This window comes from Gobius niger (assembly GCF_951799975.1).
Source record: "Gobius niger genome assembly, chromosome: 14".
In the NCBI taxonomy this organism is placed as follows: Eukaryota; Metazoa; Chordata; class Actinopteri; order Gobiiformes; family Gobiidae; genus Gobius; species Gobius niger.
In genome coordinates, this window is record NC_136865.1 from 23,547,248 (window position 1) to 23,616,658 (window position 69,411).

A 69,411-nucleotide genomic window follows, 5' to 3' on the forward strand; every position below is an offset into this window, starting at 1 on the left:
CGAAAAATGTGAGTAAAATGCTATGAAAATGTCCTCCCTGTGTTGCTGTGTGTTCCTTACTCCCACTATGCAAACCCACTCAACTCCACTGCATTGTGCTTAAGTTTTAACCATGCATGCGTCGAATTCAGGCAGTTAATTCACCAAAAAGCCCAAAGTAGCAGACGTGCGGACATAGACGTGGCCTTATAAGAATAAAAACATACGCTGACATTGACCTCACATGCATTGGATCCGTGCACTGAACTACGTAAAGACCAATCCCAAAACAGGCATATGTTGAGCAATTTTGACCGGTCAGTGAACAGGAAGATTTAGCCTGATGTTTTCTATCCACTCCCCAACAGCACACGCAGAAATGTAATCAAGAATGACCTGATTTACAAATATAGGAATTATGAACAACAACCTTTTTATCAGAATTACTTTGAGACATCTCATTACCTCGTGACAAAATGAGCATCAAAATAGGCATGCAAACTCTCAAAGGAAGGGTTTCTAGGACATGATCTAGTTGGTTTAAAAAACAAATGGACATAGTGTACAGTGGTTAGTGCTTGTGCTTCATAGCTAGAAGGTCCCGGGTTCGATTCCCAACTGGACGTGGCCTTTCTGTGTGGGGTTTGCATTTTCTCCCCGTGTCTGCGTAGGTTTCCTCCAGGTACTACTGTTTCCCCTACCACTAAAAACATGTACAATAGGCCAGGATGAATGAGAGTGCACATGGGGTGTGTTTACATGCATGAGACCCATGTACTGTATGTTCATTAACATGCACTGTCCCGACCAAATGATACGAGGAGCACAACGTCCGCGCAGTAACTCCTAAAGGTTATTGACGGAAGTGAGCGGGGGGAAGTTGTGCTCCTGTATCATTACGCCTCACAATATAGTACCCCTTTTTATAAAATCGACATGTTACATTTCTGTGTAAATATACTTCGCTTGAAAACACTTCACATAACTTTATTTAAATAGGGAACACGTGGACCAGACGGGTATATATTAACTCGACTAAGGTTAGGTAAGAACATATCTCAGTATGTAAAAACGGTGGCCTATTCCTTTAATGAACAAGCCACACCGGATTGTAGCCTCCATCCGTCGTCCCCATGCACTTTCTTAAACACACTCTCATTCATCCTGGCCTATTGTACATGTTTTTAGTGGTAGGGGAAACCGAAGTACCCGGAGGAAACCTACCCAGACACGGGGAGAACATGCAAACTCCACACAGAAAGGCCTCATTCCTGGTGGGAATCGAACCTGGGACCTTAGCTGTGAAGCATGAGCGCTAACCGCTGTGCGACCGTGCCACCCCAAATAAGCTGCATATTGAAGATGAACCCCATTTGAAAGAACCTTTGAGTTTTAACCATTGACAACCAGCACTAGCGCTAATTGGAACATGGTTGTGTACAAGTGTTGGGATTGTGGAAGAGAGAGAATTTCCAATGTCATATCTTAAAGGCACACTGCGTAACATTGTGGATTATACTTTTGCCATCAGAACAAAACATGCTCGACACAGAAAATTGTATTTTTGCAGTGGGCAATCAAAGAATGGATTTGGATGAGGACCTGTTTAAATCTCAGATTCTGCCGACTTTAGTCACATCTCCATGGAGACGAGCCGAGACGTACCCACTCCTGGTAAAGTTTCAGTCATGTCTTAGTTGAGCGGAGCTGCTCACAGCAAAGGCACATGTTTGTTTGTACATTTATGAGGTATTTTTCAATGATGAAAACATCTGCCACAAAATAAATGCTTGTATTTCAATTGTATATATTGGGTAAAATTCTATGCGGTGTGGCTTTAATTGCAAACTGTATCTGAGGTTGTCAAACACTAATTGATACTAAAACTAGAGTCTTAACACTAATGTTTGATCATCTTTTTTTATGGTCCTTTATATAAGTAATGCAACTATAAGCATGCTGAGATAGATAGATAGATAGATAGATAGATAGATAGATAGATAGATAGATAGATAGATAGATAGATAGATAGATAGATAGATAGATAGATAGATAGATAGATAGATAGATAGATACTTTTATAGTGGCTGTATGATATATCAAAAAACTTATAGTTCTTCAGGATGGGTTATTAGCATTTGTCCCCATAGGATGGAAAAATTAATGGAAATGTTCCTGCACATTGACAGAAATAGACTTCCTGCGCAAGGACACCCACTCTAATGACTGTATGATGAATGTAGGCCTGCGCTCACTCACCAGTCAGCATAACATACATGGAAAAAAAAATGTATCAAAACAAATTATGGCATCCTATATCTTGTCATTGTGCAAATTCTGGACTAAAATGCTTAAAAGCGTGAGTAAAAGCCGAGGATCGTGGCTACGGAGAGACGGACAGCGGCGTTTTCCCCCTCGGATGCTCCCACACAGCGGTTACAGAAACATCACGCTGAGAAAAAGGGGATGTAGATGTTGACAGACATGCAGATGGAACAAAAAAAAAAGCACCGATGGAGTCAGTCTCTCCAGCCGAGCGCACACTGTACAGGGAACTCACCGCGTTTTTCCGAGGACATGTCTTCTTCTCTCCACGGGCAGATGTTAATGTTTATAGACTGTATTAATTTTACACCCGAAATACCCCCCTTTTTGTGCGGCTGCGCGCTGGAGCGTTTTTTATTCCACGCGCTCGTAGCTCATTTCCAAGTCGGTCTTCATTCTTACAAAAAAAAAAACCCAAGGAAAAAAAACACACACACGATACTGTAGCTGACCGTATCTCTCTTGCTGTCAGCTTATCAGCGCTGCTCGGTGGTAATAAGCCCTCTCCAGAAACGCGTCTCTCGCTGCCTGTGCGCTGAAATAATCGGACGCACTGGATGGATATCGCTGGCTTAAAGCGACAGAGCGCTAGAAAAGGCTCAGCTGTGACATTACACCGCTGATAAAACGGGACTCAGCGGGAGATAGAGACGCGCAAATCTGCTGAATCAGACAGAGATGATGTTCCTCTTTGTTCACGATGAGGTTTGGAGAGGTTTAGGAACGAGGAGGAGGGTCAGAGGGGAAGGTCGTGTCACTGACGTCACAGAGGCCACAGTGATGTTTGGGACGCGGACAGAGGAGGGAGGCAGAGGGTGAGTAATGTGGGAGGCTGAAGTGAGGGATGAACAGAGGGAGATCCTGAAGATTTATGGACGTGGAGTTAGCTGCTGTGAGAGTCTGCAGAGAATACACATAGATGGAGGTAGATGAAATAAAGGGACAGGATGAGTGATGGAATGATAGTTGTATTATGCAGGGTGGGTGAATGCACTATTTCAAGCTACCTATTGTTTTAGAGCCAGAGACGGCTCTTTGTTCTCACTCTCTTGGTTTGCTTCTGCTAAAGACAAAGTTTAGTCCCGGTCCGTTCTTATTCACACTTAATATACCAATTGAAACTTAGCTCTTTGGTTGAAAAGGTTTGAGGCTCCTGGACCAGAGAGCGGCCAACAAGGAGAATTAAGGATGTATTGTAAGAGGACATGACGCTACACTGCCTGGCGAACTGTTCTGATCTGGGGTTGCTGCAGTTGGTCTAGGTTCAGCCACAATGTGCCCAAAGAATGAGATCAGCTGAACTTCCTGAATGACCAGGTTATTCCATCGATGGATTTCTTCCTCCCTGATGGCACGGGCAAACTCCAACATGCCAGGATTCATCAGGCTCACACTGTGAAAGAGTGGAGGGAACATGAGACATCATTTTCACACATGGATTGGACGCCAGAGTCCAGATCTCAACTACATCGATAATCTTGGAGATGTGCTGGACGAGACCTCACACACTGGTCACATTCTCCCATCATCAAAACAAGATATTGGTGATATTGATAGAAGTTTATTGAAACAATGCCACAGCTTAAGCATGATATAATCACGGCCAAACGCGGTCCATTTAAATATTAGTGTGTGTATGATTTAAGGATACTTGATAATGATGATGATCAGGGTTTCTATAATTTTAATGCCTAAATACTATATCTTTAATGCCACAAATGAAAAATGATAACTTTGCCAGTGTAGCCCGTGTGGTCTTAGTGTCTGTCAATTTCGTTAAAATCTTGGTCTGTCTTTTCTGTTTCCTTTGTGGTTTTATTTTGTAAAATGTACATAGGTTTTCCAATCTAGACTTTTATTTTGATAGCGGCAGCGCGTGCTACTTCCGGTCCCTTTGCGCTCGTCTCCTCAGTTGCGATGAGGAGGACGGAGGGGAGGTGAGCCGCCGGAGTTTCTATTAATCAGTTAATATAAGAAATGTCACTAAAAATTATATTTATGTTAAAAATAGATTAGATCTTTGTTGGAAAGGTATTTTGGCACGTTTTCCTGCCAGTTAATGTGTGAATCAGAGTTTTTTTTTTATGTTTAGTACATCTCTCTAAAAAAAAACGTTACTTATCAACTGAAGCGACCGTTGCTCATGCGCGTGCGGCGTTTTCTCTGTTCAGCAGACGCAGTAGTGGAGAGGCTGTACTGGATGTTTGTGTTTTGTTTCACAGGTATGTGGCAATGTTTATTTTATTTATTTATTTATTTTTGTTTCTTGAATGTATTTATTTATTTTTTCTCAAATCTATTTTTTATCAGAAATCTAAAAAATGTCATTTGATGGGGAATTTATGGATTAAAATGGAAATGTAATACTATACGGTCACTATGTAAAGAATTGTAAATTGTATATTGTATATTATTGTGTATTGTGTATTGTATATTGTAATTTGTATTTATGTGAGTTGCGATGAGGAGGACGGAGGGGAGCAGACGCAGTAGTGGAGAGGCTGTACTGGATGTTTGTGTTTTGTTTCACACAGTAAAGCCCCCCCCTCATCAGCAAACCCCTGTGTACGGCTCCATCTATGACACAACGCAGAGAGTTCAACTAGCTGGTGGTCGTGCAAAGTGAAGGGCCGACCCCGCTACAGTGGTGCCGTGACCCGGATCCACATCGCTCAGCCTGGTTCATCATCGTACCTGGAGCTGTGGGTCAACGTCAGTTTGGTCGCCGGAAGTTGCTGCCGTCACAAGTGGTTATAAGGGGTTTTTAAGTTTTAAAGGACATTTATGCACAAAGTTAGATTATTTTGCTGCATTTTTTTTTTGCATTTTATTTTATTGTGATTCTTCAAAATTGTAACAAAACAAAAAAATGACATTCCTTGTTGATGAAAGGGAAAAGCAAAAGGTTCCCACTCAGGTTCCCAGTCTTGGTAGAGGTAGACTCATAGTTGAGCCTCTCCAGACCCCAAGTAGAGGAGCAAATAACATCAGCTCACCTGGTTTCTGTTCTACCCGAATACCAGGGAATGTACCTAATGTTAATATTGAAAATGACAGTATTTTGGGTGCTACTTCTGTGACAGACTACAACCTAAATACTTTGATAACTCAGATAGCTCAACAAGTAGGACAGACTATAAGGGACCAGTTAAGAGGTGAAATGGGACAAAGTGTAAATAACACACCATCTCAGAGCGGTGTAGATCAGCTGTCCAGTGAGCCCACTTACTTAAACTTGTCCGGTGCAAAGTTTGTTCTCCAGCCCGATGTGAGAGAGCCCCCAGTCTTCAGAGGGGACGGTTTGGACAAAAACACAGTGACTGAGTGGAGGGAGATGATGACTGTTTATTTCAAAAAGCGAGCAACACCCCTCAATGAGCAATACTCTGAGATAATGTCAAAGTTAATGGGCAAGGCAAAGGATGTTGTAAGGATAACTCTGAGGTGCAATCCTTCTTTGAAACCTGTAGAGAATCCCAATGTTGTTTATGATATTCTTAGACAGCATTTCAGTGATGTGACTTACTCATGTATGCCACTGGCCGATTTCTACAGTACAGTCCCAGTGCCAGGCGAGGCTCCTGTTGACTACTGGTTTCGGTTAAACAAAGCTGTAGATGCTGCAGAAGAGGGTCTGAAAAGGCTGGGGAGAAACATGACAGATCCGTGTCATGAGGCAGCCATGATGTTTGTAAAATACTGTCCAGATCCCACGCTCACTGCCATTTTTAAATTCAAAGCCCCAGATAAATGGACTGCTAGCGAGGTACAAGAGCACATTGACCGCTACCAGTCAGAGACTAAAGAGCAGTCACTATCCAAGCTCAAACGCTCTAAGCCCATCACAGTTCATGTCCAAACGCCTGAGTCCAGCCCTGTTGAAACAGAAAGTCATGCCACCGAGCCAGGCAAACAAAATGAAAACGCAAATACCTCTTGCACTGATGAATGTCTAAAGATGTTAGTGAGCGTTTTTGATCGTGCACTGTCCCAAAACAACCATGCAGTGTCTGACAATATCAAGCGTGACCAGGTCCAGCGACGCTCCTGTAGAGTTTGCCAGTCCTTTGAACACTCCACTCTTGCACATTGCAGACAACAGCGCTTGTGTCTAGCATGCTTCCAGCCAAATCACATAAAGAGAAACTGCCCTAACATTAACCCCAACCAAAATGTAGGTGCATCCTCCCATCAAAACACCCAGCCGTTAAACTAGTTGGCCCGCATTGGGTGAGGGGATGTGTGGGCAATAAAAATGAAACCCTCGATAGTGATGAACTGCAGCAACACTATACTAAAGCATGCGCTGAAGCTCCAGCTGGTGCAAAAATCATAATGCAAAATACACAGAAAGTGGGCCCCTACGAGGAACTGTTTTACACTACTGTCAAGGTCAAAGACACGTTTGAAGTGAGAGGAATGCTTGATTCAGGGTCCATGGCATGCACACTCAGTGAAAGTGCAGAGTCAGAGATGTTGAACAAAATGGCCCTCTCAAATCCAATTCCTTTGACTCAGGAGGTAGTGCTTGTGGGATGCGGAGGTACATTAAGTAAACCCAAATGCATGTATGAAGTTGAAATGAAGTTGTACGGGCAAAGCTGTATTGTGCCAGTACTTGTAGTTCCAGGGCAGAGGGACGACTTGATAATAGGCGCAAATGTTATCAGGCTGTTAATGCGGCAATTTAACGTAACCAGTAATTATATGCATCTTGTTTCTAGTGGCAACCTCCCCCCAGAATGTGAGCAGTTCCTGAATCTAATGGCAAATTCTTCTCTGTGGATAGGAGATGAGACCCCGGACAGGATTGGAACAGTCAAACTGCAGCAGTCTGTCACTCTGTTAGCTAGACAGGAGCATCTGGTATGGGGTAAGCTACCTAAGAATGTCGCCATGTCCCCTGGCAGCACAGTTGTAGTCGAACCTACCTCGTCCAAGTCAATGCCACGTAACATTCTAATTGGTCGCATTGTCACTCCCCTATGGGGCGACCGCTGGATTCCAATGAAAGTCACAAATCTGTCCAACCAGCCTGTTACTTTAAAAAGAAACGCCAAGCTTGCCGATGTATCCACTTGTGGAGCAGTAGAGGATTTTGAGCTTTTCCAAGGGGCATGTCAACCTGAAAAAGGTGTAAAACAAGATAATGACAACTGTCCCCCAGATTTAAAACAAAAGTTAAAAGAAGTGGGACTGTCCGACATTGACATAGACCAGTGCCATGCGAGCCAGAGCGGTAAAGAAAAGCTAGTATCTCTGCTCAAAAAGTACAATGACATCTTCTCAAAACATGCCCTTGATTGCGGTGAGGCTAAAGATTTTGTGCATCGCATCAGACTTACTGACGAAAGGCCCTTTCGTTTGCCCTTCCGGCGCGTGCCACCTGCCCATTATCAAACGCTGAGGAAAGTACTGTCTGAAATGGAGGAGCAGGACATCATAAAGAAATCAGTCAGCGAGTATGCATCCCCACTCGTACTTGTATGGAAAAAGGATGGGAGTCTAAGGCTATGTACAGATTTCCGGTGGTTAAATGCTCGGACTTTCAAAGATGCACACCCACTCCCGCATCAATCTGATTGCTTGGCTGCTTTAGGGGGAAATGCCTTCTTTAGCACAATGGACTTGACTTCCGGATTTTATAACATTCCGATGGCGGTGGAAGACAAAAGATTCACCGCGTTCACTACTCCTATGGGACTTTACGAGTATAATCGCATGCCTCAGGGTTTATGCAACAGTCCTGCCTCATTCATGAGAATGATGCTCAGCATTTTTGGTGATTTGAACTTCACTAGCCTTCTGTGCTACCTTGACGATGTGCTAGTGTTTGCTGCTTCAGAGCAAGAGGCGTTAGACAGGCTTGAGGTAGTGTTTCAGCGGCTGAGGCATCATAATCTCAAATTAAGTCCAAAGAAGTGTCATTTGATGAGGTCGTCAGTTAAGTTTTTGGGCCACATAATTGACAAAAATGGTGTTGCTGTAGACCCAGCTAAGGTAGAGGTCATCTCAAAAATGACCACGGCTGATCTCATGGAAAATGATGGTTGTACGCCTTCTGTGAAAAGAATAAAGTCGTTTCTGGGAATGGTACTTTACTATCAGCATTTTATCCCTAACTGTTCCAGTGTAGCCAAGCCATTGTTTGCCCTCACATCAGGCCAAAAGAAACGAGGCAGAGTCAAACAAAACACCAATTCAGGCTCGTTCAGAAAGCTCAAACCTTCTGATTGGACAGAGGAGTGTGAGGCTTCATTATCCAACCTCAAAGACAGCCTAATGAACTGTGTTGTACTCTCACACCCAGATTTTTCTCAGCCTCTGGTTCTGTCCATCGATGCCTCATTAGACGGGCTTGGCGCCGTTTTATCGCAGGTCACTCCAGGTGGAAAGAAAGCCCGCCCTATCGCCTTTGCAAGTAAGACACTAAGCAGATCTCAAAAGAAATATCCAGCACACCGTTTGGAATTCTTAGCCCTGAAATGGAGCGTTTGTGAGAAATTCAGTCACTGGTTACGAGGCAATAAGTTTACCGTATGGACTGACAACAACCCTCTAACTTACATAATGACCAAACCTAAACTAGACGCCTGTGAACAACGGTGGGTGTCCAAACTCGCTCCTTACTCATTCGACCTGAAACACATCCCAGGGACTAAGAATGTCGTGGCAGACGCACTAAGCAGAGACCCTTTCGCTAAAACAGTCAGTCAGAGAATCATAACTGAACAGTACGACCATCTTTTGGCAGAGGCTCAAGGCATCGCTCCTGACAGCATCCAAGACACATTCCGCCTTAAAGTCCAGTGTCACAGAGTAAAACGTGCACAACAAAAAGTCATACCCTCTCAGCCTAGCCTTGTTTGTCAAGCTGACATTAGTGCACTGTTAGACACTCATAATGATTGGGAAGCTGCTGCAGAAATTAGAGCGGTGCAGTATATCCAAGCAGTTCAGGACATATTACCTGCTGGCCAAGACCCACTACCTGTGTTCACATTGGCAGAGTTGCAGCAAAGTCAGGAAAATGATCCCAGCATCTCAGTGTTAATGCCCTTTGTCAGCCGAAAAACACGACCATCGAGGCGAGACAGAGCAGTTTTTGATCCAAAAGCCATGATTCTATTAAAGCAGTTCGAGAGACTTAAACTACAAAATGGTGTCCTGTATAGAGTCACTAAAGATCCAATCAGCAAACACAAAAGACATCAGTTTGTTCTCCCAGAGTCTCTCAAAGAAAAAGCTTTGTATGCTATGCACGACATTGCAGGACACCAAGGCCAGGCTAGAACTATGCATTTAGCAAGACAAAGGTTTTTCTGGCCAAAGATGGAGCTTGATGTGAAAGAGTATGTTCGCCACTGTCAAAGGTGCATTCTAGCAAAAACTCCAGACCCTTCTGCTCGTGCTCCTCTTGAAAGTATTCGCACTTCTGCCCCTATGGAGTTAGTGTGTTTGGATTTTTGGAGTGCAGAGGACAGCAAACAACGTTCAGTCGATGTACTCGTAGCAACAGATCACTTTACAAAGCTCGCCCACGCTTTTCCATGCCCAAATCAAACAGCCAAACAGGTAGCAAAAAAACTGTGGGATCATATGTTTTGTGTGTATGGCTTTCCTGAACGCATACACTCAGATCAGGGAGCAAATTTTGAAAGTGAACTCATTGCTGAGCTCCTCAAACTGTCTGGCGTCTCCAAATCTCACACCACAGCATATCATCCCATGGGAAACGGTGGAACAGAGAGATTTAACCGTACGCTTGGAAACATGCTCCGCTCCCTGCCCCTGAAACAAAAGGAAAAGTGGCCTCAGCAAGTACAAACTTTGACATTTGCTTACAATTCAACAGTGCATGAAACCACCGGATATGCACCTTTTCAGTTAATGTTTGGAAGGATCCCAAGGCTTCCCGTTGATGTCATGTTCAAACAAGTGCTGAATGATCCTGTCGTGGTCGATCACAAAAGTTATGTCAAAATGCTCATGTCACATCTTCACGAAGCCACCAGGATTGCTCAAAAACACAGCATCAAAGAACAAGACAAACAGGCAGAGGGCTATAACAAAAGAGCTAAAGGGACTCATTTAAACATTGGAGACCGTGTGCTCATCGCAAACAAGGGCGAGAGAGGAAAGAAAAAGCTGGCAGACAAATGGAGCCCAACAGTGTACACGATAAAGGACAGGAACCCACAGAACCATACTTACAAACTGGAGGATCTGGAAGGTGCAACAAAAGTTGTGCACAGGAACTTACTTTTGGACATTAGTTTTCTGCCAGTAGTAGACACATGTGATGCTGAAGAGGATTTGTACACACCCGATTCTTTGGATGTTGAGAGCAGTATGGACCGGACTAACTCCTGGATAATGGGTGGTTCAGAGAGGTCTTGTAGTCAACTGGACCAAAGTGATATTATGTCTCATTCTGACCTGTCAAGCCATAGCTTTCTAGAGGCAGATTGCGAGCAGTTTCCAAATGAACTTATCCCAGACCAGGTTGATTTGGACAGGCTGGTTATAGAAAATGACTCATACTCACCCTACATTCAGTTGGCTCCTGACAATGAACCTCAGTGGGACCTACAAGATGCTGACTCAGAACCTGACAGAGACAGACCTGAAATACTGACTAGGATTAGTCCAGCTGCTCACGGGGAACAAGTAGTCACTACTCGGGTGGGTAGGGTCACTAAAAAGGTCAACCGCTTAATTGAAACTATGGTTTAGAAGCCTTTTGGTTATAGAGACTTGGCTAATTCATTCACCAAAAGATCTCAATCACTTTTGATTTTATTTTAAGCAGGCCAAGTTTGTTTTTTTAAAGACACTCTGTAACCCTCTATGTGTAGTGGTAGCAAGGTTTTGTATGGTGTAAGAGGCATCATATCGATCTAGGAGGGACTAAGGCCTGATCAGCCTTTTGTTTTCTCCAAACCTATAAAGTAGGTAGCTCCCAAGCTGAAGTTAAAGCTTAGAGCTTTTTCATATCCTTGCTCAGTATCTAGTCGTCCAGTGTGGGATGGATTTTGCCGAAATCTTGGAGGGGTGAATGTAGCCCGTGTGGTCTTAGTGTCTGTCAATTTCGTTAAAATCTTGGTCTGTCTTTTCTGTTTCCTTTGTGGTTTTATTTTGTAAAATGTACATAGGTTTTCCAATCTAGACTTTTATTTTGATAGCGGCAGCGCGTGCTACTTCCGGTCCCTTTGCGCTCGTCTCCTCAGTTGCGATGAGGAGGACGGAGGGGAGGTGAGCCGCCGGAGTTTCTATTAATCAGTTAATATAAGAAATGTCACTAAAAATTATATTTATGTTAAAAATAGATTAGATCTTTGTTGGAAAGGTATTTTGGCACGTTTTCCTGCCAGTTAATGTGTGAATCAGAGTTTTTTTTTTATGTTTAGTACATCTCTCTAAAAAAAAACGTTACTTATCAACTGAAGCGACCGTTGCTCATGCGCGTGCGGCGTTTTCTCTGTTCAGCAGACGCAGTAGTGGAGAGGCTGTACTGGATGTTTGTGTTTTGTTTCACAGGTATGTGGCAATGTTTATTTTATTTATTTATTTATTTTTGTTTCTTGAATGTATTTATTTATTTTTTCTCAAATCTATTTTTTATCAGAAATCTAAAAAATGTCATTTGATGGGGAATTTATGGATTAAAATGGAAATGTAATACTATACGGTCACTATGTAAAGAATTGTAAATTGTATATTGTATATTATTGTGTATTGTGTATTGTATATTGTAATTTGTATTTATGTGAGTTGCGATGAGGAGGACGGAGGGGAGCAGACGCAGTAGTGGAGAGGCTGTACTGGATGTTTGTGTTTTGTTTCACACAGTAAAGCCCCCCCCTCATCAGCAAACCCCTGTGTACGGCTCCATCTATGACACAACGCAGAGAGTTCAACTAGCTGGTGGTCGTGCAAAGTGAAGGGCCGACCCCGCTACACCAGTAAGCTGAATTCTCGCAGTAATTGTGAGTTTACAAACACACGAGAATCCATCAACATTGTGTGGATTTGCGGAGTTCTTGATCCAATCATCAACAAATGCTGCTCCAAATGTGCGACCTCCCCCCGAACGATTCAAGCCGGCGCAGTCCCAGATTGATGCCATTGCAAATGTTATTGGCACTGTAATATCAATCTGGTTCTTGCCAGGTTAGGGTACTGAGGGAAAACTTTGATATTCAAAACTGAATTGGACACAATAGGCAACTTTTGAGCAAGAGTGTTTCAGTGAGAACTGCTGCTGAATTACTTTTAGACCAATTTTTGTGTGATTTGGGTCAAATGTATGATGTCGAAATAGTTCAGCAGTGTCATTGCTGTGGGTTCTGTCTCTAGGGAAAAAAATAAAAACACAATTTCTCTAAGAAATTTAATATTTGGATTTGATGCCAGTTTGAGTCCAATTCAATGCTTTTTAAAATGACTTCTGAGGCCTTTTGGTATCTTTGTGGGCATAATTAATTTAACACCTTTTAATGCCACGGGGTATTGCTGTAACCCTGTATAAGGAGTTTCATATGCAAACTGAATGAAAATCTCATATCGAAAGGGTAAGGAACTTGGTAACCTGGGAGGAGCTTGACTTAGAGCCACTACTCTTTCACAAAGGCATAAAACAGTCTCTACTCAAGACTCTAGAGCGACACATCTTTGCCAAAATTGGAGAAATAAGAAGCATGATTGTTATTTGTCACCGTTTATTTCTGTACAATAAATTACAATCCAGATTTCATGTCCTGTGTTCCTTGTTCTTTCTGCTAAAAACCTAAAGTCCCATAGTCCATTTTTCTCACACTTAAATGTAAACATGATCATTGTAGGCACATTGTTGCATCTCACGTGGAAAACCTCCTCCGTGTTTGGCAGCGCACTCACACCTCGCTCAGTGGGTGTAGAGGGAGGCGGTGAAGACTATGTCCCGCCGGATGGCCAGAGAGGCGCGCTCCATTTTACTGCCCAGGACGGAGTCTCCCACGATCCGAGCCGCCTGCCGCACCTCCTTCAGCACCTCGTCCAGCCTCTGGATACAGCGCACCACGGTCCCCTCCTGCACGTCCGTCAGCTGCGCGATCTCTGCAAACGGCTGGAGAATTGCATCGGGTAAAGTATTACGAAAAAATTTATGTTGGCGGGAAAATGCTAAAAGTGCACTTAAAGGGACAAGGGCAGATATACAAAACAAGCAAGCGGTACAGGGAATTGATAATGATTCATCATCTATAAAAGAGTATGGCCTGGGTCAATGGTTCTTATACTGCGGCATACAGACTGCTTCACCACTTCAGCTCTAAACTTTGCTCTATTAGAGATTTTTTATATCTATTATGTACATAAACAACACAATAAAATATGAACAAAAGGAAAGTAAATGCACCCATATCCCAACCCTGGCTCTATAAGAAACTAAAATAGACAGTGAGGGTTAAAACACCAGCATAAAATAAATGCATTAAAATTTTAGTCCAGGGTCAAGTCCAGTAGAGTGCAAGTCCGTTCAAAGCCACTTTGTTTCACAATAACGGTGTGATCTATCTTTTCGGGTGTGCAGTTAGACACAAAATTAATTAGCCCATTGTTTAAGGCTTTTATGAGTATGCACTTTCTGGCTTCCATTTCTGTCAGCCATTAGAGATAATTTCATATAGTTTTTTTTACTTGGTGTGAGTTTTGTAGAACCTCTGGCCAAGGGGCTGCCACATGAGATAAATTCACACCACACTCTGGTCTCTTCCCCATTTCCAACTGTTCTGTTCTTTCAGAAAAAGCCACAAAATTACAATATATTTATGAATAATGTTGGCCCAAGAAATTCCTTCGATGCTTTTATATACATTTTGATTTATAGTGTAATGTTTTTCTCTGACCCATAATCAGAGTTAGGTCTATAAAGATAAAGTCTTCCTAATCATCCTTACTCCCGGCTTGTTGACACTCACCATGCCCCGGGCCCAGCAGTAGACCACCTCCGTCAGCCCAAACTTGAACTGTCCCACGAATTCTTCAGCGGTCTGAGGTATCTCACAATCCACCTGCAGATCCCCGATTCGCTTGGCCACGGCTAACACGCGCTCAATGCCCTAAAACACAAACACATACGGAGATGTAAGAGGATTTTACAGCTTGCATTGGGACCTCCAACTTCACCGGACCAACAAACCACAGGCAAACCAAAAGAAAAGTTGCCAAAAAAAATAAGGTCCTAAATATTTAGTTTAGTGTTTTGACCTTTAGAAATGATTACAGCACACATTTGCTGTAGCATTGTTTGCATTCAATTTTTACCAAGATCTCTACTTATGATGGGAGAGTGTGAGCACTGTGCAAAGTCTTCTCCACCACATCTGAAACATTCTCAATGGTAAAATGGTAAATGGACTCAACTTATATAGGGCTTTTCCAGTCACCCATTTACACTCCCATTCATTCACCAATGTACTCAGACACTAGATGCAAGGAGGGTGAAGTGTCTTGCCCAAGGATGCAACCCTAGTGTGCACCTTCAGGAAATGGGCTTCAAACCCACAACTTTCCGATCATGAGACGAGCCGCTCTACCAACTGCGCCACTGTCGCCCCATGGGGTTAAGATCTGGACTCTATGGGAGATCCATGTGTGAAATTGATATCTCATGCTACCTGAAACGCTCATTCACATGTGAGCCCAGTGAATCCTGGCATTTTCATCTTGGAACATGCCCGTCCCTGATCTAATTCTTTGGGCACATAGTCTTGCAGGAACGCAGACCAGACCAACTGCAGCAACCGCAGATAATTTCTTTGTGTTAATACTGAGAATTCACTACTAATTCCTGAGTGTAAGAAGCGTTTTGTCAGAAGATAACAGCACAAAGGAACAGTAGTGAAGTGTTGTACAAAGATGCAGAAGTGGATTAGCGAGTGAGTAAGAGTCCAGTGCTGTGTCCTTTGTGTTTTTGCTTCGGGGGGACATGTCTCTCGTCAAATCTACGACACTGTAAGACAAAGAGTGAGTCAGCAGCGGGACGAGGCGGTACAGTATGAACACGAGGCGTTAAGACTTGCAGAGCATTTTCCAGGACAGCCATTGTTAACCCCCTCGTTTCTGCCGCCGTGCCCTTACCTCTTTGAGCGTGTTGGTGAGATGCGGCTCCACCTGCGTGTTCTGCGTGAACACCAGGCAGGACAGCAGGGCGGCGCTCTCCTCGGGGGCCAGAGGGCTCAGGGAGTTTTCGAACAGCAACTCGGTGAGGAGCAGCTCGTGACTGCTGATCTGACACGCCACGCGGCCCTTCAGCTGCACCGCTCCGCTACTGTCAATGTACTGGAGAGACTGCAGCACCTACGGCACCAGAGCAAAAGAGAAACAAACAAAACGACCATTTATGTGTGTTCTTTGTGTTGTGGTTAAGTGTGCTACTAAACAAGAAGCTTTGAAACAGTGATAGTGACAGTAGCAGGTCAATCAGTGTCTAACAATGATGCAGTACAGTGTGGGTTTTGCATCAGACCTTAATTCTTTGGTGATATTCGGGCAGCAGCGTCAGAGACTGATCAGAAATCAAGAACAGTAGTTTATCCAGCTCCTCCTGGACGCTCATCCTCTCTTTGACCCGAGCAAACTGTGAAATAAATCACAAAAGATGTTATGAAACTGTCTCTGATCATTGAATTTGAGATATTGACCTCAGATTCACCGTAGAGCCTGTTTATAATCCTTCTCAGGACATAACAGGACAATGTTACAGAATAGATGAGGTCTGATACTGTGCAGTAAAATAGGTCAGGAGCCTTGAAACATTCGATGTATATAACCATGTGAGACACTTGTTTTTGGTTACATAATGCTCATAACCAGACACTGACGCTGTGAGGGCAATTAAAGCAGATCAAATTTTGCATCAAAGTTCCACCGAGCCGACAGGTCGAAAGGCAGGAGACATAACAAACATGCACGAGCCCAACACAGGCTTTGGAAGGAGTTTGACAGCAGAGGATTGCCACATGCACTGGCGTCAGGGATCCACAGCTGTAACACGGAGACATGAATGACTAAATTATTCTATACTTGCTGCTCTAGTCGTGGGTTAATCCTAGTCTGATTGTGGGTAAATTCTGGTTTGATCCAGCTTTATGTTGTGCTTCAGGCAACTGAGAGGCCGGTTAGTTCCCACTTCCCACTCAGAATGTTTCCAGCTAAATTAACTCATACTGTTTATAAACAACAGGGTCAATGCTATAACTGTAAGCGAAGGAAATATAGAGGGCTCTAGGTTGTGACCAGTTACAAAACTTCACTGATGTAGCGTTCCAGTTAAAGTTTTATCCTTCAGACACATAGCTCACCTTTTATTATGTCACAATTCGACTTGTTCTGAACTCAAGACACCTCTGATGATCCCTGAGTAAGTACGAGTTGTTCCAGTTTTTCAATGTTAACAGAGGTTGGAAAAATCGCTGTTCCTAGTCTACTGGAAAGCACCATTAAGGTTATTTATTTGACATTATAACAACCGATGGTACATAAACTTCTCCTGTATAACACATCCAGACAGCTGCCTATTTTTCAGCTATCCTCGAACACCATTGTTAATTCTCTAACACCTCGACACCTGTAAGGAGCAGCGGGCAGCGGCTGAACCCATCTCCCATATTCAGATGTGGAGTCAGGCTGATGGTCAGATTCACCTGGCTGGAGGATTTACCCATTATACATGCTTCAGTGGTAGGGGAAACCGAACTATCCAGCGCAAACTCCAGACAGAAAGGCCCCGTCCAGAAGGGAATCAAACCCGGACCTGCTAGCTGTAATGGATGACCCACCCAATTGGTCTGGACGCCCCCTGCCAGGTGTGAATGTAATTTGTATGGAGCGCTCGTGCTTTACAATACCCACTGTAAAGTACAAGCCCTAAACGCTGCCGCCACATATGTCCTGTAGGTTTATACTATGGGGGTCATTCAGCGTTTTTTGCCCAGGCAGCATTATCTCATTTATAAACCAGATTTAGAACCCCAATACTTTGTTAAAGGCAATTTCAAATGGTAAAGTAGGTGTAACATTCTCAAAAAAAGCTACAGCACATATTTCCCAAATTGCACTCACTATTTACCACTGGTCTAGCACCATGTTTTGGTTTAGTAAAGATTTGTCCGGATTTAGACTTGATTGACTATAAAGAAGGTTAAGTCCCAAACAGTACAGTTTTGGCTCAGTCTCCATTTAGTTGTATAGTTACGTACTTTCCGCACAGGTTTAAATCAACTTGCAAAAACAAAATGTAGCCGTAATTTAAACCTGTGAAGAACATACTGTAGATGTTAATTTTAACTTGACTGTCCCTCACCTGTTCGGCGAATGTGGGCGAGTGGATGCAGTTGAACTCCCTCAGAGCGTCCCGCAGCAGCCGGAGCCTCATGTTGCCTTCCACCACCTCCACGCTCTTCAGCTGCAGGTCGTTCACCGGGTCCAGCGACGCCACGCCCCCGGGGTTCGCCTCAGCCAATCGCAGCAGCTCCTGGGTCGCCGTGGAGATGGCCTGCCCGGGAGGGTCGCTCCTGAAACGCGGAGAGAGCAATATTAGCTTTGTTGGCAAGCACAATATCTGCAAATCAAAACCATCGGGTCTCTCGGTTTGAAAGCACATTGTGGATCATTCCAGGTTTTATGTTGCTATGTCACCTTTGTCCAAACTCTGTTCCCTTGGCTAAGTGAAAATGAAAAAGTCTACACTATGACTTCAAATGAGTTCCTCCTTGTATCATTTTTATTCCAGCAAAAGCATTTTGATTTAACCACTGAACAATATCTGTAAATTAGAAAGTACCTTTAAGGAACATGCAGGTCACCCTTGTTTCTGTGAATTGCAATGGGTCATATTTATATAAGGCTCCATAAATTAAACATGTACCGGTAATAAATGGACTCATAACAGATCTTTCAGAGCTATATGGCAAAAAACGAAGAATACTTTTGTATTTCTGCACTTGATGAGGCAATATAGGTCCCTGTGCAATAGCAGAGTCAGTAAAACTAGCAGACAGTGAAACATCTGAGTTACCTTATTGTTGCATAAAATCTTGAAATGCGTGACTTCAGACTTTCACAAAAGTAGCCCACCGACATTGAAAACTGTTTCTCAACTATCCATTGAATTGCCTTAATTTTATACAACCTACAAGGTTATTTCGTGAGTCTGAATCATTCTGCAGTAATCACAATCTGTCTGATTTAAAGTTATGTGATCTGATGAGCTTAAACTCCCACATTCCTTTTTAAAAAGTTACTGGTATCTTGTCTTTGAAAACACGATATTATCTCTAAAGTTTATTGTTAAAAACATACCCAGCATTTCTCCACAGTGAGATTATTTCACCTGAATCTGGGCTGCTGTCTCTTGTTGTAGTTGTCGATGATCCTGTCGGGAATCACTTTGAGAGTTTTGACTGTGATCGCAGAAATGTCCTGAAGCTTCAGTTTCTGCACCGTGTGGCTGCAGGGCCCTGAGGAAACACACTCAATGTTGAATATCTACTATATACTCGAACATCTCTGCAACTATTCAAAGAAACTGAAAAGACAAAATGTGAATCTCTAGGGATGATAAAAGACTAGAGTAAAAGCCAACCGTGGTCTAGTCTAGTCCCCTCTATTTCTATTTAATGATGTGATTAAACAACAAAATAATAATCACAAATAACTGGACATTTCTAGACATGGCCAAAGATGTGAAGTGCCACCAGGTTGTAAAGTGGGCAGTGACACATTTCAGTGCACATGTGTTGAAAATTGTACAGTCGCCAGGCACATGAGACCAAACTCTGGTTCAACCTTTAACATTGTGAAGAATATCTAGCCTGGCCAGTCAGACTATCCTTTACAAAGATGTGCAGTTGAGTCGGTTGAGTTCTGAAGGCCATAATTGACGGACGGATTAACCTCTTACCTCCGCCTGAACTGAGCACATTGTCTCCAGATTGTTGTCTTCAAAAAAGCATCAAAATAGTGACAAAAACGAGGATGAAAACGCAACAAAAAAGGGACAAAAGATCAATAAAAAAGCAACAAAGATGTGACAGAAACTGTGGCAAAATTAGTTGAAAAAGGACATGAAAAAAGTGACAACACAGCAACAATGTGAGGAAAAAAATCAGTAAACATCAGTTTTGTAGGTCTTAGCTTTCAAATGAGGCATTACACTGGCCTATATACTGTATTTTTAGATTTGGGTAAAACCGAACTGGAGAAAATGTGCCTGGTTAAGAGGTTAACCAGAGAAACACAAGGTCCGTTCAACATCCGTCCGTTTTTTCATACTGAGATATCCGCGCAGTAATATCTTCACTTTACCGCACGGATGTCGAACTACTCCTCGTATTATTACGCCTCACAATATAGGTCCCCTTTTTATCCGCTTAGAAAATCCACATTTTTTAATTTTGTGTATCGTGTAGCACTTCACGTGACCATATTTAAATAGGGAAAACGTGGAAGAGCTTGGTAGATGCTATCTTCACCTCGTTTGGAGCTATAGAGGAGAGGAGGAGAGGCTAAATGCTAACGCCGTCTGTGCTGTGTTTACGTGACTGAGGGCAGGCGTGAAGACCAGACAGGTACAAATGAACTCGTCTAAGCTCAGGTAAGAACATATGTCAGTATGTAAAAATGGTGGCCTATTCCTTAAACATCAGTTGTGTAGGTCGTAGCTGGAGAGGTCATCAAGTTTGTTAGTTTAGTTTAATTAGCCGCGAATATTTATTATAATTAACATCTATTCTGTTATCAAGCCCTTGCCCTTAATGTACTGCAAGTGTATTTAGTCCTCGTCTAACCTTCGGGGATGAACAGCGCGGTGTTGAACAGATGAGGGAAGGCGTCGCTGTTGTTTCCGCCGCCTCCCTCCTCGTTGCCTTTCTCGCAGATGATCAGAGCCGTGAAGGTGCGATTCACTGAGTCACTGGAGACCTGTCACAGCAGCGAGAGAAAGAAAACACTTGAGTGAAGTGAAGAGAGTGATGTGCAGACGCTACGGAGGTGACTCGGAACTTAGCACCAGCTGCAAAAGGCTGATCGTGGACACAAAAAAACACTCACTAAAGCGCTCTCCCTGGATTTTTTTTTATGGCATTTCGGCTGACATTGTCTTTTATTGGCTTATGTCCACTATCATGTTTTGCCTAATTTAAAAAGTTGTAAACTACTGATTGCTGTTTATAAAATGAATATGTTATGTGCTAAACTTCAGTCAAGAGTTTGGTTTATGAATTGGATTTTTTTGTAGCAGTAAATTCCACCAGAGGGCCTTGCAGGTCGTGTATGTTTAACAGTGATGCACAGTGGCAGAGTGGTTAGCCCTTTAGCTGCGTAGGTACTATCAGGGGTCCAATATCCTCCCTGCGCTACAATATGTATTAATGCAGTGGGTTCCAAACTTTTTGGAGCCGTGCACCCCTGAAGCTGTGGGTGCCCAGTTGCGGACCCCCTACTTTTACGTGACTGAAAACAATGTGAATATACGTTGCTCATATAATAACTAGGGGTGGTACTTTAACTTAATTTTTTTTTTTACACAATAATCGTATTTCCCCCGATCCCCCCCCCAACCTGGAGCTCCCGAGCCGGAACCTTTCTATTTGCGTGTTTCTGGTAAGCCCGTATATCTGACGCACATCCGCCCACAACAGCAATGGATGAAGACTCTCCAAAAAACATCCTGATGGGACGATAGACAGCTGTACTGCTGTGTGCAAGTTGTGAAAAAAAGAGTTGTCCTTCCACTGTAATTACTCAAGTCTAAAATACCATCTCAATGCAAAACATGTTGGACAAACACAGACGTCCTCGATGCTAATGTTAGCGTCATAGCGTTCAGTCTCAAACAAACGCTCCACTCTGAGCCAAAATAACCCTAACCTTTGTCAGTATAAGAAATGGCACTTTGATTTCTTTAAACACTTAAATGTGCTGTTTAATGGCCATCATATTGCCTTTATTTATTTTTTACTTTCATATAAATGTGGCATTATTATTACCGTTTAATGAACTCTACAAGTTACATAAGTGATCAGAGTTCCTAAAACACTTAAAAGGTAAATAGGTACAAATGCACTTTTCTTCTGTTACTTGAATAACTATACAGATAAACAATAAGAAACACATTTGTTGTTGAATTCATTTCTTTCTTCGTTTCTATCTAATTATAGAATAATTTAGGTGCAAAAAAATGTTGTTATTGGTTGTTTTTGATTAAAATGCGCTTAATTGCGATTCATTCATTACAGACCTGTAATTGACTTGATTAAAATGTTTTAATCGAGTCCCACCTCTAATAATAACATGTCCATTTCATCCTTTATTCCAGTGAACTCAAGCAAGTTTTCCACATTAGAATATGCTGGTCTAATTAAATAGAAAAATATCAAATGAAAATGTAAATTTTTATTATTTTAAAAACGTGGCTGTTAATGTGAGTGAGTAAAGCTGACTCTGGTTTGGACTCTGCACTCTGGCCCCGCCCCCTCTGCTTCTCCCTCAGTAGCTACTGTCAAACCACTGGTAGCTACAGATTCTAATGCGCCGATTTAACTTAATTAACGCATTAATGCAAAGAAAATTTACACGCAGGACATAACAATTTTGCACGTGCCGTCGCGCATCAATTCATAAATGTATGTGACAGATACAAGGCCACGGGTTTAGCAGCAGAGGAGGGCAATGTGTTCCCTTTTCCTTCTCCTTCCCCTCGCTCCTCTTATCAGAATGAGAGGAAAAGTCTCCAGAACATGCTCATCCACATCTGAATTAGAAGGCCTGTATAATTAGAAGGCCTGTATAAGCGTGCTTCCCGTACAGTGGTTTTAACATATTTTTTCTTCCATAATTTCTTTGTGTACCCCCTGAGGCATACCACAGTTTGGGAACCCATATATTAATGTATTTAGATGATGTTTGTTTAATCAGTAAAGTCCCACAAAGATTCAGAGTCTGTGTTTCAGGAGAGTCCGAGCCCTAGAGGGGAACCTATTGTACGTGTTTTTGGTGGTGAATAGGGTACCTGTAGTATGACTCCCAGAGCGTTTAGGTGTTGCCTGTTGTTGGCGACCACGACTCGACCGACGGACAGAGCTTTGAGTCCGTTCACTGACTCCAGGACGGCCTTCTGTAGTAAACAAACGCCGTGTTAGCAACAGGCAGATCATCCATTCCTGTATGTATCTTAAGGTTTTATGCTTTTTGTACCTGCACAGTCTCCGTAGTGGCCCTGATCTCAGTCACCGTGTGGTAATAGGGCAGGAGGTCGGTCAGCTGCCCCTCGGTGTCCAGCGGAGGCAGAGAGGACAAGGTCTGCTTCAGCTCAGTGACGCGCCGCTCACTGGCCTAAAGGAAACCAGGAAGACAAGAGTTTGACTTCATTTGACTTAAATTCAGCTTTGTTTTTGTACTTTGTGTAAAATTAATCTACTCTTGATTTAATTCAGTTTATACCTGCTGAGTTCTATCTATAGCTGGCACAAACCATTTATATTCCCAATTTTGATTTGGTTGTACTTAGAAAGACCAATGTTTATTTACTGGAGGTTACTTGGTGTAAATGGTAAATGGTCTCAACTTATATAGCACTTTTCTACCTTTATCAGGCCCAAAGCGCTTTGTAGGAAAAGAACCTGTCATCCATTCACCCTCTCATTCATACACCAATGTACGCAGACACTGGAGGCAAGGTGGGTGAAGTGTTTTGCCCAAGGACACAACGATAGTGAGCATTTGCGGGAGCTGGGATTCAAATCCATGACCTTCCAATCACCATGTGACCCACACTACCAACTGCGCCACCGTCGCCACTGTATACAGTTTAAATACTCTCAATTTTAGATGTTATTTATTATCTATAAACATGCTGCTGATAAATTACAAAGCAATACAGTCGTAGGCTGTTGCTGATCTCATCAAATACAACTAAGTGCTAGTAAACAGAGGAGATATTTGAGCCAGACCAGCGGCTAATCTTCACAAGATTCCTGTCCCTACGGCCTGTGGATATCAAGGTGAACTCCGCGCTTCTCTATGTACTGTGACTGTTTTGTTTCTGCTCAAAAATGATCTGGACAGAGCCCATTCGTCCGCCGTGCCTGTGGCAGAGCGACGGGTTCTCTCTGAGGGAGAAACCACACCATTTCACAGCCGCTTCCATCCTGCCTCAGGGAGACGACTGTGGAGTCTCGATCAGTGACTGGTCCAACTGACTGGATGGCTTCATCCACCAGACTATGTAGCACAATATCCCTTTTAAAGCAGTGTGCTGGAGCAAAAAAAAGCCAACAATGGCAGGCAATGAAAAAAGGTCTGAGTCATGTCTGTTGAAGGGCACTTCTCAGTTTTGGTGTGGAATTAAATTAAAATTGGGAGCTAAGTACGCAGTTGTGCAGACTTTTTCCGTTTCATTCACAAGGCTGCCAGGAAGCTGAACTCTTCCCTTCACATCTATTGTGTACAGTAAATGTATTTGATATAACTCTGCCGTCTAAAGTCTTTTATCATCAATGGATTGAGAGAAAAAACAAACTTCGATTCTCTGCATTTACATGTAGTAGAATTGACAATAAAGCTGAATTGAACAGTGTGTGTGTATAGATTATACCATCTATAGTCTGAAATTAAAAAGCAAACTTCTCTGAAACTGCAACCTTCAGACATCCCGGTAGATAAATAAACAGTTACCACCTATGGTCCTGGAGATTTATATGGTTAACCATGAAACGTCGGCCTTCCACATTAAGAAATGTCCAGACTCGCTGGGGTATTTGAATTCTCTTTTGCTTCCAAATATTGCCGGGACAAACAGCAGCATACAATACATGGTTATCAAAAATCTAATAATCTAATGCCACTTTTAAAAACACAATAAAACTACACCAGATTAACACTTAAAAGCTTTCCTATATAAAAAGTGCAACTGAAAGGGGACCTGGAGGAGCCTAACTTAATCTTCAATCTGCAAACTACATTGTCTACATAAAAAGCACAAATTACAGGCCAAGCCCTTAAGAACTGTGAAGACATTATGGTTAACAGTATCTAGGGAGGTAATTCTATGCCCCATGTTTGTGACCTGTGTGTCCCGGTGGTTCTCAGAGAAGCTCCTCCTCATCATGTCGGTGACTCTGAGCGCCTCCACTCGCAGCAGGTTCAGGATCATGGTGTAGGTCAGTCTGAACTGGGACTGCAGCATCGTCGGCTTCCCCTGAGACACAGCAGCCAACAAGATTCATTTGGTCATTACGGTCTCAACACAGTCAGTGCTTTTTGGTCCAATGCAGAGGAGAGTGGAGTAAACATTAATAAACGTTAAAAGGTTGGGTAGAACCCGCTTAGTTTGGCCAGGATTTATCAGGCTCACATTGTGAAAGAGCGGAGCAGGGAGCGTGAGACATAGTTTTCACACATGGATTGGCCGCAAGATCTTTGGGATGTGCTCGATGGGGGCAAGATACAAGAAATGACATGGCAGAGGCTTATCAAAACATCAGTCACTACAAAAACTAAATATCAAGCATGGGATTGAATTACCCGACTTGAGATTATTAATCTTATTTTGAGCAGCTTTCACTCTTTTAGACTCCTAATCGGACCAAGAATACTTTGCTAGTTTGCTATGTCTGATGGTTCTCCGGTGATCTCGCTGTAAGGGGACGAGCGTAAAAATGTCAAAATTAAGTATTTCTCCCCCCTACATGTTTCTCAGATGGGTTTAACTGATAAGAGTCCATAATGGTAATGAAGAAAGCAGCTTTTTAAAAGTAAACAGCAGTTTACTTTTTTTTATTATGGACTCTCTGCAGTACAAAAAATCCACCGATCCCCCCAAAAACCCGCAAATGTACAAAGGCATACAGTAAGACAATGTGGAACATAGAAACCACAAATGCATGTTCACAAAATCCAAAAAAATGCAGCTGTGTCAAGAGAGAGGGAAGTTGCTGCTTGTTTACACGTCGGCAACAAATCCATACATTTTTAGGAGTGTGAACGCTAATGCTAAGGGCATTCCAACAAAATATAGGAATGTGTCACCTATTCTGTGGTGGCTACTTCACATAAAAGCATTTGGACTATAGGGCAGGGATCTCCAACCAGTAGCTCTTCAGCCCCTCAGCACTTTCTACATTTCAACATACACTTGACTGACTCACATTTTAGATGCATTTTCTATTTGTTCTGAAAATGCTGAACACAATACGCAAACATCCAGGTCAATATAGTAGAGTATACAGACAAAACTCAAGTAATTTTCTTTGAAATCGCATCTTGGCAACTGATTCTACACAAATTTTACACAAATGTCTTTGAAACATAAATGGCTCTCCCACGTTTTTGATTTGTAAAAGTAGCTTGCCGGCTCACCACTTACAAAAGTTGTTCCACGGTGGTCACAGGAAACATAGCTTTTAATTAAAAACATGATCCCAAACTCTACTAACTTTTTTTTAAATGGCATAAGTTTATATAGTATATGTTTTAAATCTAAAGAGCAGATTCTTTTCAAAAACACAATCAGTTTTCTATTTGGCCTAAATACTTCCACATTAGACGCTTCGATTCAGATAAAAATGAATTTCTTTCTGCTTAAGAGCTCCCTGCTTATCTCCACAAAGCGGAGCAAGCCGAAATAACCCACTCGACTGTATAATTGAATGCGAGATATGCGGCTTGCCAGACTTTGCTCGAGAGAATTCAATGGAACACATTTTTGAAGGTAAAAAAAAAGTCATAATATTGTGTTTGGCAAGGAGAGAACATAATATAGGCTCTAACCAGCATCATGGCGTGGAGGTCGGACATTTCGTGAACGCCTGACTTGCACAGAAGGATGACGGTCCCTGTGGCGTCCAGGCCTCGCCTTCCTGCACGGCCGGCCATCTGAATGTACTCTCCTGAATCGTGAAGCAAAAGACACAAATCATAAAATGCTGCTCTGTTGTTAGAAACCTGTTCAGCTCAATAACAGAAAAACAGGATCAATTCAAGGGAGTATAACATGGGACTGTATACGGGTGAAGTTCTCCTTTATTATTGAGAAGAGGGCGTTTCAATCAAACACGTGTTACCTTTGATTTTATGCTTTCAAGTCAATTAACCCGAGTAATAAACAGATTTAAATGTAGTAAGAAAAAACAACTCTCGACTTTAAAAGAAAAATGTTGGGGAGGAAAATATTAGGCTTAACTGGGAAAGATTTAAAGATAACAAGAGGATAAGACAAATGTTGATGAAAATGATGTTCACTACCTGATCAAACACCTGGATTGAACTATTATGATCTGCGGTGGCAACACAGGATCTTTTGATATTGCTTATTAAAACAAAGCCACTGCAAATGCCTGCTGTAATCAAAGATAAAGTCAGCCCATTCTTTTGGTCCGGCAGTGTAGATGATTCTGTTCCTTTTCCCCTTTTATTTTTGTGTATATATTTTCTTATTAAAATCTGCTCAGACGCCTGACAAGCCCAAGTGTCTCCACGTCTCTTCCCTGTCACTGTCGTTCAGGTTTTTGTTGTTTATCGCGGTTGTCTAAATTGTCATCTTTTTACTTTTGTCGGATCCTGTGTTTGAATCCCTGAGATAAAAGAGCCTAATGAATGTCAGATGAAAGTGTGCGAGGAGGCAGAGCAGCACCGGGGAGCAGGTTTCTGAAGCCCGTCCCGTCGTGTTTCCTGATGCTGTCGAACACCACGGTCCTGGCGGGCATGTTCACCCCCATCGCAAACGTCTCAGTGGCAAACAGCACCTGCAGACACCAACAAACTGTGTTGAAAACCTGTAAAGTCAGTGTGACTCGACTGACGGAGCAGGAGACATGGAAAAGCAAATTACTTCACGAGACTTAGGGGGATAAGCTTCTTATCCAGGCTTCAATAAAAAAGCAGCTTTTAAAAGCAATCTTGGTCCATTACCTAAAGCAACAAAGCGTGTTATTCGACGTCTGAAAACCTTATGTGATAGAAAGGGGCAAAACATTAAGTAGACACATCATTTATAGTTCGTTTGAGCACCTAAGTATTGATACTTTACATTTGATGTTTCATGGCAAGTTTGTGAGTGATTACTCTTTTGGTCAGGATTTATAATTGGTCTGCAGTGCCCTCTGCAGGTAGTGGGAAACAGGAAATGTAATTTAAAATTTAATTGAATTTTAAGCGGATGGCATGCTCACAAACCAATGGTGCCATAATGAACACACTATGGGGTCATTTATCAAGGCGGGTGCTAAATAGTTAAGTGCAAGCAGCAAAATAAAATTGTATTTTGTGGGCATGTTGTACCTAATTTGCCATTTGAAATATCCTGCATTACAAAAATAGGGCTCCAAATGAGAGCCTGCGTGTGTGTAAAAATGCAGAAATGACTCTGCTGCTGATGCACTTTTGCACGTACTACTTGTTTTGCATGTGAGCAAACACTTGGTAAATGTACAAAACTGTCAGAATGTGTTCAGAGTGAGTGGCCTCAACACACGAAGTGGCCTCAACATCACTCCTTTTTAATTAATTTCCAGTAGAACTAGCGTGACTATGTGGAATTTCATCCACATAGTGCGCACACACAGGCTTGCAGCGCGATAGATAAAAAATGTTCAACTTTTGTCATTGAAAAAACGACGATCTGAGATGGTAAAATTTTGTATATATTTTAATAGACCTGTTAGAAAACTAAACTTATCCAGTTCATCATGAATCAATATTTGTCGTCAATTCAAAACAATCATCCATGATATGTAATAATGTCCTTCATCTCCACACCATGTAAATTACCCTCTGCTTTCAAAGCTCACAGTGCGATGTGTCACTGCCGTCTGTCCTGTGTCTTGGTTTTCACCTTGGAGGTGATGAGTTCCGCCAGTAGCTGTAGTTTGTCGCCTCCGTGTGTCGAGCCAATTACACTTTACTCATTTCATGATTAAAAAATGAGACCAGCAGAGGGCAATAGTGAGCAGCATTGGTGTTGTACTTCCTATATATATTTTCTTTATTGACAAGTCAGAACAATAAGTTCCAACTAAACAAAGGTCTTTGATTTGTGTGTTTTGGTGTTGTACTTCCTTAAATGTTTCTGTGTAATGTCTAATCTCTACAAACTGGTGCCGTGTGTCTCACCTTCACGAGGCCTCTGGAGAACAGCATTTCAATGACCTCCTTCAGAATGGGCAGGATCCCGCTGTGGTGCACCGCGACGCCCCTCTTCAACAGGTCCCTCATCACCAAAATCTGAACCAAATAAGAAATGCTTGAGAGACAACGACCAGGCTCCATTTGATTTGATTGACTTTTCTTGATTCATTCCAGAAAGTATCATCTTAACAAGAATGAATTGGGCTGTCTCTGAACTAACCTGGGGCAGCTGTCTGTCTCCTCCTCGCAGTCGGCTCAGACTTTTCTGGAAAAACGAGTGGATTTCTGCCTTCTCGATGGACGTGGTGAGGTCCATGGAGTCCAGGGACCGAGCGTTGTCGTCACAGCGCGTCCTGGAGAAAGTGAAGGCCACGACGGGCGTCTGCTGCCGCTGGGACAGGAAGTGCAGCAGTGTCAGCCACACCGCACGGTCCTGGAACGGGAAAGGAGGATAACATGAAGAGTTTGCTGTGACATTGTCCAAACATTAACACGTTACCTGACTGGCTGTTGTGCTATGGTTTGTTCCTTTGGTGCCGAACGACTGCGCGTGTTTGCTGGTGCGCTCCTTCTTTGCATCAGTCGCTGCATAATATCTAGAGCCAGACAGAAACTAGTTCTTCAGTTTTAACAAGACACGGCAATCCACACACCTATTTAAATAACCATTTAAATACCACAATGTTCACTGCAAATATAGCCTTGAGAATAAAAACACATATCAAAACACTGACTCCTACCCTTTCGTGAGGAAGTTCCCTGTGGCGTCCAACAGAAGAAAGAGCTCCTTCTGGGTTTTGGTGCTGTTTCCTGTGTATAGATGATGCTCCAGAGGCACCGGCCGCTTTAATGTGCTGATCACGTAAATGTGCCTCTTCTTTATACGACTAAAAAGGAAAGGAAAGGGAAAACAAACTCCAACTTGTAAGTAGTTTTAGTATAGTAAGGCTGTAAAAGTGCCCAGATGTGCCCAGTTTACTAAATCTTGAATTATCTAAAAACTTGGTCACTGGTCACATTTTTGAGGATTGATTCCGGGCAGTAGCACTCATATAACTTTCATAGAGTTTGCTGCATAATAAACAAGTAATAAAGGTTGTTTAAGTCGTCATCTGGATTTACTTGAAGACCTTTCACCTCTCGCTCGAAGTAAACCTTTTTTGAAACCTTTGAAACCACACAGACATGTACAATAACTAGGCCGATGCTCTTACCCGATCCACTCACTGAACTCGAGTGCGTTTGGGACCGTGGCGCTGAGCAGAATGATACTGACGTGGTCGGGAAGCATGATCAACACCTCCTCCCACACTACGCCTCTCTGAAGAAAACACAAATAGAATAAAAACAGGACAACATTCGAAAAAGTGAATGTTTAAAGCAGCTGAACCAAACCTCAGCGTCGTTGATGTAGTGAACTTCATCAAATATGACCCACTCCAAGTCCCTGATCACCTCTGAACCATTGTACAGCATAGACCTGAAACAAAGAGAATATGTCTATATACTGTATAATGGGATTTCTTCAATTATTTCATCCATTGTATCTGGATCACCACAGCAATATTGATACTTTCTTGAGTAATAATTGTGGTCCTTTCAGTTTAAAACTCCCAAGTTAAAGGGATATTTTAGGATTTTTGGCATAGGGCCTCATTCCTAGTTAACCAGAGTGTTGTTGATTTCTGGAGATATATATATTTTAATTCATGTAGCCCTTACATTTGAAGAGTTTAGTGGTGCTAGGCTGGTGCTAGGCTAGTGCTAGGCTAGCGCATGTCTATGGTAACTAGTAGCCTGCATTAAAAATCTCTTCAAAATCATAGGGTCGTCCTCCAAATGTTGCCATATCTGATTTGTAGAAAGCTCCTTTGTCAATTCCACGTGTAGTAAAACCGGCCGCAGGTAAACAAACTACTGTAGATCCGGTAACCTAGCAGATCACTCCACCGCTGCATAGCTACAACCAGGAACCTGATGCAGCTCAAATACAAGTTATTTTAAATGCAAAATGGTTATATTTCAAAAATTATTATGTCAACACAGACATCAGTAGTCTGGTGTTATAAGTGATCTGCCTCAGGTGCACTGTGCTTGGGTCAGACTGACTTTAATACAGGCTACTAGTTACCATAGACATGCACTAGCCTAGCACTAGCCTAGCACCACTACACCACACTCACACTAGGAAATGAGGCTCTATGTCAAAAATCCTGAAATATCCCTTTAAATCCTGTATGGCATTAAAATACTGTAACATTTTACCTGAGGATCTCCGTGGTCATGATGAGACAGGACGATTCGGGGCTGAGCTGGACGTCGCCCGTGAGAAGCCCCACATCTCCAAATGTCGTTTTAAAATCTCTGAACTTCTGATTGGACAAGGCCTTGATGGGTGACGTGTAGATCGTTCTGCAAACGGTTTAAGGAATATTAATTTGAGGACTACGGATGCTGTTGATTAATGCGGTCGGTTACCTGGTCATGTGTTTCTGTGACAGAGCGATGGCGTATTCAGCGACCACAGTTTTTCCGGCCGAAGTGTGAGCGGCTACAAACACCGATTCGTGAGCCTCGATTCGGAGAATGGCCTGTTTCTGAAAAACGTCCAACTCAAACGGCCACTGCAGACGAAAGACAATGCAGAGTATGATCAAATTAGTCAAATAAGCTTGTTCACAAAAAATTCAAGCAGTTTCAGTGTACAGTACTGTGTTCATTTACCTTAAAAGCTGGGTTGGGAATGCGCTTGTAGAAGTCATCACAGGGAGAGCTGATATTGACAGGAATAGCCCACTTCTTTTTCTCCTCTGGCTTTTCCTGTGGTTTAGATTTTTCCTCTTTACTCTTTTGTGAGACAGCGTCCTGAAAGCAAATTAACAGAATTTTCCGATGTGACAAAAAGTAGTTGAGTAATCATTTAACAAATCTGAAACACATCACTCTAATGGTCACAAGTATGATATGTTCGGACAATACTTCGCCATCAAAAGACAAAGCTGCTTGGTCCAGATCTGGCTCCTTACTAGTGCTGTCAATCGACTAGGCTGACATAATTTCATTAACAAAACAATAACACTTTCATAAATCTATGTGAAAAGCCTAACAGCAAAAATGTGTAATTCGTGATGTCTTTCAGGTAACGTCTGCTCGAGACACAGAAGTGTTGGGTCAAAACATGTGATGCAATAATGAATTAGTTCATAATCTTTGGATCAATTGTAAGTTAGAGCTACAAGTTTGTAAGCCATCATTCTCTATACGCAATGATTTGACAAGAAAGAATAAAATCTAAGACCTTTTGTTCTAATTAAAAGAGTGTCTTATCACCTTGATGCCCAGGTCTTCGAGGCTGTTTGTTCTTGGTAACGTTGGGGCTTCTTTCGTTTCTTTAACTTCCTCTTTCTCCTCGACGTTTCGGTGGAACTCAGAAATGCCGTCATATGAGGTCAACAGAGACATGAGGTTGACCTCTGGCTTTGCTACTTTGGCATCTATCACACAGAGTTAGAGATTAAATTAACTTAATGTGCTATAAGCATGTTGATCTTACCATGGAGGAAAACACTGTGATACACTGCATTGTAACACAGTAATATATTCAAGACTTTAGTTTACCATAGTTCAGACTTAGAGAGACTTGTGTGATCCACAAGAGAAATTGCTTGGTCATAGTAATAGAGTGAAAAAGCAATATCCAAACAAACTAAAAAAATGCTTCTAAAACTTGAAAAAAAGAAGAGCAAATAAAGGAAATTAGAAATAAATAGAATGTAATTACAAATAACATGTGAACTTATGTGAGAGAATCAAGACGGTAATACTAATATCTATTCTTCCAATCAAAGTCAAACCTTTGTCTGTGAAGTCCATCCCAGTTTTGAGCCCAGGGGCAACTCTGAGTAGTTCTGTCATCACGAATAAAAGAAAAAATCTGTCACTTACTGCTAAAGATGAGGGACATTGACAACATTTTAATCTCTTTTAAATACCATTTTCAAAGTCTACATCCTCCTCCAAGTCAGACTTCTTTTTAATCTGGTCCAAAGTGAGCTCCTCCATCCCTCCTGTGCGCCAAAGGCAAAACATCATGATTAATTAACTTACATTATGTTTCATTTGGGACATGTCTGCCTGTTTACATCTCAGTTTGAAAAGGAATTACATGCATTTGTGAAGAGGGCACAGGCTTTAGATAAGTCTCACCAGGGAGGAATGGGTAACTCGTGGTGCTCCCACGAAGGCTTTCGGACAGAGGACCGGGCTGGCGTTGGAAGGAGAGGGAGTTCTTTGCAGAGAGGCCCGTGTTTTCAAGTAACACCTATAAGATAAAATATAACATACATTGGATGCTTTGGAGCTAACTGTTACCTTGTTATTACATACTTGAAGCTATATATTGAAAGGTCAAAACAAACATGATTAAGCATTTGTAAAGCAGCGGTAAATATATAATTTGTTGTTTATAGAGTCTCACAGCACACAATCCCTATGTCTGTTTAAGGTTAAAGTCAGGAATGGTGAGAGTTAGGAGATAGTAGGGTCTATATATATATATTCATGGTCTAAACAAATATGTTATTCAAGAATTGTGTGCTTAGAAAGACATAAACAAATAAAAAATGACAAGGAATGCTTTGTAAGTGTTTTATGAATAATGAATTATGCCTAATAGTTTGTCGACCTTCTAAAGCAGGGGTGTCCGCATATTGAAGCATACACAGGGTGAAGGGCCATAGATCAGTGGTTAGTGCTGAGAAACCTTCGACTAGCAGAGGTTTAAATTGTGTCCCATACCTTTAGTTATGCTTAAAACCTTCATGCCAGCTCTGTCTCACAATAAATTGTTAGTTGTTAGATTTGAATTGTGTAGAATTACTACATTTCAAATAAAAAGAACCATTTCGGATGATGTGTACCCATTCTGCAAGAAGGCTGAGAGCCACCAACAATTGGTCTGAGGCCCGCATTTGGCTCCCGGGCCGCACTTTGGACACCACTGTTCTAAAGTGTTACTGAAATGCATGTTACATTTGCATATGTGTAGCTTCAAAAGCATAAATGAGTGTTTCAATGTAGATCTAAATGTTCATCAATTTCTGTTTCTGTAATTGTGTAATTGTGTGATTTTGCGCATTACTTCATTGAAGTCCAGGAGCAGCCCAGTGGTTGGGTCTCGGACCACGGACAGACCGGAGTGAAGAGGAGCGGGGGAGCAGGTCAGGAGAGAGTCCACATTTACCTCCCTCTTTGTTACCCTTATAAAATAAAGAAACAATAAAAAGAGAATAAGCTTCGAAGGCGTAATGCATTAATAATAGTAATGTTTATGATACACAACTATGTATCTGTTAAACAACATATTAAACAGTTGTTGCACACTCAAAACAAAAAAGTATATTATCTAAAAAGGGACATACTTGAGAAATTTTTGAAAACAGAAGTCTGTGTCGTGAATGGGCAGCCAGCCGGGGTCCCGTAAAAACTGTTTCTCAACTTCTTTCTCTAGACTCAGACATGTAGGGGGCAGTCCATGAGGAAGCTATTGAAGTTTTGAACACAGAGTATATTAAATGAATGTGCATATGGTCAGATACTGTAGATCATATAGTGACGCAGCAAATTGCAGCCGCTGACCGTGGTGAGCGGAGGCAAAGGTTGTCCCGGTGTGGGGTGTGTGATGAGCTCAAAGCGTCCCGAGCAGCCCATCTCCAGCAGAGACAAAGGCAGGTCCAAGGGGCCCGCCGGGGGCACATCTACAGGGAGAGGGCAATAGGAAAACACAAACAACAGATTTGGTTCACTTTAGTAATTAGAAATAAAATGGATTTACCCAATGCTGTTCAAACGTTTGTGTCCTCCTTGATTTAGTGAGAATTAATTAACATGATCTGTAGCATTTGGGATACAATGGTTGAAACATATACAAACTAAATGAATGATAAGTAGGATTATGCTAGCACCACAAAATGAGATAAGATAAGACTCTCAAGAAACACTCAGGAAACACACAGGAAAAGAGCAATTAAGTAATAGTGTCTTATATACAATGAATAGAAAGCTTTAAAGGGCAAAAGTATATATTAGTGTGAGTAATAAGTGTTAGAATATATACTTGTCCAGATTTATAGTGACACAAAGGGCTGCACTTCTGATTACTTTTGAATAAGCGCGATCTAACATTTGAAACAAGAGTAAACAGATTTTTTCTTTGGAAACACAACATGAACTATGATTGACAGGAGGTTGGCTACACATGCATGAGCCACATCAGCACCAACCATTAGCTGTGTTTATAAAAGAGACGCCGAGGAGCAAAAAAAGAATCCGAGTCATATGTAAAGAATATGTTTGTGATGTAAATCGAAACTTACTAGTTCTCTCCATAAGCCCAGCTCTGATAAATGAAACCAAAAAGTTGCTGTTGTCGCTCCGGATGTTGTAGTCTTGGTAAAAACGGAAGTATAATTGTTATGTTTTTTTGCAAGTTAATTATTATTTAAAAATAACACGTATATTTTTTTTTTACTTTTTACATTAAATTGCGAAATACGTGCTATGCATTTTGAAGCTAAAACATAATAATCTCGGAAAAATACAAAAAAGCTTTACGTGACGTCATATTTGGGCGACTTTGTTTGTGTTGAGCTTTTTTGGGGTAAGAAGGAAATGTATGAAATGTAATTTTTCGGTGTAATGTTTGATATAAATCATATTTTATACGGTATTAATGCAACATGCTGTTACGGTATCATAATGTGATTGAAGAACCATTTCTATTTATTGTAATTTGCATGTTTGTTCGCGAGCTGTGGTGAATCGGTAGCTCTCACCAGTGTATTTCATTAAACAATGTGTAAAAAATGATATTAAAAGGGAAAAGAAAATGTAATTTCAACATACTTTCTTTTACAGTGGGCAACATGGTGGCATTTCCAAGTTCGCTCACCGAAGAAGAAGAGGCTTTACAAAAGAAATATGCTAAACTCAAGAAAAAGGCAAGTGCCTTTGTTATCAGTGATTTTTGCAGTTTACTAAGCAATACAGTATTCTATCATACCATAATCTAATACTCAAAACTTTACATTTTCTCTACAGAAAAAGGCACTGGTTGCCTTGAAGAAACAGAGTTCAACCAGTCAGACCAATCAGAGTGGACTCAAGCGAAGTAAGTGGAGTTGAATAATAAATAAATAAATAAAAACAATTAGGTCAAAAAGGTTAAATAGAAGGGGGGTAGAATATGAATTTCAGTTGCCAGATTTTATTTTTGATCGGCAATCCTATTATAATGGCATACTAATTGTCTTTCATACAGCTTTATCTGATCAGCCTGTGGTTGACACGGCAACAGCGACAGAACAAGCAAAGATGCTGATCAAGTCGGGAGCCATCAGTGCCATTAAATCTGAGAACAAAAACTCTGGCTTTAAACGGTCTCGAATGTTGGAAATAAAACTTAAGGTGAGACATTTTTCAACAAATAGATCCTTATGAATCTGGTATTTTGGAGGATATATTAAAGGCGATAGTGTTTAGCTTATTGTGGATCATATTTTGTGACTTTTTTTAGGACCCCGAAAAAGGCCCAGCTCCTGCTTTCCTACCATTTCAAAGAACTGTCTCAACAGATGATGAACCACCAGAGGTAACAGTACACTATACAATTATCTATGAAGCTATTGGTTTGTTGTTACTGCACAAGGGATTGATTTGAACAACTTTTGATTTTGGCTGTTTTGTCTTACTTTATGTGCAGTCTGGGAAGAGGGCCCAAAGGAAATCCCTCTATGAAAGGTAAGTCAGTCAGTATAGTAAATATTAATAAAAGTGTGAAGGGGGCTTTCTGCGGTCCCATAAATTCTCTGCTTTTATAACAATAAATTGGCCTCCTCCTTCTCCAGTTTTGTCAGCTCTAGTGACCGTTACCGCGATGAAGAGGACGGAGGCGGGATGCCGCCGAGTCGTGATCCGGAGCGAGATCGGGACCGTGACAGAGACAGAGACCGGGAACGGGAGCGGGAACGGGACCGGGACTTTGAGCGGGACCGGGAACGAGGACGGGATAGAGACCGAGAGAGAGAAAGGGACCGAGGGCGGGACAGGAGCAGAGACCGGAGCAGAGACCGGAGCAGTGATCGAGAACGCGACAGGGACCGGGACCGGGACGGACCTTTCAGACGTGAGCAGAGGTTTTTTATTGATTTGTGTCAGTAAAAGGGTACCCATCAGACTTACTATGATGATAATGATAGTTCAGCACTCAAATTGCCTCCACTACATGTCATTTCTTCCTTCTTTAAGCTGGCAGTTCTTGTTTTAAACTTAATTTACAGTTTGAGTTCCGTCTCTACCAGTCGAGGATGAGCCCAGGCATTTCTTCTTCTCATAAATTTGTACTTTTACATCGATCCTGACCCTCCAACCCCGCTCAAGAAATTGACAATATATTCAGTGTTTTTGGACTAGTATAACAGATGTAGAGATTTCTGTTTTGTGCATTCACATTCTTCAAATCCATTTGACAATATATTCCTGGTATTTCCCACATCTGCAGCTTTCTCTTCAACGGTGGAAGGAACTTTTGTGTTGATTTTAGTGTTTAAAAAAATACCATGTTATATTATATCTACTGTGAAGACCTTATTGCAGTTGGATTTGACTGTATTGACATGAACCATAGTCTTAAAATGCACAAGGTTGAATTTTTTGAGAGTCTATTGATAAAGTATGATTGGGAACACAGTGTGATGCTGTTTAATTTTGATCTCAGGCTCAGATTCGTATCCTGAACGACGAGGCGTTCGCAAAGGGAACACGGTCTATGTTTACGGTGCTGGACTCACCGAGGAAAGTCTGCGCACGGCCTTTTCTGTGCACGGAAACATCATTGACCTCTCAATGGACAATCCACGCAAGTATGGACTCACCCAGAAACTCGTTCACTCTTAATTTTGTGTAATATGAGCGTCATCCAATAGATCTGTTTGCTCTTTGCAGCTGTGCGTTTATTACATTTGAAAAGATGGAGTCTGCAGACCAGGCCGTAGCAGAGGTCAGTGTATAGTTTATTTTTCACTTTGAGGGACACATTGCTCATCTCCTTTTTGTGATACTGTATTAATCTATGTAACAGGGGCATGTAATTCGTTCTACTTCCTTATTTTGAATGCCTGTGTGTTCACTGTACCAATGCCCTTAGGCCTCGTCTCAGTGTCTTGCTGTTCTTTGTGTCCCAGTTGAACAGCACCACAGTGGGAGAGGTTCACATCAAAGTGAGCATCGCCAGGAAGCAGCCCATGTTAGACGCAGCCACCGGAAAATCAGTCTGGGCCTCTCTGGGTAAAAACTTCATTAGTTATTCAAAATATAGCAGCTTACAGTGTAAATTGGGAGTTCTGTTTTTTATAATTTCAATGAATTTTCACACTTGCCCAAAGGTGGCTAGAGTTGTGGTAGGAATGAAAAATGCTCATATTTCTACTTAATATGCTATAAAACATTGACATGAAGTTGTTGGATACTTTGAACTCAAATACAAGTAAATGTAACTGATTACTGCTTCATCGCGGTCTTGTCTGTTTCACAGCGGTGCAGAACAGCACAAAAGGCTCCTACAGAGACAAGAGAAACCAAGTCGTCTACAGCGAAGACTTTCTGTGATGCGTTCTACAAGCTTCTCGTATTTTGTGTCTGCGGAGTATAATTTTGTTGTATTTTGAATCTCAAACAGAAAAGTTGCATTTTGATGAAATGTGTTCAAGAATTAAATTTGTTGTTGGTTGCTCAATAAATCTTTACTTTTTGTGACTGCTGTTGTTATATCCTTTATCTTAGGGGCAATAGTTTACGCTGGTACACCCGGACTGCTTTCATCCCATGGTCCTCGGTCTTTGTAGAGACCTCCTAAGTAGGGCCCAAGGCACAGAAGGCCTTTATGAAAGCGGCAGGACAGGCTTAGCACTTCATTTATTTATCAGAAGAATATCACACATCACAGTGGAGGCCATGTTTTTAAACTTTAATAAAATGTGCTCTACAATAGCATTAAATATCACACAGTACATTTACTTAAGTCCATTTTCAGTAATATTTGTTGATTAAATATGAAAACAATTTCAATGTCCTCAAGGTTCTAATGGCAAAATCAGTCGTATGATTGGACCAAATTTGAATCTTTTTTTTTTTTTTTTAAACACAGTCAGATTATATTTCAAACATAATTTACCACTATTTACCCAATATAACATCACCTTTTATTTGTAGTATTTTAACATCACATACTACTAAGAAAACAGTTTGACAGATCTAAAAAAAATAAAAATAACGGTAAGGTCACTTACATTCTCACACTTTTTGGAGTGCTGTAGCTTTGGAGAATTACAGTGTTTGTTAAATACAAGCCAAGCTAAAAGTAAAATCTGTTCAGCAATATAAAAGTATTTAGTCTTTTTTCAAAAACACAGTAGAAGTCACTTAAAAAGAATCCCTTTTTAACTGGTCACTTGGTCCATGTCATTAATTTCATGGTTTAATTTCTCAGCAAAAAAAGTATTAAATACAAAACACAAATATGTTTGATCAAACTTAAGGTTAAAAAAACTGTTTTCTCAGATTGTTGAGAAAATGTCTCTATGAACCACTAAAGGATAGCTTCTCTACAGTAGGCAATTTCCGACAGGCTTTGTGCTATGGTTGGTAACCATTGGTTACTACTCCTGGAGTCACTGTAAGGAGACGGCTGTCCACGACCCAGAACAGAGATTTTAAGCCTGGGTCTTGGTCATAAATAATCATCACTAAGGGTTTACAATTAACACAGAATCATCAAGTTTACAGCAATGTCTGCCTCAACAAACTGTGTCCCGACTGTATGTATTCATAAATTAGCTATCCATAAGTATCTTAAAGCACTGTCTTGGTTCACTAGTTTTGCTCAACGCCTTGTTGCGCCTCCCTCCTGTCCCGCTCCTGCTGCTCCAGTGAATTCTGCACTGTTGTTTTCCCATGCTGCTCCTTAAGGTGGCGCCGTAACGCTGGCTTGTGTGCGAAGCGTGCATGGCAGTAGGCGCATCTATGTGGCTTCTCTCCGCTGTGCAGGTTCATGTGATCTATCAAGGTGGACTTTTGTGTGAAACTCTTGCAGCACAGTGGGCACGGGTGGGACTTGCCGGTCGTCCTGTGCACCGCCATGTGTCTGCTCAGGTTGGCCGAGTGGTGGAACTTCTTGCCACAGCAGGGGCAGGCGTACAGCATGTGGGTGGTGCGGCAGTGTATGGCTAGAATATTGGCGGTCGGGAACGCCAAGCCGCAGTAATCACATATCACCGCACCAGAAACGCTGCTGGAAGTGGACCCGACCACGGCGACGGACTCGTCCCCTCCGCCTGCTCCCTCACTGGGCTGCACCGCTAAAGCCCCCTCTACCCCATCTCCACCTCCTGCCTCCTCCAATGCAAACTGCGCTACCTGCCTGTCCCCGCTGCCTTGGCCTTCCCCGATGTTGTAATCTAACTGTGGCAGTTCAACGGAGATGTAACTCCCCGGTTTGAGCGTGTCCTGGCTGTACTCGGACCCGAAAGCCAGGCCTACTCCTGAATTGGTGACGTACCACATGTCCTGCTGATTGGCAAGTCCCAAGAGCCTCTTCTCCTCGGCTGACATCCATTTTTTCCTCTTGAATCCCCTGCCCCGTCCCTTACTGGGTTTAAGTTCGCTCAATCTATGCCTAATTGCAAATCTCAAGTTCTCCACTGCTTGATTGCTTCCTCCAGGTTGCTCCTCTGCAGGTCGGAGTTCGTAGTTGCCCCCCTCTCCAATGATGATGTCCTCCTCTGGAATGTGTCCATCATGGGACTTTTCAGACTGAGGCTCTCTCTCCGTCTCATCTCGGTGTGTCCGCTCCTCTTCAGAGACGTACAGTTTATAGACCTGACTCTCCTCCTGTTTGATGGTGATCTCCTCGTCTGATTCATTTACCTGCAACAATGAATTGTGTTAGTCTTGTGTAGCATGTTTTCTCAAAAAATTGGTAAATTACGTAATCCCTAATCAGCAGTAGCAATTGGCAACACTTCTAACCCCTCATACAAAGGCAATGTGCACAAAATTTGGTATTAAAGCCCAGTTTAAATCTTCTTTTTATATGTCCATTTCCTATTCAAGCAGCATTCTCTCATTTACAAAACAGATTTTGGCCCTAATGCTATAATAAACACATATTCAAATTGTAAATTAGGTGCACCACACCCACAAGAAAAGCTGTATAATATTTTCCAGCTTGCACTCGCTATTTAGCACCAGTTTTGACTCCCTTACTGTTTTGTCAGTATAAATCTACAAGTTACTTCTGATTCTCCCGGTTTACCTCGATGCAGGCGTTCCTTGAAGGGCTCTCCGTCTGGAACTGTCTGCTGCCGTGAGCCTCAGGGGTGGATGGTTGTTTTGGGGAGGGTCCGGCTCCGACTGAAACCACGCTGCCGGAGACGATGACTGGGCTGGAGTGTCCCTCCTCCTCATTCTGCTACAGAACATATATGGACATTATGATAGCATTGCATGTAGTCACATGTGCTTCCATTCACAAGTCTGTCAAGTTTTTCATCTTATCGCAAAATTGTAGTAAGCATATTCTCCAATATTTTATCCAGGGAAAAAATACCTATGATAGTCTTGAAAAGTGATTTGATAGATACTCAGAGTCGCATCATTAATACACTCCTTGGTCACATATGGTAATGAAAGAATGGCAGTCGTTGTTCCCAAGGACACAGCTAAAGCATGCAGAGCTGGTTAAAGGAATAGGCCACCGTTTTTCCACACTGAGATATGTTCTTACCTGAGCTTAGACAAGTTGATGTGTACCTGTCTGGTCTTGTTTAAGCTCAGGTAAGAACATATCACAGTATGCCCTAAAAACTCCATATTGGTGATGGTGATAGCCTTGTTTTGAATACTTGTCTCTACTATAAGACAAACCTTGGGAGAACTGACGTTTTTGAGTTGGATGTATTTCTTTAGGGCCCCTCGGCAGCGCTCTACGATGTGCTCCATTTGCAGGTAGCTGGCAGCGGTCAGATAGTTCACGATTTCTTTGGAGTTGAACTGAAGGACGCCAGTGTAACAGGACAGGAGCAGGTCCCCAACAACAGACGAGCTATAGAGCATTGACACCTGTGTACAAAAAGACACAAGGTTACACCTGTTTATCTTTTCAATACAGTGTAGCACAAGGCTCACAGCATTAATCAGGAGTTCAAATGGACACATGCATAATTGTGGCTTAAACGTTATAACCAAGCTTTTGGGCTCTTACTGTTATTCTTGTTAAAACATTGTTTTGTTCCATTATCAGTTTTTCATTCCCACTGCTGTACCAGCCAAATTCGGGATCATGACCATCAAAGTCCCCACAGTCTGTTCTAACTAAACACAATTTTAAGCAAGGAACTGTAAAATACTCTATCAGTGTTGCACCCAAAATAATTTAAATTTTATAAACCACAATCACACATTTTAAGATAAAAGTTCCACAAACGTTCTAAACTGTCTGTATATCGTACCTGGAGTTTGGAGGAAGGATTGAGGAGGAACTGGTCTCTCAGATAGGGCGAGCAGGCGGCGAGGACCACTTTGTGCCCCCTGAAAATCTGGTTGTCGCTGGACATGATGGTGATGTCGCAGAAGTGCTGTCGGGACCTCAGGGAGTCCATGTGCTTCAGGGTGGAGTCACCGTGACCGGGCAAACGAAAACACAGCGTTTCCATCTGGGTGGTAAAACAAAACAAAAAATGGAAAAAGCGGCATGGTTTCAAAGCAGGAATCCTTGAAGTCATGACATCAATGGGACCATCCAACATATTTTTAGTCAGGATTTTGGCCTGTGAATCACGTTTTATACTCAACAGGAAAACTCAAGAAAGCCAGTTTATTTGTACAAAACGACATTCACTGTCTTTGAATAACAGGTATATGCAGAAGGACCTAACACCAAGAAAAACCTTTCTTTGGGGAAAAATAAAAAAGACCTTAAGACATCCCAGCTCCAGAAGATGCACACTGTTGTAGTGCAAGACACACCACCTACCTCGCCTCCAGTGTCTGCGTACATTGGCATATGAATGAGAGTGAATGGGTGACTGGTTCTTTTCCTGTAAAGCGCTTTGGGCCTAATGAAGGTAGAAAAGCCCTTTATAACTTGAGACCATTCACAGTGGTTTTCTTTCTCTTTTTAATAAATGTACTAAATGTTGAATTTACAGAAGCAAAATCAAAAGAGCTTCAACTTACCAAAATGTACACCGAGATGGGATAATGACAGAAGTGGATTTATTTGCGTAATCCTTGTTGTCAGCAATTAGTATAGGGCTGGGGCAAAATATCGGATCGGACTTGGATCGCAATACTTTGTGCTGCTATACCAAGTATCGGTACTTTATCAAGTATCGCAATACTTTCAATACTTGTGTTTGGAGGCATTTTTTATCACACTCTTTTTTTTTCAGTAACCGTTACACAGCACTTTGCTACATTTTGTGTTAATGCACTTTTCAATCTACACACTTCAGTAAATGGCAAATGGTTTCTAAACTTTGAACCTGTGACTTTTTTTTTTTTTTACACATTTTAAGATAAACATATCACTTGTTATAGAAGAAGAAGATCTTTATTTATGTACCGCCTTTCACAGACATAGTCACAAAGCGCTTTGCATGAGACAATTGTAAATTCGCTCCATACTTGGTGGTGGTAAGTTACGTTTGTAGCTTCAGTTTCGGTCCCTCTGACCACCACCAGTCATTCACTCACACACATCATTCATCCTGGCTTAAAAAGTGGATCGTCCCAGCCCTAGCAATTAGTACATTTAAGTATTTAATTGTAGCCAACAATGAACTGAAAAAAGAAGGGATTTATTTTATGTAAAGCATAGGGATGTTCAAGGAGAGTGATTCATTTTGCAGCCTTTCCCCGACTATAGATGGTGTAATTGTCAGCACTTGAAGACACAGAATTTGACAGAAGAAACTATGCAGGTTTGGGGCTATGCCAGGTATTCAAGAATTCAGGCAAACACACCTATCGCCTAACTAACAAATAGTGATAAACTTGAAATACAACAGTGTCATTTATACTAGAGCTTAGTGCATACTATCAGCACAACGTTATTTAGACCTTATCAATACCAATTTTGAGTCATTTCTATTCTATGCAAGAAACACAAAAGAGAATTCAAATGTCTTAAAAATTATGTCATTTATCTTACTTTAAGAGCACCATGTGTCGCGCCAATACTGCTTCACTGTGTGCAAAAATATGTTTATAAATAGGTACTAAATTAACAAAGTAAAACATGTGTGGATCCTCCTTCCAGTATGACTTTATTTAAACTTATTTATGTATTTTATTAAAGTAGAGTCAGGACAGTAGCTTAGTACAGTAGCTAAGTAAACAAACAAAGTTGTAATCGAAGTCGTCATTAAACTGGTATGTTTGGCTCAGATTGCCTGCACCACGCCTCGATCTTTTGGGAAGAGATTCTTTTGATTGCCAAATTTAAGAGAGTGAACGGAATGGAATGAAATCCACAGGTTTTGTTGCTATATGATAGATAGTTAATAACAGTATGTGTTATGTCCTAAAGGGGAATAGAGGTGTTTAAGTCAGCAGCGCTACAGATGTTGCCGTCGTGGCCTAAACTTGCCTGAACCGTGGTCTGACCGCTAGCCTCTTCGTTAGCTTCTGCCTTTGCTTGACCATCAACGACACAAACAAAACATACACACCACAGGTTAAATTAGTCACTTACGGCCTCTTTGTCTTTCTTTACTCGAACATACGACAAATCCATCTCACAGCAGGAGCAAAGGTTAACTTAAGAGACGCTAAATGCCGTCTCCAATCATGCTTCTGTCTCGCTACTACTAAGATTTGTCTGTTTACTTTTTTTGGCTCTTCTTTTGGAGGAAAAGAGGAAGTGCATCCCGTGACAACAACAAACGCTAACCAATAACCTTTCACAGCCGAACTGACCCTGGACCTGTTTCATAGAACGTTTGCAACAGCACTTTGTCGTTGAAATGTGAGCTACAAACTGATTTGGGATCAGTTTTCGTTTCAATCAAGGGTGTAGCTTGTAGAGATCGTTTACTAGGAGGAGATCGGCACGAACAGAACGAAGTGGTTAAAACTAGCCGTTCTCACCGGTGTGAATGTTTTTTTCATCCTACACATTAATTAGAATAAATAAATATGATGATGTTTTATTTCAAATTGAGGATTCAAAGCTGCAATAAATTAATTGAGACTAAAACGTTGGCGGCATCTCCTCCCAGAATTCCACGAGGTGTGTTTTGCGCGATGACGCAATTACGTTCAAAAGCGTCTCTATCCTCTTTGGAAACATGTCGGCATCAGAGGCGACAAAAAAGGTACCAATCTCACCGACACGTCAATCATAAATCAAATCTTGGCATGTGTTTGGGAGGAAAATATTTTGCATTCACAGAATATACGTGGCACTCATGTTCATATGATTAGATCGCGATTGATAGCGGTTTCTTTGACAGCAGCAGGCATTTTGAACTGCTTTGCTAAATGCTAGCTTGTATAATTTCTAATTGATCAACAGCCTTTATGTACTTTAATGCTAGGTTTGCCTTTACTGCCATGCAAACTCAATTTTATGCGGTTGTAAAAATGTTTTGATCACTGTGTGTTACTAAGGGACAGCTTTATACAGCTTAAGATGTGGTGTAACCATCCAAAAGTAATTTATCAACAAATGCTTGTGCACCAGCTTTATCCCAAAATGACAGGATGGAAGCAACAGTTTGACCTCAAATGTTATACTTCACGAATACCTATTATTATGATTAATTTGTATTTTATTGATTAATTTATTGATTTGTTTTGAAAGTTTGGGCAATGCCTCCAAAGGGGCAATGCAAATGAATGGCCCTCCCCACAGTGTTATTTTGACAGCATATTTTAATCTGGTGTTACTCTTAGTCTTTTGACGAAAATGTCGTTTCATTTGTTGAGATTTTGTCAAATAATTATCTTTAATTTTAGTCAAGTTATAGTCGACTAAAATGGCATGTAAAATTAGTCAACTTTGCATGTATAATAACTATTATAATCATACTCAATCTAGGTCCTGTTTTATAGAGCTTCTACCACATGAACAAAGCACAGAGCTGTTTCTTTGGCAGTGGATTTAAATTAAATTAGACTCGTTCAAACTGTAGTCTCTTCATTTCGTTGTATTAATCCATATTTTACTCATAGTTTTAGTCTCATAAAAACTTTTACATTTAGTTTAATTTATATTACTTTAACTAAAATTAGGATTAAATATTTTAATCGACGAAATTAACACTGCTCAATCATGATCAAAATATTGTGATTCTGACTTTCACTCAGAGTATGTTTTGTGTTCTTTCTGTGACGAAAGTGTGATTTAAAAAAACAACTATATATTTAAAAAAAAAAAATCTTTTCTTTGCGTCTGCTGCTTACAACAACTCTTTCATTTTTGCCTTGAATTTGAACTATTATATTTTATTAGCATGTAATAAAACAACTAAAATTAAAAAATAATAACTAATGTACTTTTTTTGCGCTATTATTTTGACGTTTACCCCACCGGAAGTCAAATTCCACCAGCCCACTGAACGAGCGCGCAGGTCCCTAAACAATGCGCCATGGAAAGCATTGATGAAAAACGAGAAATCGTGTCGCCCACCGGGAGTAAGTCGGCTGTTTGGGAATATTTCGGATTTTGGAAAATAGACGGGATCGTTGACAAGACGCGTATTGTGTGTAAACTGTGTCGCCACCAGTTGGCTAACGTGGGGAACACCACAAACCCGGCCAGGCACCTTAAGGTTCAACACGACATCATCATCAGTGCTATCAGAAGCGTTAACAAAAACAAAGGAGAAGTAAGTGCGAGCTAATTTGAGGAAGTTGGCCGTGCACCGTCTGATAACTAACTGTGGTTCAATCTGTACTCGAGCAAGATGGCTTTCACCGGCCAATGTGAAGTAACGATACAACGGCTAACCCAACTGAAAAGTGTTTAAGCAGAAAGTAGCACTACTGTTTCTGCGAGCACTATTAACCAGTATTACCACTAGCTAATGCATCTCTTACTAACTAGGTTCTTTTTACAATCACGCACTCACTGATTTACTTTCTACCAGTGTAATAACTACCCATTTTAATTTCTATTCCTACCTTCATTCATCTGCTTTTCTTACCTCCAATGCCTGCTTCTGTGTGAAAAGCTTCCGAAATGTGACTCCTTGACTTGAGCTTGCAAGTTTTTGGCTCGGGTAAAGTCCTGGGTTTGATCCTGGTCAAATCATTTTAGACCTATTCTAATCCTGGTCTGGGTCTTCCGTAGTTCAGTCCTCACGATCAAAGTAACCATTGAAATGATTGTAGCTTTTTACAGAACATTTTATTAATGAATTGAGACTTGGATTCGATAGTTTGCAGACCATTGGCTTAAAGGAATAGGCCACCATTTTTACATACTGAGATATGTTCTTGCCTGAGCTTAGACGAGTTGATGCGCACCTGTCTGGTGTTTGTGCGTGCCCTCAGTCACGCAAAACAACCAAAGATGTTATTAGCATTTGGCCTCTCCCAGCATATTCCTATAGCTCTGGGATGATGATGTTAGAAGCGACCATGCTCTTCCACACGCACGCACAAAGACCAGACAGGTACGTATCAACTCGTCTATGCTCAGGTAAGAACATATCTCAGTATGGAAAAACGGTGGCCTGTTCCTTTAAGAAAAAGCACCTCTGTGATTAAGAAAAAATAGAGAAAACCCAAAAGGATCATTACAATGCACTTCTCTCCATTGGTAGTTTTGATTTCCTTGTCAAATAAAACAAGTCCTCTCTGTATGTGTGACATTTTGTTTTTTTTAATGAACTTCACAGAGTTACACATAACAGAGAATTGGTTTGTGTACTTTTCCTAAGCTTTTCTTATCTGCCCTAAAAATGTAATTGCATTGTTGTGATTTGCGTCTTATCGTACGCAGGACTCCGATGAACTAGACACGCCCAGAAAAACACTACCAGGACCAAGTCGTATACAAGAAGGTAACTCACCGTCGGATCTATGGAGTTTAGTTTCAGTCTTTTATGTTTATTGACGACAGCTGTACACTTGTATTTCAGCAGGTGATGTTGTCTTAAGACCTGTCCCCATTGTGAAAAAGCTTGAACTGATGGGTGGGAAATCTTCGAACCTGGCGCCTCCACAGTCTAAAGATGGAGTTCGAGCTGAGGATGGGTCGTCCAAAACGTCACCAACACACAAACCTCCAGGTGGTAAGGCTTGTGTAAAAAAAAGATATCCACAGTTATTACAGAATCCACATATAGAGTGCTTTGTGTCTAGAAGCTGATGATAATTTCAAGAAGTTACTATAATGAATCGAATTGCAAGTTTGGACCACTGTACAGATCAATTAACTCCAATAATCTTTTGCAATTAATTTTTTATACTCAGGTCACACGCCTAAACCCCATCCCTCGATCTCCAGCACACTACTGTCCTCTCCCTCCACCTCCTCCACTCTACAATCTCCGGGCCGAGCCAAGATGAGTGTGTCCGGTCCGGGTAGCAGTAAGTCCTCTCTGCCCCCTGCCCCTCATTCCTCTCCTGGGACAGCCTCCCCATCGATGTCCCCTGGTACCCCAAAAGTCCACAGAGCCCGTAAGACCATGAACAGACCACCTTTCGCACAGGTATGTCCACAGAAAGTTGTCAAATATTTAGAATCTTTTTCTTATTTTAAGTATTTATTCTGTTTTTGTAGCTAAGTCAAATGGGAGGATCACAGACTTCAGATCAACTTGATGCCGAACATGGTGAGTAACTTATTTTTGTTAAGTTGGCTTTACTGTCAATTTCACCAAATGTAGAACACATGAGAATCAAAATCACATTACTTTCAAACCTTTGTAATATGGAGAGCAAATCTATAAATGTACACAATATGGAGAGGCATAGTTCTCTCTACTTGAGGGCTGGGTGGAAGCAGAAGGAGGGAGGGCAGGGAAGTTCAGCTTCCTGACCGCCTACGCAGTCTCCTCCCCAAAGGCAGAACACTGAAGAGACGAGGTGATGGGTGCACTAGGATCACCTGCGATCCTGAAGACTTTGTGGGTGGAGTAAATGTCCGGAGAAGGTGCCCATGGTGGGGGTCAGGACTCTGGCTTTTCTCAGTTTATGGAAGTAGTTGAGGAAGTAGAGACGCTAATTGGCCTCTGGTGTGGACCAAGACATTACTTACCTATTAATCTATATTTGTTTTACAGCTGCTAAGAAGAGAAAACTTGAACATTTGTTTGAAAGTGCATTGAAGACGGGAGCAGACAACAAGGTACTTAACATGGGTCGGACTGTTATGTTTTGTTTTTTTAATTGTCTCCGCAATAATTTCTTTCTTTTTGACAAATTTAGGAATCCCTTAAAACGACTGAACAGGTTTCCAAACCAGTTGCAATAAAAAGTGATGGGTCTGCAGGCGGCACGGAGGAGGACAGCACCAGGAAAAGCCTTATTTCTAGTGCAGTTTCGTTGGATAAGGTATGAGACGAGCCCAAGGAGAAAATCATGCCATTTCATCTACCCTTTTTACCTAACCTGCTTTCTCTCCTTATGTTGCAGGCTGTGGATTCTGACACGTCAAGGACATCGCAGACAAAAAACGGACACTGGTCGTCTTCAGATCAGGACAAGGACACGGGCGACACAGTGGAGAATGTCGGAGGTCAGAAACATTGCCTAGCTAATCCCTTTACAAGTTCATTCATTGGCTAATTGTTCAATGTCTTCAGCAGGGCTAGCTCCTGAGTACACCGAGGTTCCTCTGGGAGCATTGGACATTGCTGCTGCAGACAGTTTGACACATTCGCCTCAACCTGGTAAATAACTGAGTGCTATGTTACAGAAGACACCACTACATCCTTTTGCCAACTGAGCTTCATTGAGATGAGAGCATGTGGTAAGAAAAACATGCAGCAAATAATGGACAGGTCAGTTTTTTGGGGGGTTTCTTTTTGGATATTTCTCTTTAAAATACAGCTCGGAATCATGTGTCACGAATAACGCCTGACAAGCAATTTGTAACATTCATCGATACTGTATTAGCAAAAACAATTTACAAAAGCTGCTGCTGAGTCACTCCTGAATACTGAGTGCTTTACATTTGAAAATCTCTATTATTGTGAATCTTTATACAATAGTATGTCATCATCACATTTTAAATTCCAATTCAATCACATTCATTCTTTATTTTGTGTCTGTAGATGGCAGTGACGGTGGGGAGGCAGAGCGTCTGGAGGAGCTGCCTTTGTGCAGTTGTCGAATGGAGGCTCCTCGGGTCGATGGTTCGAGTCAACGCTGCTTCAGACAGTGCATGGCCACAGAGAGTGTCAATGGAGAGGTAAGATTTTTAAGTAAAATAATAACAATAATACATACAAAATATTAAGTTTTTAATTAGAGCTTTTTCCCTAGTTATCTGGACTTGGCTTTGGCTACCAAGTATGACATATGACCCTGTATCTTGGACAAATTTTAAAACATTTGACAGTCCTAGATGGCACAGAGTAAAACATGAGATTTACAATTCACAATAATAAACATATGAAATGGTTAAATTATTTTAACTGGCACAACTCTTCAGGAATAATAAGTGTGTTGTTGTTTGGTTGTCCATGTCAGCTGAGGACGTGTACGAATCGGACACTGAAGGCAGAGACCATGCGCCCCTCAAGCCGCGTTCCTCTGATGATCCTCTGTGATGCCCATCGCTCGCACATGGTCAAACATCACTGCTGCCCCGGCTGCGGATACTTCTGCCTCGCTGTAAGAAACATATTCATTTTTTGCAGTAAATGTTTCTTTGGAAAACCACCAGTATACTGACGCAGAACAAAATGTACACAACAGTTTTATATATTTAACTGATCGATAGAGGTGAACAGCATAACTCACCTACATAAGTAACAAAATGAAAGTGCAAGAGAATGTTTTTTGACGGGGCTGGAGTGGACCACAGTTTGTGAATGGAGATGTAATGTGAAGGAGGAAAGGCAGAGAAGGGAGAGAGTTCAGTGTCCTTGCAGGTAGATGAAGCTATTCTTGTTAGCTGGGCCTGACCTGTCGACTCAGCAGTCTCCTCTCTAATGTACTGTGTTCTTACATTACTGAGGTTAAAAAGTATTTTCCTGTCTAGGGTACGTTTCTGGAGTGCTGTCCCGACCAGCGCATCACCCACCGCTTCCACCGCGGCTGTGTGACGGTGTTGGGCGGGGGGCGGAGGGCCAACGGGGGAGGGATGATCTTCTGTCCTCACTGCGGCGAGGACGCGTCTGAGGCCCAGGAGGTGACCGTCCCGAGCTCCGCGTCGGCTACGACTGTGGTCACCATGTCCGCCTCCTCCACCACCACACCCTCCCTGCCCCCCTCCACCCCCAACGCACCCTCGCTCACCGCATCCACAGGCGGGACCAAGGACGGGCAGATACCAGAGAGGCCTGTCAGGTACAAGCATGTTGATGTGTACGCAAAGTTAATGCCGCATAGTTTCCTCTAAACTTTGGAGACAAGGAACAGACAAGGCTCCAACAAGCATTTTCATACATGAACAGAATCATTATATGCACTGGAAGTTTTATGAAAAGTAAAAGTCAAAAGTACCTGTTTATTCCAATCGAACAAAGCAGATTTTCATGCTGCTTGTAAGTTTCTATAAATTTTATGAAAGATTGTTTTTTGTGGCATTTATATTAAATTTAGTGTAAACAGTATAAAATGAAGGCTAAGCTTACACGCACCTCTCCTCATGCTCACCTATGGCTTTCTCTTTCAGTGCCCGGATGCGTAGTCACGGTTTGAAGTTGACAGTGGAGCAGCAGCAACCGCCTCAGACTGTGGCCTCAGCAGCGACATCTGCATCTGTTCCTCCAGCAGAGGGCGGTGTGGACAGCGTGGGGCCTTCCCTGTGTATGCCCAATGGAACCCCCATCAGCCCTGGAGCGCTTCCACCTGGACCCAGCAGGGCGGCGCTGCAGAAGGCCATCCTGACACAGGATACAGAGAGGTACTAAGATACTCAGGATTGGGTTATTTTTGTATGAATCGTTTTCTGAAATTCCATGTTGTTCAAGGATTTGTTTTGTCATTGCTAGGAAGAAGAAGCTGAGATTCCACCCCCGACAGCTCTATCCCGCTGCGAAACAGGGCGAGGTTCAAAGGGTCCTGCTCATGCTCAGTCAGTGTCACTGTTACTGAAGAGATGAAGTAAAACTAGTAAATATGACCCTGGTTGTAAAAGGTATATTTAAAGTGTTCTTATTTCCCTGTGCGTTGTAGTGGAGGGCATAGACCCCTCGTACCAACCCGACTCTCAGAACAGACGCTCGGCGCTGCATGCGGCGGCTCAGAGAGGCCTCTTGGAGGTCTGCTACATCCTGGTGCAGGTGAGGCTTAGATCATCACTGTAACATACAAGAACCACTTGTTTTATCATTGAGCTTTCTCTATTTGACAAATAGATGAGCGCCTTATACCTAAAGTACTACTTGCTCCTTCATGGCTATTGTGTTTGTTCAATAGACCTCCACAGTTGAAATGCAAATCAATTTTTGTTTTGTTTAGATGTGGTCTTATTATGTTTAAAAATAGATTAGACATCTACAATGCATGTGATTGTTGTTTTATTTTACAGTATTTCTGTTGTCTCACAAATGTAAAGGCTCATTTAAAATATAGGTTACACATCTATTTGCAATTGTCATATACGTACATTTTCCAAACTCTAAACATCAGAAATGTATTTATATTTCTTTCCCGTCACAGGCTGGAGCTCGAGTGGACTCCCAGGACAAAGAGCTGCGGACTCCTTTGTTGGAGGCGATCATCAACAATCACCTGGAAGTGGCTCGATACCTGGTTCAGAACGGAGCGTGTGTCTATCATGTGGTAAATGGCCTAATGATTTACTCTGAATGTAAAATGTAGCGTGTCAAAAAATGTGGTTAGGGTTAAATTGCTCAGTGTGCATGTTTTCTTCCATGTTCAGGAGGATGATGGATACACAGGACTACATCACGCTGCAAAATTAGGTAACTTGGAAATAGTCAACATGCTTTTGGAGACGGGACAAGTTGACGTGAATGCACAGGTAAGTTAATTGCCATTTTAAATTAGAAAAGTGTTCATTTTTATAGCTAATTTTAAAGTGCTCCCAGGACAGCGGTGGTTGGACGCCGATCATTTGGGCGGCTGAGCACAAACACATCAAAGTGATCAAATCTTTGCTGAACAGAGGAGCCGATGTTACTATAAATGATAAGGTGAGTTTTAATCCTCCTGCTGATATGACACCTACTCAAATATTTCTTATCTTAAATGTCTTTCTTTCACTCTCTGTACGCTCTATCCTCCCTTTAGGAGCTGAATGTGTGCCTCCATTGGGCGGCGTACGCTGGGAATGTGGATATTGCGGAGATGGTGCTGAATGCGGGCTGTTCACTCTTCTCAGTCAATGTCCACGGAGACACGCCGCTTCACATCGCCGCCAGAGAGGGATTCTTGGACTGTGTCATGTGAGTCAATGTGCAGGGTTATGCTGCGTTATATTTGTTCTCGAAGGTCAGAACTCTGAGCTGGAAAGACTTTTTTTTTTTTTTTTACGAGTTACAGTGTACCAGTTGTCTAGTTTAAAAGTTTAAAACAAATACAAAAATTGAAGCCCACATTAGGGAATTGCTAAAATACAGTGTCGTTATATATATATGATCAAATAAATAATACAAAGATTGGCATTAGCGTCACAGAGAAAACGGTCAATTTTATAACTACAGACGCCCCACTGCTGCAGGAGCTGAGTGACAGGTTTACTGGCTTATGAGGTAAGAACACAAGAAATAAAAAATATTGTAGTTTGGTGTTTTTATTCACTTCTAATACAGTGCACCGCCATGTTGTTTCCCCTAACTCTGACTGTTCGACTTTGAGAGGTGATACAAATTCTGACTTCTAAGAACAAATAGAAAGCTGCTTTAAAGTTAGACAAACTGGTATTTGCGGTGATCTTTGGCGGAGCGTAAAGCTATATGTGAACAGAATCTTCATTATAATTAATAAATTGTAAATCTAATACTGATACTAACAATACTGATTTGATATTTTTCCCAAATTGTGCAGAATCAATCTTAATATACTGTACAGACATGCAAAAGAATAAGACTGGTGGGCAAAGCAAAGTGAAAGGCAGCTCAATTCAACCTAGTCAAATTCAATAGAAAAAACCTCCTGTCCTCAGGTTGTTCCTGTCCCGAGGAGCCGACATCGACATCATGAACAGAGAGGGAGAAACTCCGCTAACGTTGGCTCGCTCGGACACACCGGTTTGGGTCGCACTTCAAATCAACAGGAAAATACGAAGAGGCATCACCAACCGCATGCTTCGGACCGAGAAAATCATCTGCAGGTCAGAGCTGTGGACATCATTTGTGGGGTGTCTTTATGATATTTAGGTTAAATATTTTTTTCTCCCCATCGCAGTGATATCGCACAAGGCTATGAGAACGTGCCTATCCCTTGTGTCAACGCTGTGGACGACGAGGGCTGTCCGTCCGATTACAAATACGTCTCAGAAAACTGTGAAACTTCGGCCATGAACATAGACCGCAACATCACGCACTTACAGGTATGGGTTTGTTATTTATTTTCTACTTAAGTTATTTTTTTGACCTACCTTACCTGTTGTCTTTTTGCTTTAATGTCGTAGCATTGTAGCTGCTCTGACGACTGCGCTTCTAGTAACTGCCTTTGTGGACAGCTCAGTATCCGCTGCTGGTACGACAAGGTAAAACCAGCCTCAGATTGGAGTTTTTATACTTCATATACCAGCATTTTCAATTCTCAATTATGCTAGAGCAACTCACTTTTCCTGTTCACAAACGCAAAAAGCAGCTAAAAAGTTATGAATTTTTAGCTGCTGCTCCAACTCCTTTCAAGCACTCGTAATACCTCCCACTCTTCAGGTGAATTGGGGGGATATTATGCAAAATTGACTTTTTAGAGCTTTTTTTTATTTTACAATGTTTCTCTCTCATTAAAAATAATAAATACCTGGATCTGTGTGCTTTAAATCTTCTCCAGTGACTGTTCTTAGCAGTGTGACGGCAACTAGCAAAAAGCTCCTCCAGAGGTCCTGAGTATCCAGGGAACGCTTCCCTCACCCCTCGGTCTCCTGCTAAGCTTGATCCTTTCATCGTAAAATTAAAAAACAGTCGCCGTAGCTTTATCACAGCCACAAGAGCCACACAGATGCCTTTTCTCTTCATTGAAAGTACTTGGCCGAAATCCAAGAGGAAGTCTATGGGGAACTGACCAAATACGATTTTGCCCCACTGTAACTATTGTTTTGTGTATTTTCCCTCAGGACCAGCGGCTTCTACAGGAGTTTAACAAAATTGAGCCTCCACTTATATTTGAATGTAATGTGGCCTGTTCCTGTTACCGAACTTGTAAGAACAGAGTGGTGCAAGCGGGAATCAAGTGAGTTCATTCACTCACTCTTCATTTTTTAAAGCGTTGTTTTCCCAGAATGAAAAATGCGTGTGTTTTTTTCTTCCAGGGTACGTCTTCAACTGTACAGGACTGAGAAAATGGGATGGGGAGTCCGAGCTTTACAGGACATTCCCCAAGGGAGCTTTATCTGCGAGTAAGCTTTGGTTAAATGCAAAAATGTATTTCTTTTTCTACATATTTTTAACCCTTACTCTTTTATGTACAGATATGTGGGAGAGCTGATTTCTGATGCAGAGGCAGATGTTCGAGAGGACGACTCTTATTTGTTTGACCTGGACAATAAGGTATGTGACTATTTTCTATTATTGCAAAGTTGTGTGCACTTAGGGATATAATCATGTTTAAAAGACAGTACCTTTGTGTACAGTTTTGCGACTTGCAGATCTAGTTGTGCCCTGGAATTATCATTTCAGCCCGGAGCGGTCAAAAAAGCTGATTGCTTCCGCTCATCGCTGTACGAGCGTATCACAGTCGTACTGAGCCATACTGTATTGAGTTACGTCTTTACAGCCAGTTTTGGACATAGATATGAATTAAACAAGCAGTTTAAAATGTCTCTTTGTTTCTTGTTGCTGCGTGAGGCTGAAGTGTAATAACTCTAAGTAACGTGATATGTAACAGCAGTTTTAGAAGTGTATATAGTATATGCAGCTCAGAGCTCACCTGCATGAAAAATAAAATCGATGCTATATATAGAATATTAAAATCACAAATCAAATCGCAATTTTCGTGTCAGAAAAATGTTTCGTATGTTTGCTGTCAAAATCGTGCAGCCCTAGAACATATGATTGTTGTTAACATAACTTACCTCTTTTGGGATTTGAGTGACAAAAAAGGCTTTAGTTGCTCTGCCTTCCTATACATTTTTTTCATATTGATACAGTGGGGCAAAAAAGTATTGGGCCGAAATCCAATAGGAAGTCTATGGGGAAACCCACCAAATACTCTTCTGCCCCACTGTAGTTACAATGGAAGAGCAGCTTGCATGTCGAACACCATATTTAGGGAGTATTTCTTTGTTTTTGTTGCCTGTTTATGTCCAAATGCAGTTCTAATCTTACCCTACCGTATCTCTTTAGGACGGGGAGGTGTACTGTATAGACGCCCGTTACTATGGAAACATCAGTCGGTTCATAAACCACCTGTGTGACCCAAATCTGATCCCCGTGCGAGTCTTCATGCTACACCAGGACCTGAGGTTTCCCCGCATCGCCTTCTTCAGCTCCCGGGACATCCTCAATGGCCAAGAGCTTGGGTGAGAGAGCACACAATAAAAACTATGACCCATGTGCGATCGAGTCGCAAATGAAACTGCATTACAATACTTTTATTTAAACTTCGATTTTGTTTTAGATTTGACTATGGAGACCGCTTCTGGGACATTAAGAGCAAGTACTTCACCTGTCAGTGCGGCTCAGAGAAGTGTAAACATTCGGCAGAGGCCATAGCCCTGGAGCAGAGCAGACTGGCCCGACTGGAGACCTGCCCCGAACCAGGAACAGACTCTGGCATTTCTGTCATTGGAAACCCCTAAAACACTTAATTTCAACTTGCGTATGATAAGGAAAACAATTAGGATGATTTGTTTGGACATATATGTGGTGCCTTTTATTTTAAAGGACTTGGGACTTTTCTGTGTTTTGGCTAGAAAATATGTCTGTATAGTATGTTACTTTACCGCCATTTTACATGTTTTGTTTGTGCCTAACACATTTTTTAAGTCATTGAATGAGATGAACTAATAACTGTCTTTTGGATGTTTTTCTTTGTGTTCTTTGTTTTTTTTATTGACCTTTTTATGTTAGAATAATAAATTGGCTCACAAAGTTGAGATGCACATTATGACTGAAGCTTTTTAATAAAAATGACATACTTGCAAAAGTGTTTTTTTCATGTGTTATAACTGCTTAACAGTTGAGGCTCCTCCTGGTGCCAGAAGTGAACGTCCCATTACAAATATTATATAATATATAATATAATATAATATATAAATATTAAGAGTTTAAATGCATGACACAAAGGCGAATCTGCTCGAGAATATTGTTTTGCCTATTGGAAACTCAGACATGTGTGGGGAAAACACTGTGTATCTAATTATTGTATTTTATACATTTTATGAATGTCATGGCGAGTTCTGGAGAAATGCAGCTTGAGTCTAGCCCATTCCTGTGCGGAGTTATGGATTTTTAAAGAAATAACCAGTTTTCTCACTCCAGCCAGTAGAGGGCATCTTACATTAAAAAAAAGGGAAAGAATTCCACATGTGTCCAGCAGAGGGCACTGACATCAGATATCAGGATATAAACAGCATATTATAGCCATGTGGTAAACGGTCAGTCTGCCCCAGGGCGGCTGGGGCTACAATAGTAACTTACTGCCATCGAATGTGAAGTGAATGAATAATGACTTCATGTAGCACTCTGTGAAACGTGTGACACAGTTTGATGAAGCACAATAAGTGTAAGCCGTTATTTATAAGGCCACAGTCCTTTAAAATATATGCGCCCACGAGGGCTGAATTTCGGCCCTCGACCCAAACGACATCGACGCCCCTGGTCGAAGTGAAGATGCTACAAATATGCTAGAAAAGTAAGGAATTCCTCGATCATTGTAATAAATAAAAAAAATCTGGTATAAGGCCTTTAATTTTGGTTATTATTGTGGGAATTATACATGTTGCATCCTAGATATTATTTTATAATTTTCTGATAAATAACAAATTAAATAGTTATTTTATTTATGTTTTCTGTTTCGCGCCTAGCACCTGGATTCGCAGGAGCGCTCGCGAGTGAGCGGGATACATTTTTCTACTCAGTTAGGATGTTCCCCAGACAGCTTTGAAGTAGAACACCACACGGTGCCTTTTAACCTCCGATTGTGCTCCGGTTTTTAAAGGCATTTTACATTTTAAGAAGAAATCTTTGATGGCCCCCGCGTGAAATGGGTAAAACTCAGAGCGTGAGAGCCAGCGAGAAGGAGCACGGTGAGTAACCACTATCTGTGGGCCAACTAACGTTAACGATTGATTTATGCTCATTTAATTTATGCTACTTTACCCATCACGTTTTTTCCAGTTTGTGGGGCGGTGGTTACACGAAGTTCATGCTTTTGAGGTGTTTGCTGAACTTTTCCTCAAGTTTAACGTTAATTGGCCGCTCCATTATATCACGTTCAACCGTTCTCAACAGTCGAGTCTCGCGTGCCGTGAATGGACTGTAGTCTGTAACCAGAGTAGACTTAAAACAAACCAAGAAGAAAATCTAGCTAATTAATAACATCATTATTATATATCCAACATTAACAACGTTCATATTTTTTCCTCAAAGGAGTTGTATCATAGACCGTAAAAATAAGTTGTATGACTTGTAATGCACAGGTAATCCACCAGGGGTCAGTATCCATGAACCAAATTAATCAATGAGCTACAGGTGTTTTCTAAGTAATATTTTTGCCACATTTTAAGGTAAAAAATAAAATTGTCATTGAAACTTGCAATGCAAAACTGCTCAATATTTGATGTAATTAAGAGTAAAACCATGATAAGTATGTGTGTATCAAATTTGATGCAGCGGGCATTTGAGTAATCTCTTACAATTCTGTCTTTTTTGTCATTTTGTTTGCAATTCAAGGCTTTTGCATTTAATAAAGCAACATACAGCCTTGTTATCTTTAAGTAAAGAAATTAAAGATTTAACTGACATAATCAGGTATATTCACAAATTTATGCTTTTCTAACTTATAAAGCATTTTTATACCTGCTGTATTACATTAAGGGGCTGTGAACAAATAAAAGAATAAATGAGAGGTGGTTTTTCCTCTATTTGCCTCCACTATGGGCTTGTAATTGCTGTGTAAGTTTGCCATTTCACCACTACGGTTTGCAAAAATGTACTTTTGTTGGTTTGAAATGACTTGAGCTATAATCTGAAGTGAATCTGTTTGAGTATGTTTTGGAAATGTGTCATTTGACTTTGCCACAGTCTGTCAAGAGCCAGCATTTTTATTGTTGTGATTTTGTAACACGTGTATTAAGTCTGCACAGTTTAGGTTGCAAAGAATATAGTATGGGGATATTGGGTAATGCAATATTTGTATCGCAACATCACTAAAGTCTTCCTCTGTTTGAGCTTATCTGCTTTACACAGTGACAAAAAAAAAGAATGGGACTTAAGATGTCGTCCTCTGTTGATTTTGACATTTGTGATGCTAAATCGAAGGTATTTGTTTTTCTCAGGGGAGGCACGAACGTTTGACCCCAACTTCCAAGGACCGATAAAGAAGAGGTGAATGCCTTTTTAAAATCTTTTTTCTTTTTACATTTTTGAACGTTGAATATATACTATACTTTTCTGTGCATTGTTTGACCCATGACCCCTATATCATTCATACCAATTCCCAATTCTTCTCTCATTTCTCTTCAATCAGGAGCTGCACAGATGTCATATGCTGCTTCCTGTTCTTTCTGGCGCTTCTCGCCTACATAATAGTGGGGATTTTAGGTAAGGAGTTGGATCAATAACTGCTTTACCACATGTGAAGTTACAGTATGTTTGTCTCCTCAGCCTGGCTCTATGGTGATCCCAGACATGTCCTTTATCCCAGAAACTCAACAGGATGGTTCTGCGGCACAGGGCCGAATAAGTAAGTCTGTGATTCAGAACTTTTACATATAGTGAAGGCCTCCAACACACTTTTAATCTTTCTTCTCTCAGGGACCGTCCAAACCTGTTCTATTTCGACATGATCAAATGTGCCACTGCGTTAAATCCTCTTTCAAACGTTGCAAACGGGTTCCAGTGTCCGACAACACAGGTCTGTCTGCCGTCACGTTTAGTTAACTTGTATTTTTTAAGGGGTTGTTCGTTTAAAACCTGATGTTTTCCTGCTTTCCTCAGGTGTGTGTGAAAGAGTGTCCAGACACTTTCTGGGGTGTGGGGCCTTTGGACCTCGTGAAAAATCCAGTTGATGTTTTCAACCCTGAGTTATGCGTTCCATCTGTCAACCTCCAAACTACCACGATGGTGAGAACTTGTCATGGGAAAAACGCTATTCAAATGCTTGTCCCACTTCTTTTAATATTTGGGAGGAACACTATTATTTTCCCACTTGTCACGTTTAAACATAAAACTGTACATCAGAGTTTGTAGCACGGTCTGTAAAGTGTTTCTTTGGCATTTCCTCTAAAGAACTTCAAAGCATTATTATAGGCACGTCTGCACTCGGAACATACTGTCTTTCTTATAACGAGTCCAGATGTAAGGCGTATAAAGGGGAGAGCAGTATACTTTGAAGTCACCTTTACTTTCTCTGAACAGCCATCTGACACTTGATTTTGTTAACAAACACGCATTACATCATAGTCTTGGTTGTTCTTGTCATGCTCCAAACCACAGGCTGAACTGACCTGCCTGCTCTGCATATGACAGATGATTTAGATCAATACGTCAGGTGACACAGCCAGTGTTACAGGCTCTGAGTTAATCTAATCTAAAGCTGTTAGCGCTCGTGCTTCATAGCAAGAAGGTCCTGGGTTCGGTTCCCACCTGGATGAGGCCTTTCTGTGTGGAGTTTGCATGTTCTCCCCGTGTCTGCATAGGTTTTCTCCGGGTACAATAGGCCAGGATGAATGAGAGTGTGTGTGCCAGTGTGGGACAACAGATGCAAATTAGCCCATGGCTACAATCCGGAGTACCTTGTTCATTAATATGCACTGTCCCAACCAACTAAACCAATAAATAAATACTTTAACCATATTTTTGTTGCTTTGTTTTAGACCGTACCACAAATCACTGATAATGAGCTGTGTCCATTGTTCCACACGCCACTGGTTTCTGGTGAGTAAAACATTTGATCCAACAACTCGATGTCTTTGTCAACAGTTTTAGAAATGTGGGCTGTAGTTTAAATCAATCCCAGCATTTATAGGTCTTAGGAAGAGCATATCATGGTAAAGGAGTAGCACAATTAACAACCAAACTACGCGTATGTGAATGTTAGAATAAAAACGTTCGAATGATGTAACTAGCTAAATGAAGTGCATGTTTGTGAACGAACGATGGGTGTGTTTCTGTAAAGGACCTGTATCTTCTTTCAGTGCTCGGCCGCTGTCTTCCCGACCCCAATGATCTCAATAACCTCCCGAACTGGTTCAGTCAGGTCCCTGGTCTGCCCTCCTCCATCAATGACACCGCGGCCCTCATCCAAAATGGCACTGGGTAACACTCGGAACCATAATTACAAATAATATCATTTCAGTAGCACTAATTTACTTAAGTGCTCTGCCGTTTTCCATCTCAGCACAGCACACAGTCAGTTTAGTCCACTTGCTTTACAGTTTGAACCTTTTTTTGACCTGCTTCACTATTATTTTAGTTTGCTGTGAAAGGTTAACGTTTTGATTGTGCCACATAGTTTGAAATTTGTTTGATTGGGTGGCTGTTGGTTTCGCAGTGGCCTTTTATCAAATGCTCAACCTTCGGCATTGACATTATTTAACCCTGACTCTGTTCCGTGTTTTCATCAGTGGCTTGGTGAACGGCTTCAACGCCAAAGATTTCGCCGTCCAGGTCTTTGCGGATTTCGGTGCTTCTTGGCCCTGGATTCTCGTGTAAGTTTTTGTTGAGACGTGGCCCCCTGCTGGAGCTGGAGCGTCCGACCACACAGCAAAGAAAATCAACATTATACTGCTTGATAATTGTTTGGGAGGTCTAAATATGTGAACATTTTGGCTTTTTCATGATTTTGAATGATGAGAATCAAGATGAATGGGATTTGTTGAATCCATTGCCCCCCGTGTCTCTCCCTCAGTGGGTTAGTCATAGCCATGGTGACAAGTCTGCTGTATCTGCTGCTGTTGAGGTTTATTGCTCCAGTCATGGTTTGGGTCCTGATCATTGGAGTCCTGTGCGGTGGAGCTTATGGTAAATAATACATATATTGTTAATGATTACATTTCATTGTGAACATGATAAAGTTCTTAACACAAGTGTGTACCATGTGTTTTCCTTCAGGCATTTGGCATTCTTACAGAGAATATGACATCTACAGCAAACAGTCAGCCTCCATCTCGGACGTCGGGGTCAGCACCAACTTCGGTGCTTATCTGAAAGTTAAGGAGACATGGCTGGCTTTTTGTGAGTAGGAAATTCATTTCAGAGAAAACTAACTTTCAATAGCCTTTTAATTCATTGAACCTTAAATAGGTTAAATAAATGTGATATCGGCCCTCGGTCCGCAGCGTCATAAAGATGTGTTTAGGTGATGCCACAGTTTGTTCTTGTGCTTCTCAGTGATTATCCTTTCGGTCATGGAGGGCGTTCTGATTCTGATCCTCATCTTTGTGAGGGAGAGGATCCTCATCGCCATCGCCCTTATCCAGGAGGCCAGCAAGTATGTCCTGGTTAAAAAAAATAGCTGTCTGTACTTGAGTCTCTTTCCATAATAGGAGTAGATAGTGGAATTTTTCCATGTCACATCAGTTTTTGTTACTTGGAAAAAAATAGGTGAAAACTTTCTATGTCATAACATTTTCTGAAAGAGGTGTAGAACTTTGATGTCAGTTTACTCTTGGTATGATAATTGACAAAAATAGGAAATTAAAACAAAACTAAATTCTTTTCAGATTAATTAGACTTATTTAAAGTTTATCTTTGACCTTGAAACAAAGTCTTTAAAACTGTTCTAAAAGTAAATAGTTCTAATAAGGAGAGGTTTAGCGATGCTGTATGACCATCTAAAATCCGGGTTTACACTTGTTGCACTGTTGTTTAATAATTAACACATTTGTACATTTGTCTCCGCAGAGCTGTGAGTTACATGATGTCAGCTCTGTTTTATCCACTGATCACCTTCGTCCTGCTGCTCGTATGTGTGGCCTACTGTGGATCCACTGCTCTGTATCCTTTATGTTATTTTCATGACCTGACAGCACCCGCTGCTCTGGCTATCCTGAAGTGACGTAGTATTCAGAGCATTTTCCGTCTTAACAAACTTGTCCAGGTATCTGGCCACTTCTGGAGCTCCTATCTACAATGTGGTGGCTCTGAACTCGACTGATGATGCATGTAAGAAGATCACCGCTTCCTGTGATCCTCAGGTATTTTAACTGAGTGGGAAATTGCACATGAACTCCACCTCATCTCGTATTTCGGGAAGCTTGGACTGGGAAGATTTTATGGTGCCCGAGTTCCCGAGATGAGATAACTTTTGACCTTTCAACACAACAATGATACGTTTTTATGTCTAATAGCTGATTGTTACTATGCATTCCACTATTTAGCTTCTCAATTTTAATATCTCTTTTTCCACACTTATCGTCTTGTAAAAAACAAAATATGTTCATATGTTTTTCAATCAACGCAGATACAACGCAGTAGTTCAGCGGTTTATAGACAACTTTCTCACATGAATTTATTTGTTTATAGTGCATTGGTGTGTGGTTTTATTAATGTTTCACTTTGCTACGACACAAAAGCACTTGAACTGGAAAGGTTTATCTTTACCAGAGCACATGAAGGCAGCATTAAACTAAGATTGAAAGTAGACTTCATATACTGTATGTACAAAGCACACTATGACTACAGCGTTCCTAAACAGGATTAAAGCAGGACTGAGCTACATACAATGCAGTAAAGTGTGTCTACATTTTAGTCTACTCTCTCAAACTCTGGTCTGTCAGAAAGATGCAGTATTAACCTGCTCGGTATGTTTTTTTTTTTGATCCATAGAACTTCAATGCGTCCAACTACCCAGGCTGCCCTTCAGCGAGTTGCATCTTCATCAAGTACAGCGAGGAAGGCCTGTTTCAAAAGAACGCGTCATACCTGCAGCTCTACAACATCGCGGCCTTTCTGTGGTGCGTGAACTTCATCATCGCCCTCGGACAGTGCACTCTGGCTGGAGCATTCGCCTCGTACTACTGGGCCTTTAATAAACCGGCCGATATCCCCAAGTTACCCGTCTGCGACTCCTTCCTGCGCGCGCTCAGGTACAGCTATACGCAAACTCATACTACATTAGACTTTTGACTCTGCTTTAAGAAAATTTTCCTCTAATGGAGATCTACAGTACCTACTCATTTGCATTTGTAATTTGGATACAGCTTTCCATTCTATACCCATTGTCAAAGGAAAGTCTGTCTGAATGTGACTAATCCAATTCCTTTATATCAGGCTGCATAAAATTCTGATTATTCTTGAATTTTCGTTTGATGCCATTCTTGTATTAACTCTGTATTTTATGTGTTAAAATAAAAAAATGTCATCTAACTTTAAAATGACACATTTCCGTCAGGTATCATACAGGCTCATTGGCATTTGGAGCCCTGATCCTGACCCTGGTGCAGATCGTCCGTATAATCCTGGAATACGTCGACCGTAAAGTCAAAAGTGAGCGCGGCAGAATCATTCTGTTAATGCATTTATTTATGAAACGCTGAAGTTTGTCTCATAGAGTTGTGTTTTTGTAGAGTCTCAAAACAAATGTGCGCGGTACGTCCTCTGCTGTCTGAAGTGCTGCATGTGGTGCCTCGAGAAGTTCATTAAGTTCCTCAACAGAAACGCCTACATCATGGTGAAACAGAACGCTTTTTCTAAACCTTTTTTTAATATGCACCCAAATGTTTTCAATAATTCAAATTCACTGTTTGAATATAGAAATCCCAAGATGTTACATGTACAGACCTGCCCAAGTCTTATTGAGTTTAAAGGTTTCTTCTTGTGTTTGGATGTTTTGACAGATTGCCATTTACGGTAAAAACTTCTGCGTCTCTGCGAGGAACGCCTTCATGCTGCTGATGAGAAACATCGTGAGGTTTGTGTCTGAAGTCATGTGACCAGTGAGTGTGAGATCTTACTGTGTGAATGAGATACACTTTTGCAAGGTCTAAATGATTTGGCAAAAAGATCTAAAATTTTGTCCAAGTGGAAGCCTACTTTTTGAACAGTTCACTCCCCCTTGTGGCTGATGCTGAGATGTCTCTGTTTCCAGGGTGGTGGTGCTGGATAAAGTCACAGATCTGCTGCTGTTCTTTGGGAAGCTGATGGTCGTCGGGGGAGTAGGTGAGGAACAGTTAAACAAGTCAATATTGAACAGTTATAAGATGGTCAAATATTTCTAAATCATTCCTTTTTTTAGGGGTGCTTTCATTCTTTTTCTTCTCCGGACGGATCAGTTTACCTGGCAAAGCCTTCAGCACTGAATCACTCAACTATTACTGGGTGCCCATTGTTGTGAGTTTGTGAGCAAATGCTGTGTGATAATTCTATATTTTTGTATTTGCCTGTTTGGAAAGATACTGAAGATCAACTATTTACAGATTTAGTTGCTTCATTGACCAGAATTTTATTTAACATGTTTGCCAATAACAAGATTTTGCAAATGCAGTTTAGCTACTGTATTTTAATGACTTTGCCCCATAAGCCGAAAGAGAATATTTGCAAGATTTACCTGCCACACTCTGCTCTATCTTTGTTATGTCGAATTGGACATTTTTACCGTTGCAAATGCAGTTTACTCACAGCAGTGAAAGACAATCATTTCTTGTGTTTTTCCAGGCGGTGGTGATCGGGGGCTACCTCATCGCTAGTGGCTTCTTCAGCGTCTACAACATGTGTGTGGACACGCTCTTCCTCTGCTTCTGTGAGTCACTAACCATCACTAATAACTACAATCATTTTGTACAATTACATACTGCAATTTGGGTTAAGCTTGACTTACTATTGCACAGTGATGACCCGAAGAAAACAGACTAATTTCCTGATAACTCAAAGATTCAAAGATTCAAATAAAATTAAAAGATTCTTGATTTGTCAAACCATTTTGGATGATTTGAAATTATATTTCTCTGATATTGATTGTGGAGCGAGGGGTGGGGAGTGAGGGTTGGCAGCATAGGGAGGGCAGGGAAGCTTCCTCATTGCCTGGTGTATGAAACTGTTCTTCAGTCGACTGGAACTGGCCTGTGGATTCTGCAGTCTCCTCCCTGAAGGCATTACCTTGAAGAGACTGTGTGATGGGTGCGGAGGATCCCTGGGGATTAACGGCTTTGCGGGTGAGACGGGTGGAGTTCATGTCTTTAATGGAGGGGAGAGGGGCTCCGCAGATCTTCTCCACTGCTCTCACGATGCGCTGGAGGCTCCTTTGGCAGAAGGATCAGGATGCTCTCTATAGTCCCTCTGTAGAAGTTGGAGGCTGGGACTATTGCTCTTCTCAACTAGCGGAGAAAGGAGAGACGCTGATTACTTTTCTTGACCAGTGATGTCGTGTGCATGGTCCAGGAGAGCTTCTTTGTGAACTTAGTGCTGGTCACCCTCTCCACTGCAGCACCGTTGATTGTCAGAGAAGATTGTCAGATTCTCCAGTTTAGCGCCCCCTACCTACACATGAAAGTTCAACATTGTCCGATGTATACGAAACTCTACACACCTGCCCTGTATTCTATTCAAGTTTGCCTTTTGGGGGCAGTTTTGTTCACCAAATGTATGCAAAGTCAATTGAATTGAAGCACTGTAAAGCTGGGGCACGCAACATAACTGTAGTTAACTGGAAAGTCCTGTTACTGATACCTATGAACTGAGCCCTTCAGAACAGCCACAACTGCCACAAAGCACTACACAAATAATAAATGTATAGTCTAAACGAATCAGACAAGAGACAAATCACCATCAGAAGACAGTGGGTAAATGAATCTCTCATTTTCACCTTGATATAACTCCAACTCCTGCTCCCTTTACATTTTTACATGAACACAGTTATGACCCCACCACAACTTGTGCTAATTTGTCATTTTTCTTTGTCTGATTTCCCTGATCCAGTGGAGGACCTCGAGAGGAATGACGGGTCAAATGAGAAGCCGTACTTCATGTCGAAAGGACTCATGAAAATCCTCCAGAAGAAAAACGCCTGAAGTGTCTTTTTTCCGTTTTCCCACACAGTGCAATTCATTTGTTTTAGGGGGCGCTGTTGAGGCATTTCATGAAATATCTACAAGTATAACATTGTATTCAGGTTCACATTGCTCACAAACATAGGAACATAGCACCGAACCCAACAACTGGACATAAGGTTCTCACTTACTGCGTCTGTTTCGGTCCCTTCATTTTGTTTTTATCCAGTGTTCTTTAGATCCCAGCTTCCGTCTCACAAACCACTTCCAACTTTATTTTAGTCCAAGTATATTCAGATAAAATATATTTCTGACCAACATCATAAAGCAATTTTTTTTTTCCATCACCACATTCTCAAAATCAGTGTTGATTCTGCCAGCAAATTACACTAAAGTCTAATTTTATGTATTTTATTCCATTTTCATCGGCGATACAGACATTTTTAGTCTTTGCAAAATGGCCGTTTTGTTGCGGGCCATAACAGAACCACATTGTATTGTATTTTGACTACTTTTTGAGTCTAGGAAAAGATGTTGATTTCCTGTAAAGTTTAGAGTGAGATCTATTATTTTTTTTCATTGTTCTGACATGATCTGTGATTATACCAAGTTTCATTGTTCTATGTTGAAAACCATTTCTCACTTTGTCTTTTGTGTGGATTTAAAATAAATAAACTTTTCACCGACCTGAATTTAGGGTCAAATATGATTGACTTTTGTTAACAGCGAACAGGCTTTTATTAACAGCGAACAGAATTGCTCTTTGGGATAAATAAAGTTGTTTTGATTTTGATTGATTGATTAATGTTTAGGGAAAATATTGGATGGAAATGGAAATATTGGCGCTGCGGATTTAAAAAAAAGTTGATCTTGGTGCTATTTAACCGTCTCCATGGGTTATGCATAACCAAGGAGACGGTTCCTAAAAAACAACAGATCCTGGAGCGTCATAAAGGCAGTTCAAGTTTGTTTGTTTTGTATAAACAGCCCCAAAAATGACAGTATGCCACGGTAGCCATAAGACTAATCAACAGCCAATAGGTTGTCACAGAGTTCATTGCAAATACCTGCACTTGTAATTGATTAAACTCAGAGGGCCCGGATGTGGCTCACGGGCCGCATCTTCGCATTCCCCGGATTAAGGTCTTTAGATTTGCATTTTTTACTTCTTTCCCACTGGAGGGCAGTATTGAGCCGATTTAAGACCAGACATCTTTTCCTTGGTTTTGAACAAAGCTTCCACAATGCTTTTTCAGCATGTTTCTGTGTGTGAAAAGAACTTATTCTCCCGCTCAAAACTTTTCAAACTTGGGAGACCACATATTGAGAGAAATTAATTTATTTTAAACACTTGTTGTAGCATTTTATAACACTAATATCAACAAATAGCTCATTGTTAGCCATGTGTTAGCCACTTAAACGTGTGTTAATGCCAAATGACAGATTCACACAGATTTATAGACACTTTAAAGCCCAATAAAGTGAACTAAACCTATGGAGGACTAAACAGGACCCAGTAAATGGTCATGAATTTCAAATCATTGTAGCTCCAAACATCAAGAGAATGAATTTTAATCATGTTTGGTAAAGTCTATGACAAATAAACAAAGGACTCACTAGCAGAAAATAACTCATTGCTTTTCTTTGCTGTGATGACCTGAGGAAATCCAGACAAAATTTAAATACTTCAGTTTCAGCTTCAGCTTATTTTTAGTACTATTGACCTCTATGGCTAGTCTCCTTCAAATTTTACTAGCCACTTAATATATTAGCTAATTAAATATTGAACAAAAACTTGGTATAACTAAGACTAAATGCATAATGTTTGCAAATAATTGTGATTGTAGGCTATACACGTATTCCAATTAGACAAATACACAAAGGTAATTCACAACTTAACTTATTTTTTATTTGAATAATGTTTAGTCAACCTTTGGAGGCCCCTTGTAGGACCCCACTTTGAGAACCACTGGTACACAAATACAGACACAGGCATTTTTAAAGTCAGTGTCGAGTTAGAGTCAGTGTTACGAGCCAAAAGGTGTTTAGTGTTTGGTAGTGTTGATGTCAAGCCTTTATACAGTATTCTCAAAATATATAATATTATGTTACTTGAACAAGGCTGTATGCTAACAGTGAAAGGCTAACTGGCGATTTACCTCTTAAGATTCATCCAACCAATGAACCATGTTACAAGGTTGTGGCCAGTCTGTAAAAACTATGAGTAAAAATTATAGAAAAGATGAGAATCAGGAACTCAACTAAAATGCTGTATTAAAAAAAAAAAAAATCACTTTAGTCCTCCATAGGGTTTTGCAAACAATTCGTTCTTCCTTTTTGTGTTCCATCTCCTTGTCCTATGGCTCCTCTCCACTTTTAACACTATAAACCTTTTTAAATTATTAATAATATGTACA

At 41.3% G+C, this 69,411-nt stretch overlaps 6 protein-coding genes across 12 annotated transcripts in view; 3 read left to right on the forward strand and 3 right to left on the reverse strand.

Annotated features, from left to right (window-relative positions):
* Positions 1 to 2,907, reverse strand: part of prrt1 (proline-rich transmembrane protein 1) — a 19,620-nt gene extending 16,713 nt beyond the window's left edge. Inside the window, exon 1 of the mRNA XM_079571056.1 lies at positions 2,540 to 2,907. Coding sequence (XP_079427182.1) covers positions 2,540 to 2,558 — 19 coding nt within the window. The 5' untranslated portion in view covers positions 2,559 to 2,907. The remainder of the gene's footprint in view (positions 1 to 2,539) is intronic.
* A 10,123-nt stretch (positions 2,908 to 13,030) lies between these two features.
* skic2 (SKI2 subunit of superkiller complex) lies at positions 13,031 to 34,903 on the reverse strand. Its single transcript, XM_079571104.1, has 29 exons — positions 34,845 to 34,903; positions 34,108 to 34,226; positions 33,891 to 34,012; positions 33,611 to 33,728; positions 32,677 to 32,791; positions 32,463 to 32,537; positions 32,325 to 32,378; positions 31,801 to 31,964; positions 31,195 to 31,335; positions 30,949 to 31,094; positions 30,736 to 30,882; positions 29,866 to 29,950; positions 29,685 to 29,791; positions 29,211 to 29,357; positions 28,970 to 29,066; positions 28,691 to 28,903; positions 28,456 to 28,566; positions 26,978 to 27,089; positions 26,116 to 26,234; positions 24,413 to 24,544; positions 22,543 to 22,680; positions 22,358 to 22,462; positions 20,136 to 20,268; positions 18,680 to 18,806; positions 17,651 to 17,861; positions 15,815 to 15,925; positions 15,427 to 15,645; positions 14,265 to 14,405; positions 13,031 to 13,411 (listed from the first exon to the last, which is right to left on the reverse strand). The coding sequence occupies exons 1-29, from the start codon at positions 34,855 to 34,857 to the stop codon at positions 13,211 to 13,213; spliced, it is 3,723 nt and encodes a 1,240-aa protein (XP_079427230.1). The 5' UTR covers positions 34,858 to 34,903; the 3' UTR covers positions 13,031 to 13,210.
* Positions 34,904 to 35,085: 182 nt separating this feature from the next.
* On the forward strand, positions 35,086 to 38,271 carry nelfe (negative elongation factor complex member E). Of its 2 annotated transcripts, XM_079571178.1 has the most exons (11): positions 35,086 to 35,128; positions 35,386 to 35,468; positions 35,569 to 35,638; positions 35,789 to 35,934; positions 36,044 to 36,118; positions 36,230 to 36,267; positions 36,375 to 36,652; positions 37,244 to 37,388; positions 37,471 to 37,525; positions 37,710 to 37,812; positions 38,060 to 38,271. In XM_079571178.1, exons 2-11 carry the CDS (start codon positions 35,394 to 35,396, stop codon positions 38,131 to 38,133), a joined length of 1,059 nt encoding a protein of 352 aa, XP_079427304.1. In that variant the 5' UTR covers positions 35,086 to 35,128; positions 35,386 to 35,393; the 3' UTR covers positions 38,134 to 38,271. The 2 variants fall into 2 exon arrangements, with proteins under 2 accessions (XP_079427304.1, XP_079427305.1); XM_079571179.1 differs by lacking the exon at positions 35,086 to 35,128.
* A 261-nt stretch (positions 38,272 to 38,532) lies between these two features.
* LOC306974259 (uncharacterized protein) lies at positions 38,533 to 44,416 on the reverse strand. Of its 4 annotated transcripts, none has more exons than XM_079571437.1 (5): positions 44,279 to 44,416; positions 42,033 to 42,236; positions 41,464 to 41,643; positions 40,838 to 40,990; positions 38,533 to 40,449 (listed from the first exon to the last, which is right to left on the reverse strand). In XM_079571437.1, the coding sequence occupies exons 1-5, from the start codon at positions 44,318 to 44,320 to the stop codon at positions 39,397 to 39,399; spliced, it is 1,632 nt and encodes a 543-aa protein (XP_079427563.1). In that variant the 5' UTR covers positions 44,321 to 44,416; the 3' UTR covers positions 38,533 to 39,396. The 4 variants fall into 4 exon arrangements, with proteins under 4 accessions (XP_079427563.1, XP_079427562.1, XP_079427561.1 ...); XM_079571436.1 differs by having other exon boundaries at positions 40,838 to 40,993; XM_079571435.1 differs by having other exon boundaries at positions 41,449 to 41,643.
* Positions 44,417 to 46,120: 1,704 nt separating this feature from the next.
* ehmt2 (euchromatic histone-lysine N-methyltransferase 2) lies at positions 46,121 to 56,877 on the forward strand. 3 transcript variants are annotated; one of them, XM_079570869.1, is made up of 27 exons: positions 46,121 to 46,415; positions 47,534 to 47,594; positions 47,676 to 47,825; positions 48,007 to 48,245; positions 48,317 to 48,368; positions 48,819 to 48,883; positions 48,964 to 49,089; positions 49,171 to 49,273; positions 49,341 to 49,427; positions 49,812 to 49,948; positions 50,230 to 50,373; positions 50,744 to 51,051; positions 51,380 to 51,610; positions 51,699 to 51,781; positions 51,883 to 51,989; positions 52,369 to 52,491; positions 52,592 to 52,693; positions 52,752 to 52,865; positions 52,963 to 53,117; positions 53,837 to 54,004; positions 54,079 to 54,223; positions 54,305 to 54,382; positions 54,962 to 55,077; positions 55,157 to 55,243; positions 55,316 to 55,394; positions 56,190 to 56,365; positions 56,464 to 56,877. In XM_079570869.1, the coding sequence occupies exons 1-27, from the start codon at positions 46,176 to 46,178 to the stop codon at positions 56,642 to 56,644; spliced, it is 3,657 nt and encodes a 1,218-aa protein (XP_079426995.1). In that variant the 5' UTR covers positions 46,121 to 46,175; the 3' UTR covers positions 56,645 to 56,877. The 3 variants fall into 3 exon arrangements, with proteins under 3 accessions (XP_079426995.1, XP_079426996.1, XP_079426997.1); XM_079570870.1 differs by having other exon boundaries at positions 52,761 to 52,865; XM_079570871.1 differs by having other exon boundaries at positions 49,344 to 49,427; positions 52,761 to 52,865; positions 56,464 to 56,876.
* Positions 56,878 to 58,050: 1,173 nt separating this feature from the next.
* LOC306973489 (choline transporter-like protein 4) lies at positions 58,051 to 67,015 on the forward strand (the record flags this gene model as incomplete). The annotated part of the gene is made up of 19 exons (XM_079570413.1): positions 58,051 to 58,093; positions 59,673 to 59,751; positions 59,823 to 59,922; positions 60,006 to 60,131; positions 61,186 to 61,325; positions 61,634 to 61,717; positions 61,918 to 62,030; positions 62,121 to 62,243; positions 62,400 to 62,499; positions 62,913 to 63,005; positions 63,109 to 63,205; positions 63,837 to 64,096; positions 64,402 to 64,496; positions 64,577 to 64,680; positions 64,847 to 64,920; positions 65,098 to 65,168; positions 65,245 to 65,339; positions 65,664 to 65,748; positions 66,924 to 67,015. The coding sequence occupies 19 exons, from the start codon at positions 58,051 to 58,053 to the stop codon at positions 67,013 to 67,015; spliced, it is 1,974 nt and encodes a 657-aa protein (XP_079426539.1).
* Positions 67,016 to 69,411: the final 2,396 nt, after the last annotated feature.

What these genes read in the sequence shown, in the direction of transcription:
- nelfe (XM_079571178.1), top strand. Translation starts at nt 35,394, where the DNA reads ATGGTGGCATTTCCAAGTTCGCTCACCGAAGAAGAAGAGGCTTTACAA. An exon ending in TCAGAGTGGACTCAAGCGAA is followed by an intron (nt 35,639 to 35,788) that starts GTAAGTGGAGTT and finishes TCTTTCATACAG; the next exon opens with CTTTATCTGATCAGCCTGTG. An exon ending in TGTTGGAAATAAAACTTAAG is followed by an intron (nt 35,935 to 36,043) that starts GTGAGACATTTT and finishes GACTTTTTTTAG; the next exon opens with GACCCCGAAAAAGGCCCAGC.
- skic2 (XM_079571104.1), bottom strand. An exon ending in TTCCCAACCCAGCTTTTAAG is followed by an intron (nt 31,095 to 31,194) that starts GTAAATGAACAC and finishes TTTCGTCTGCAG; the next exon opens with TGGCCGTTTGAGTTGGACGT. An exon ending in AATATCACCAAAGAATTAAG is followed by an intron (nt 15,646 to 15,814) that starts GTCTGATGCAAA and finishes CTGGTGCCGTAG; the next exon opens with GTGCTGCAGTCTCTCCAGTA.
- ehmt2 (XM_079570869.1), top strand. Translation starts at nt 46,176, where the DNA reads ATGGAAAGCATTGATGAAAAACGAGAAATCGTGTCGCCCACCGGGAGT. An exon ending in GACACATTCGCCTCAACCTG is followed by an intron (nt 49,428 to 49,811) that starts GTAAATAACTGA and finishes TTGTGTCTGTAG; the next exon opens with ATGGCAGTGACGGTGGGGAG. An exon ending in GCGGATACTTCTGCCTCGCT is followed by an intron (nt 50,374 to 50,743) that starts GTAAGAAACATA and finishes TTTCCTGTCTAG; the next exon opens with GGTACGTTTCTGGAGTGCTG.
- LOC306974259 (XM_079571434.1), bottom strand. Translation starts at nt 44,320, where the DNA reads ATGGATTTGTCGTATGTTCGAGTAAAGAAAGACAAAGAGGCC. An exon ending in ATCCTTCCTCCAAACTCCAG is followed by an intron (nt 41,644 to 42,032) that starts GTACGATATACA and finishes TTTTGTACACAG; the next exon opens with GTGTCAATGCTCTATAGCTC. An exon ending in CAAGGAACGCCTGCATCGAG is followed by an intron (nt 40,450 to 40,837) that starts GTAAACCGGGAG and finishes TCATTGTTGCAG; the next exon opens with GTAAATGAATCAGACGAGGA.